The sequence below is a fragment of the Stegostoma tigrinum genome, chromosome 16, assembly GCF_030684315.1.
Source record: "Stegostoma tigrinum isolate sSteTig4 chromosome 16, sSteTig4.hap1, whole genome shotgun sequence".
NCBI lineage: Eukaryota > Metazoa > Chordata > Chondrichthyes > Orectolobiformes > Stegostomatidae > Stegostoma > Stegostoma tigrinum.
This window is the reverse complement of record NC_081369.1, coordinates 61,477,973-61,550,061: the sequence shown is the minus strand read 5'-3', so window position 1 is coordinate 61,550,061 and position 72,089 is coordinate 61,477,973.

Genomic DNA, 72,089 nt, shown 5'->3' with positions numbered 1-72,089 from the left:
ATGTTAGGGTGCGTATGTTCTGGAAACAGTTCAAAGATGGCTCACTCGACTAATCCCTGGAATGAACAGATTGCCTTCTGAGGAAAGGCCTAGAAAGGGCTAGGTCTATATCCTCTGGAGGTAAGAGAGTTGGCAGCGACTTAATTGAAACACGTAAGATCCTGATTCGGTTTGACCAGGGATGTGAAGAGGATGTTTCCTCCTGGAGGAGAATCTAGAACAAAAGGCCATGGTTAAAAATAAGGGGCTGCCCATTTAAAACAGAGATGAGAGAAAAATAAATACCCTAAAGATGCCGAAGATTCTTGGGAATTCCCGTCCTCAAAACATGGTCGATGCAGAATCTTGAAATATTTTTAAGGCAGAGGTAGATAGATTTTTGATTATTGGGGATGAAAGATTATCAGGGACTTTTCAGGATAAATTTCTCTTAAGTTGAGAACTTTTGTTGCATTACCTGAGAGATTTTTAACTCTTCAAGATTATCCAGGAATTCAAAAATAAATCCCAGAGGCCTGCTCAAAGTAATATCCAGGAGAAAATTAGAAGAGGTATTGGAAAAATAAAGGGTTTTATTTTAACTTTCTTTGAACATTCAGGCTTATTAGGTTTAAAATTATTAAGGGTAGGGAAGGGCTGTTTGCACTCGAACATTGCAGTTTTACTAGATTATTTTAAACAAAAAGTGACCATTCCTACATTGACCAAATACTGAGAGTGGAAAACATTATTCTTTTCTTCTCCTACCTCATCCAATTAAAGAAATAAATCACATGAAAGGGGTAGTGAATACAATCTGAAATCACCCACCTTAAACGGGATTTATTTTGACATTTCGTGACCAATTGAAGGCAAGCTGTGAAAAAAAAAATCAAACCACTCAATTTAGGTTGAAAGGCTTTTAACATTTCCTAGGCCGCAATGTTATAGTTACAAAGCTATTACCATGATGATTGTATCTCGAGGGTTGCTCATCTGAATTTGATGTGAGAGGAAAAAGAGACAAGACATAATGGGAACTGCAGATGCTGGAGAATTCCAAGATAATGAAATGTGAGGCTGGATGAACACAGCAGGCACAGCAGCATCTCAGGAGCACAAAAGCTGACGTTTCGGGCCTAGACCCTTCATCAGCGAGGGGGATGGGGTGAGGGTTCTGGAATAAATAGGGAGAGAGGGGGAGGCGGACCGAAGATGGAGAGAAAAGAAGATAGGTGGAGAGAGTATAGGTGGGGAGGTAGGGAGGGGATAGGTCAGTCCAGGGAAGACGGACAGGTCAAGGAGGTGGGATGAGGTTAGTAGGTAGATGGGGGTGCAGCTTGGGGTGGGAGGAAGGGATGGGTGAGAGGAAGAGCCGGTTAGGGAGGCAGAGACAGGTTGGACTGGTTTTGGGATGCGGTGGGTGGGGGGGAAGAGCTGGGCTGGTTGTGTGGTGCAGTGGGGGGAGGGGACGAACTGGGCTGGTTTAGGGATGCAGTAGGGGAAGGGGAGATTTTGAAACTGGTGAAGTCCACATTGATGCCATTAGGCTGCAGGGTTCCCAGACGGAATATGAGTTGCTGTTCCTGCAACCTTCGGGTGGCATCATTGTGGCACTGCAGGAGGCCCATGATGGACATGTCATCTAGAGTTCACCTGCACATCTGCCAGTGTGATATACTGCATCCATTGTACCCGGTGTGGCTTCCTCTACATTGGGGAAACCAAGCGGAGGCTTGGAGACCGCTTTGCAGAACACCTCCGCTCAGTTCGCAACAAACAACTGCAGTTCCTAGTCGCAAACCATTTCCACTCCCCCTCCCATTCTCTAGATGACATGTCCATCATGGGCCTCCTGCAGTGCCACAATGATGCCACCCGAAGGTTGCAGGAACAGCAACTCATATTCCGCCTGGGAACCCTGCAGCCTAATGGTATCAATGTGGACTTCACCAGTTTCAAAATCTCCCCTTCCCCTACTGCATCCCTAAACCAGCCCAGTTCGTCCCCTCCCCCCACTGCACCACACAACCAGCCCAGCTCTTCCCACCCACCCACCGCATCCCAAAACCAGTCCAACCTGTCTCTGCCTCCCGAACCGGCTCTCCCTCTCACCCATCCCTTCCTCCCACCCCAAGCCGCACCCCCCGCTACCTACTAACCTCATCCCACCTCCTTGACCTGTCCGTCTTCCCTGGACTGACCTATCCCCTCCGTACCTCCCCACCTATACTCTCTCCACCTATCTTCTTTTCTCTCCATCTTCGGTCCGCCTCCCCCTCTCTCCCTATTTATTCCAGTTCCCTCTCCCCATCCCCCTCTCTGATGAAAGGGTCTAGGCCCGAAACGTCAGCTTTTGTGCTCCTGAGATGCTGCTTGGCCTGCTGTGTTCATCCAGCCTCACATTTTATTATCTTGGAAAAAGAGACAAAGCAGGTTTACTGGAAAGAGATAATGGGAACTGCAGATGCTGGAGATTCCAAGATAATAAAATGTGAGGCTGGATGAACACAGCAGGCCAAGCAGCATCTCAGGAGCACAAAAGCTGACGTTTCGGGCCTAGACCCTTCATCAGAGAGGGGGATGGGGAGAGGGAACTGGAATAAATAGGGAGAGAGGGGGAGGCGGACCGAAGATGGAGAGTAAAGAAGATAGGTGGAGAGAGTGTAGGTGGGGAGGTAGGGAGGGGATAGGTCAGTCCAGGGAAGACGGACAGGTCAAGGAGGTGGGATGAGGTTAGTAGGTAGCTGGGGGTGCGGCTTGGGGTGGGAGGAAGGGATGGGTGAGAGGAAGAACCGGTTAGGGAGGCAGAGACAGGTTGGACTGGTTTTGGGATGCAGTGGGTGGGGGGGAAGAGCTGGGCTGGTTGTGTGGTGCAGTGGGGGGAGGGGATGAACTGGGCTGGTTTAGGGATGCAGTAGGGGAAGGGGAGATTTTGAAACTGGTGAAGTGCACATTGATACCATATGGCTGCAGGGTTCCCAGGCGGAATATGAGTTGCTGTTCCTGCAACCTTCGGGTGGCATCATTGTGGCACTGCAGGAGGCCCATGATGGACATGTCATCAAGAGAATGGGAGGGGGAGTGGAAATGGTTTGCGACTGGGAGGTGCAGTTGTTTGTTGCGAACTGAGCGGAGGTGTTCTGCAAAGCGGTCCCCAAGCCTCCGCTTGGTTTCCCCAATGTAGAGGAAGCCGCACCGGGTACAGTGGATGCAGTATACCACATTGGCAGATGTGCAGGTGAACCTCTGCTTAATGTGGAATGTCATCTTGGGGCCTGGGATGGGGGTGAGGGAGGAGGTGTGGGGACAAGTGTAGCATTTCCTGCGGTTGCAGGGGAAGGTGCCGGGTGTGGTGGGGTTGGAGGGCAGTGTGGAGCGAACAAGGGAGTCACGGAGAGAGTGGTCTCTCCGGAAAGCAGACAGGGGAGGGGATGGAAAAATGTCTTGGGTGGTGGGGTCGGATTGTAAATGGCGGAAGTGTCGGAGGATAATGCGTTGTATCCGGAGGTTGGTAGGGTGGTGTGTGAGAATGAGGGGGATCCTCTTGGGGCGGTTGTGGCGGGGGCGGGGTGTGAGGGATGTGTCGCGGGAAATGCGGGAGACGCGGTCAAGGGCGTTCTCAATCACCGTGGGGGGAAAGTTGCGGTCCTTAAAGAACTTGGACATCTGGGATGTGCGGGAGTGGAATGTCTTATCGTGGGAGCAGATGCGGCGGAGGCGGAGGAATTGGGAATACGGGATGGAATTTTTGCAGGAGGGTGGGTGGGAGGAGGTGTATTCTAGGTAGCTGTGGGAGTCGGTGGGCTTGAAATGGACATCAGTTACAAGCTGGTTGCCTGAGATGGAGACTGAGAGGTCCAGGAAGGTGAGGGATGTGCTGGAGATGGCCCAGGTGAACTGAAGGTTGGGGTGGAAGGTGTTGGTGAAGTGGATGAACTGTTCGAGCTCCTCTGGGGAGCAAGAGGCGGCGCCGATACAGTCATCAATGTACCGGAGGAAGAGGTGGGGTTTGGGGCCTGTGTAGGTGCGGAAGAGGGACTGTTCCACGTAACCTACAAAGAGGCAGGCATAGCTGGGGCCCATGCGGGTGCCCATGGCCACCCCCTTAGTCTGTAGGAAGTGGGAGGAGTCAAAAGAGAAGTTGTTGAGTGTGAGGACGAGTTCAGCTAGGCGGATGAGAGTGTCGGTGGAGGGGGCCTGGTCAGGCCTGCGGGACAGGAAGAAGCGGAGGGCCTTGAGGCCATCTCCATGCGGAATGCAGGTGTACAGGGACTGGACGTCCATGGTGAATATGAGGTGTTGGGGGCCAGGGAATTGGAAGTCCTGGAGGAGGTGGAGGGCGTGGGTGGTGTCACGGACATAGGTGGGGAGTTCCTGGACCAAAGGGGAGAAAATAGAGTCCAGATAGGTGGAGATGAGTTCGGTGGGGCAGGAGCAGGCTGAGACGATGGGTATCGCAGTTTCACTGGAAACTCCATTTTCTCCTCTTTTTCTCCTTCTTGTCTGTTTTGATTAAGACTCAGTCCTGAGTTGGAATCAGCCTTGAAGCTATCTCACGCCATTGACTTGTCCTCCCTCCCTCTACTTTAATGCCGAACGTCAGGTTACCTGTTGTTTGCGAGACATTCATTCCATTCAGGACAATTGCCTTTTCTTTGTGTCTAATGAAACTGCGTCTTTCAGTTTATTTCGCTGATCACTAACACATTCTTTCCACATCCCTTCCTGAAAAGTTCAATTATATTCATACAGAGTTATCTAGCATTTAAATTAATATATTTCAATTGCAAATTAAGGCTGCCAATTCAAATTAACCAAGTTCAGGTTCTTGGGAAAGGGAGCACGAGGATACAGAATAGATCCATCCTCCGGCTTCTCTCTGAGATAGTGGAGAGAATGTAGTTGTCTCCTAAACTGGTGACGTGGAAGCGATAAAGTCGAAAATGCCAGCCTGCTGTCCAATTAGACACGAGTGGCAGCAATTGTATAAATTGCTAAATTACAAATTTAATTTTGTGTGGCATTTCCACATTCTGCTGAATGGACAATTAAAAGCAACTTGTGTAAATCATGGAGCGGCACTGAGATTGGTTCAGTGTGATTTAATCTCTTCAACATTGCCATATATGTGAAGCAAATGAATCTTGTCTACCAATTCCAAAAATGCTGCAGGATTTGTTCAAAGCTTACTTGGCCTGCCTGTCAATCCCAACTTCCCCATTGGATGCCAGGCCATGGCATAACATCACAACAATGTATTTGAAAGTAAGCTGGAGCATGCACAAGAGAAAATAACGACAATAGGGGCAGCCTGGTGGCTCAGTAGTTAGCACTATTGCCTCACCCTGCCAGGGACTTTGGTTCGATTCCATGCTTGGACAACTGTCTGTGTGGGTATCCTCCAGGTGCTCTGATTTCCTCCTTAAGTCCAAATATGTTTGGATTAGGTGGATTGGCCACGGGAAATGTGGGGTTACAGGGATAAGATGGGGGGGGGGGGGGGGGGGGGATGCTCTTCAGAGGGTCAATGTAGACTTGAAGGAATAAACAGCCTGCTTCCACTCTGTAAGGATCTGAGAAACATATTGATAGGGTGCGATGATGTTGAGTGGGAGGGGACTTATTTGTATCTTCATCATTATCTTAAAACAAGGTTGCACAAAGATGTTTCTGTCATAAAAATGACATGTCCATGAAAGCTGCATCCTTCTTTATTTTAATTCACTCATGTAACCTTAGCTTTGCTGCCTTGGCTAACATTTATTGACCACCCCTGATTACCTTTGACAAGATGGTGATGAGCTGCCTTCTTGAATCACTGAGATCCAAGTGTTATAGGTATACCCACAATGCTCTTAGAGTAGAAATTCCAAGATTTTGACCCAGTGTTGTGAATTGCTTGGTGGTGATCCCATGTATCTGCTGCCCTTGTCCTTCTGGATGGAAGTGGTTGTGTGCTTGGAAGGTGCTGTCTAAGAATCTGGTGAATTTTTGCCATGCATCTTGTATATCATTCACACATCGATGGTGGAGGGAGCAGGTATCTATGGGTGTGGTGTGGGCTGCTTTGTCCTGAATGAGGTCAAGGTTCTTGAATGTTTGGACAGCTGCACCGACCCAGGCACCTGACTTGTGGCACACTGGTATAAAGCTGCCATTGTGCCTTGGCCACATGGACTGCAGTTGTTCAAGAAAACAGCTCACCACCATCTGCTCATGGCCAACAGTGATTGCCTATTGCTAACTGACTATGAGAAAAGATATACTAGGATGCAGCTGGGAATGGATGGTTTGAGATATAAGGAGAGACTAGATAGGCTGGGAATTTTTTTCACTGGAGTGTAGGAGGTTGAGCATGACCTTATAGAGATTTATAAAATCATGAGGGGTACAGAAATGGTGAATGGCAGGTATTTTCCCTCATGTGAGGGAATTTCAAAGCAATGGAGCATTCCTTGAAGGTGAGAGAAGAAAGGTTTAGAAAAGACATAACGGCAAGCTTTTTACACAGAGGGTGGCTCATGTGTGGAGTGAACCTCCAGAAGAAGCTCTTGATGCAGGTACAGTGATAATGTTTAAAAGACATTTGGATAAGTAAATGATTAAGAAACGTTTAGACGGATTTGGACCAAGCACAGGGAGGTGGGACTAGTTTAGTTTAGGTTTGTGGTTGGAACGTACTGGTTGGAAAGGGGTTCTTTCTGTGCTTTATGACTCTTTGAGGAAAACATTTACAACATTGTGAAGAGCAACAGCATTAACATCCAAGGCTGGGGTGAGTGGTAATTGAGAGCAGGTCAACAGCAATATTCATAACAGTGCAAACTTGTCCATCAAGTTGTACCATGTATTGAGTGACAACATCTGAATGATGAGGCAGAGCATTGGCAGAGAATGAAAGAAAGTGTAGGACTCTGAATCCCATGAGCTCAGGAAACATCCTGCCCCAAACACTCAAACATTTGTAAGTTGAGAATCAGCCGTCTCAGTCATTTGAAGACCCGTGACAGAAACTTAGCACCCTGAGTCATCCTGGAGTTGAAAACCATCAAGTGATGTTTTCTAAGTATCAGGGGATATTTCCAGTCCAGATGAGAGATAAAATAGTGCCTTGATTTAACAGTGCAGCCTATCCTAAACAGACTGGATTATGGGCTCAAGCTTCTGAATGGAAGCTTAAATCCTTCTAAGTCCAAGACAAGAAAACTTGGTGAGTATCAACATCTTAATGATGGACAAAAGCTGATTGAATGTAACGTTTGCACCAGGGTTCCTGTATCTAAGCTGCATTCAAAGTCCTGATTGAGAATGTTCAAGCAGGCAAATGTCACAACTCTCAGCACGAACCAATCATTTTTCCTGTGATAAAAAGTGATTCACTTGTGTTTAACATTTTGTCAATGAATACCTAGGCACAGCACCTGCTTAATCAAATAAGTCCTCATGTTCCGCACGCTTGTATTGATTTGGGAATGAAAGTGCATTTACTGACCATATTAAATCCAGGCTCTTTATCTGAGCCCAATGGCTTTTCTTGCAGTTAGATCCTCAGTTATATAACTGATTTGCAGCCTTAACTATTGAGATGAGGACATAATTGCTCCCATTCAATGAGAGGATTGTAATGAGGGCTTTTTTTTTGTATGGGACAGTTATTTGTGTTCTTCCTTGCTTGGAACCATGCATGGCCCCAGAGCTTGTTGGCATCCTTTCCTTTTGCCAAATGCTCACTCGCACATAATGGTGCACATATCACCCAATGCCTCAAACTTCAGAGAGTCACAGAATGATTGCTTGGTCATTCAGGACTAGAAGAAAGACAGGTTTGGGTGTCTTAATGGTAAGGTCTTGGAGAGTGCTACCACACAAAATCATTGTGGCATGCAGATTCATAGTTCCTTGAAAGTTGAGTCACATGTAGATGGGATAGTGAAGAAGGCATTTGGCACGCTTGCCTTTATTGATCAGTGCATTGAGTATAGGAGTTGGGAGGTCATATTGCGGCTGTACAAGACATTGATTAAGCTGCTTTTGGAATATTGTGTTGAGTTCAGGTTTCCCTGCTACCGGAAACATGTTGTGAAACTTTGAAGGGTTCATAAAAGGTTTATAAGGATGTTGCTGGGGTCGGAGGGCTTGAACTATAGCAAGAGCTGAATAACCTGGGGCTATTTTCCCTAGACGGTTGCAGGCTGAGCAGTAACCTTACAGAAGCTTATAAAATCATGAGGGGCATGGATACGGTGAAGAGTCAAGTTCTTTTCTTTGAGAGTAGTGGAGCCCAAAACTAGAGGGCATAGGTTTAAGGTGAAAGGGGAAAAATTTAAAAGGGAGCTGAGGGGAAACATTTTCACACAGAGGGTGGTGTGTGTACAGAACAAATTAGCAGAAGAAGAGGTGAAGGCTGGCACAATTACAATATTAAAAGGCATCTGGACGGGTAAGTGAACATGAAGAGTTTAGAGGGATTATGGGCCAAATGCTGACAAATGGGGCTAGATTAATTGAGGATATCTGGTTTGTATGGACAACATGGACCGAAAGGTCTGTTTCTGTTCTATACATCTCTGTGGTTTTATTTTGCAAAAACTCATCAGAGCAATTAACAAGGATGCCAATTTCAAGGGGAAAACCAGGATTTATGCTGCATGATATGACAAGAATGATTGGTTGGTACTGGTTGGTAGTCTGATTGGTCGAGGTGTTACCACGGAGTGCATGAGAGTTAACGGTGACAGTTAACTGCAAGGAACAGAAACAGAAGTTATTCGAAAAGCTCAGCAGGTCTGGCAGCAGCTGTGAAGAAAAAAACAGAGTCAACATTTCAGGTCCGGTGACCCTTCCTCAGAACCAGTTGGTGGCTGGAGGTTGTCAAAGGAAAGGGTGGTAGAGTAATGGTGTGGTAGCATGCTCCTTTTGCTGCTTTCATCTGGCTTCCATTTTGTTCTCGACAGCAAGTCTTGAAGTGCTTGACATCTTCCCAAATCCTCCTCCTCCACTTTGGGCCACTGATTCCCAGACGTTGGTGGGAATGCTGCACTTTGCCAGTGAGGCCTTGAGAGTATCTCTGAAGTGCTTCCTCTGTCCACCTTTCGGAGCTGGAAGTAGAGAACCTGTGTGGGGACCCTCATGTCAGCCTTGCAGACAATGTGCCCAGCTTATCAGAGCTCATCAAGGGTAGTCAGTGCCTCGATACCAGGGATGTTGGCCTTGTGGAGGATCCTGGTGTTGGTGCATCTTTCTTCCCAGTGAATTCGCAGGATGTGTGACCGGCAGCATTGGTGGTACTGCTCCCAATGCCTTGGGGTATCTGCTGCAGGCAGTCCACGTCTCAGAGCCATATAGGAGAGCAGGAACCTTCACAGCTCTGTATGCTGTGAGCTTAGAGTCAGATCTGGTGTTGTTGTCCTTGAACACCCTTTTCTTCACGCGAGGTGGTGCTGAATCACTTCATCAACAGCTGCTTTAGCTGACAGGACTCTTCCGAGACACTGAAGTGGACAACATTCTCTCAGGCCTCCCCGTGGACCTTGCTGATCAGAGGTTTGTTCCACAATGTCAGGTCACGGAGAACATTTATCTTGTGGATATTCAAGATGAGACCCAATATGCCTCAGTAAAGGTACTGATAATGGCCTGTGATTGCACACACACAAGCATCAACTGCATACTGCAGCTCGACGACTTTGGTCTGGGTGACTTTGGTTTCGGATTGAAGGTGGTGGATGTTAAATAATTACCCACAGATTCCTTACATTAGCTCTGCTCCAACAGGAAGCTTGTCAGCAATGAGGTGAGGCATTGCACTGAGGTAAATTGAGAAAAGTGCTAGGGCAATGACATGGCCTGCTTGACCCTGGTCCAAACGGAGAATGGGTTGTGATGGAGCTATTTGTCATTCCCACCACTTCCATGTTGTTGTGGAGAAGATGAAGTCTGGAAACAAACTACATGGTGTGGCCAAATTACTGCCAAAAATCTATGCAAGGCCGAATGTGGCCATGTTGAGGGGTACGTTCTTTCCTCTGCATCTCTCCTGCAGCTGTCACACAGTGAAAATCATGTCCCTTGTACCCCTCCACGGCTGGAAGCCAGACTGTGATTCCTGGAGGAGTTCCTCAGCCACAGGGAGGAGATGGTTGAGGATGACCTTGGTGATGACTTTTCCAATGGTTAACAGCAGGGACATTTCCCTGTAGTTACCACTGTCAGACTTGTTCACTTTTTTGAAAATACTCATGAATGTCACACCTCAGAGCTCTCCTGGGATTCTGTCCTCCTTCCAGGGAAGGTAGACAAGGCCATGTAGCTGTAGCAGGAGCTCTTTACCTCAACATTTCACTGCCAAAGTGGGATTACCATATTCATGTATTTAGTCCCTGTCCCTTAATAACTTTCCTATTTGTGGAAGACAGCTCCAAACATCTACCTCTCATCGTGTGTAGACGTGCTTCCAAACATCTCTCCTGAAAGGTCTGGCCTTAATTCTCAGACTAAAAACTAATTCAAAAATTCTCAACCATAGAAAATAGTTTATCTTTATCTATGCTGTCTTTTCCTATTAATATGGAGTAACACAACATGAAAGCAACCCCTTTGGTTCAATTTCTTCATGCCAACCAGGTTTCCCGAACTCAACTTGTCTCCTCTGAGATAACAAAGTGTGGAGCTGGATGAACACAGCAGGCCAAGCAGCATCTCAGGAGCACAAAAGCTGACGTTTCGGGCCTAGACCCTTCATCTGAACCTTTAAACCTTTTTTATTAATGTATCTGTCCAAATGCCTCTTAAACGTTGTAACGGTACCTGTATCTACCACTTCCTCTGGCAGTTCAACAACACTCCCCAGGGTTAAACCATTAACTGTATAAATCCTGCCCTGGTTTGTCTTACCAACATTCAAAACGCCTCACATTTATCTAAGTTAAACTATTTGCCACACTTCAGCCCAATGGCCCAGCTGTTCAAGGCCCTGTTGTACTATTACATAACTTTCTTCACTGTGAAGATTTCAATCACATCATGACTTAACTTGTGAAGTTCTAGAGAAAACAGGCCCAAGTTGAGTAATCACTCTTCATAACTTAGCCTGTTCAGGTTTGCTGTCTGTTCTCTTGTCCCTCACATGACACATTAATCCAGGGTACCAAACTCCTTATTAAAGTACTGATTTTTAATAACAGATCCTGCCCTGAAATACGGGAGATTTTAGCTATTCGAACAAGTGAGTCAGGTCTGCCATGCAACATGGTCCCCAATCACCATACTCCTACTGTCTCTCCATTTCCTTTACACATTTATCATAGGATCCCTACAGTGTGGAAACAGGCCCAATGTTCCAACAAGTCCACACCAACCCTCAGAGCTTCCCACCCAGACCCATTCCCCCATCTACACATCCCTGAACACTTTAGCATGGCCAATCTGCCCAACCTACACACCACTGGAGTATGGGAGGATACCGGAGTGCCTGGAGGAAACCCACACGGACATGGGGAGAATGTGCAAACTCCACACGCCCGAGGGTGGCATCAAACCCGGGTCGCTAACGTTGTCAGGCAGCAGTGCCAACCACAGAGCCACTGCACTGCCGATTAGTCACAAGTGTTTTGATGGCTTTAGTTGCTACAGAGACCACAACAAAGAATTCAGAGAAGCTTCATTAGCTGCAATCTCATTGCCTTCCAAACATTACCTGCAGACTTTGAAAATATTTTTTTTTAAAAGACCTAAGTCACAAAAAAAAGGTCAAGAAATTTATTTGCATGCTTTGGGCATGGTACCTTTGCAGAATCACCAAATTGATTTAGTTGGGCTGTCACCATCCTAGACATTTGGCCTCATGTGTTATGAAATGGCAGGCAAATAGCAAATGACATTTCCCTAGGTTGGAGGAGTTCTCTAGCGTGGAGGCATATTTTTAAGGTGAAAGGAGAAGATTTCAAAAGGACATCGGGGCTACCTTTCTTACACAGAGAGAGTTTTTTTTATGTGGAATGAGCTGCCAAAGGAAGTGATGAATACAGGGATAACACGGTCTGAACCTGGATGAACGCAGCAGGCCAAGCAGCATCAGAGGAGCAGGAAAGCTACGCTTTGGGCCTAGACCCTTATCAGAAATTTCCTTTCCTGCTCCTCTGATGTTGTTTGGCCTGCTGTGTTCATCCAGCTCTATATCTTGTTATCTCCAGCATCTGCAGTTCCCATTATCTCTGATGGATACAGGTATGTTCACAATGTTTAAAAGACATTTGGATGAGTTCACGAGTAGGAAAGGCTTGGAGGCCTATAGGTAGGCCAGGCACAGGCAACTGGGATTAGTTTTCCCTGTGTCTGTGTGGGTTTCCTCCGGGTGCTCCTGTTTCCTCCACAGTCCAAAGATGTGCAGGCTAGGTGGATCAGCCATGCTAAATTGCTCAGTGCCCAGGGATGTTTAGGTTGCGTGGGTTAGACATGGGAAGTGCAGGGGTAGGGGATTGAGCCTGGGTGGGATGCTCTTCAGAGGGACGGTGTGGACTTGTTGGGCCAAATGGCCTGTTTCCACACTGTAGGTATTCTATGATTCTAGTTTATTTTGGGAACATGGCTGGCATAGACTGGTTGGTCCGAAGGGTCTGTTTCTGTGCTGTATGACTCTCTGACAGTCTGTGGCAGCCAATTTCACATTTTCCCAATCCACTCACGCATCATAAAATGAGCCGATTCCCTCAACAGGGAATCGAAAAGAACTCAACGGAAGAAGCAAATAACACATCTCAGAGATGACTAGCTAATAAGGCTCCTCCAGGCCGGTGCTTTGGGAACACATCAACGCATTTACAAGCTCAGCAGGTGGTAACTTTTAACTGAAAATAAAATCCTCAGCTGAGAGGTATTGGTGTTGACGTGGAATGATCTCAGGGAGTCTATCATTAAGACATCAGATTGAGAGAGCTGTTTAACTAATGTGCCAATATTTATTCACTGATTTTGCTGTGTGACTTGGTTTTTGATGGTATAAATCCAGGTAGATAATAACACCTCTCTCCACTCTTCAAACTGGAACATACCATGTTTGTGGGCAAGCCTGTAAATGGGTGGGAAATTGTGGTAACGGTCTCGACTGGAGATGAAGAATACAAAGTTAAGTTCAGTCATCCCAAATCGCAATCAATAAATAACAGAGATTAAAGTCACTGCTGCAACAAAACAACGGATTTGATGTGTCAAAAGGGAACTTAAGTAAATACATGACAGAAAAAAGATTAGGAGAATATGCTGGTTAATTAGATAAACAGCAAGCTTCTGTTTCATTAAAGGGCTAGTATAGGGTATTTGGGATGAACGGCTTGAAATTATGCTGTAGACTCAGATCGTAGTGTCATCGAGACATATAGCATGGAAACAGACCCTACAGTCTGACTCGTCCATGCCAATCTGATGTCCTAAATAAATAAATATTAAATACAAATTGTCCCATTCCCATTTGCCAGCATTTGGCCTCTATCCCTCCCAATCCTTCCTATCCATGTCCCCATCCAGATGCCTTTTAAATGTTGTAATTGTACCAGCCTCCACCACTTCCTCTGGCAGCTCATTCCATATGCACACCACCCTCTGTGCGTAAATGTTGCCCCTTAGGTCCCTTTTTAAATCGTTCTCCTCTCACCTTAAACTAATGCCGGCTAATTCTAGACTCCCCTAACCAGAGGAAAAGTACCTTGGCTACTTACCCTATCCATGCCCCTCGTGATTTTATAAACACAGAAAACAGGGTTGGCAAGCAGGAGGGTTGTGTGGGAGGGAGTAGGGAACAGGCAGAAAGTTTTGATACAAGCATCAAAAGGCTCTAGACGCAGCAGTAGGCTATTCAGCCCCTCAACCTGGGCTGCTGTTAGATACGATGCCGGGTAATGCGGCCTCAACTTCACATTCTTGCAAACCCCACATATGTTTTGAGTTCCTTGTCAGTCAAGGGACATCTGCCCGAAGTATATTCAATATCTTCATCACAATCTGGGAAAAAAGGGTTTGAAAGACTCATGACACACTATGAGAAAGAAAATTCTTTTGCCAATTTAAATGGGAGACCCTTTATTTTAAAATTGCAATGATGTCCAATTCATAAAAAAAATGAGAACTAGGAGTAGAGGAGGCAATATAGCCCCTCAAGCTTGCTCTGCCATTTAATACCATCATGGTTGATCTTAACTCCACTTCAACCTCATTTTCCTGCCCACTCTCCACAATCTGTTCCACCCATTACTAATTTAAAATCTGTCTATCTTCTCCTTAAACTCATTTAATATCCTTGCACCCACCACAGTGAATTTGAATTTGAAACATTTATTGTAACATGTATTCAGTATAAAAATTCAGGGAGAAGTGTATGCCTTTATACATACATAGCTTCACAATCCTTTGAGAGAAGTAATTTCTTCTCATCTCTTCCTTAGGTCTGCTAATCCCTCTTCTAAATGGCCTCTAATTCTTGATTGCCCCAGATGAGAAACATCCTCTCTACGTCTACTCTGACAACTCTCTTTAGCATCTCATAGAAGTCAATTAGACCTCTTCTAAACTCCTGGGTCTTAGGCCATCCACACTTTTTATGGAGCAATGGATGTTATGGGAAAGTGGCAACAACCTAAACAAAATGGAAAAACTGTGGATGCTGTGAATTAGGAACTAAAACTAAGTTGCTGGAAAAGTTCAGCAGGTCTGGCAGCATCTGTGAAGGAGAAAACAAATTCAGGTCTGAGTCTAGTGACCCTTCCTCAGAACAATCTTTTGTTTTTCCACTTAATTCAACAATAAAGATTCTGAATGTGTGCCTTCAGTGGGCTGGCTATTTCATTGTTCCATTGTTTCTCCTTTTTGGTTTCCTACTTTAGTTCAGTTGGATAACACACCATTGTTGTGAGTCTTCATGAAGCGAAGTAATTCTATTTGATTGTTAATGATAATTTTTTTGAATTAACTTATGAGATGTGTGCATCACTGGTGAGGCCAACATTTGTTTTGTCTCAGGAGCAGTTAGAGTCAGCCACATTGCTGTGGGTCTGCAGTCACATGTAGGCCAGACCAGGTAAGGAAGGCAGATTTCCTTCCCGAAAGGACACTAGTGAAGCAAATTGTCTTTTGTAAAGACAATTTTTACATGATCACCATTAGGCCATTAATTACAAATTTTGATTCAATTCAGATTCCAACTGCTGCAGTTGGATTTGAACCCATGTTTCCAGAGCATTGATCTGGGTTGTGGATTGATAGTCCAGTGGTATTATTACTACATCACTACTTCCCCTGCACTCGCTCTGCAGTTACATGGTTAAAGCTAGGAGCTGGGAAAATGATGGCCAAAATCCTCAGCCGGCATTATCAAAATAAACATGAGCTGGTGAGAGGAGATAATGGGGACTGCAGATGCTGGAGAATCCAAGATAACAAAGTGTGGAGCTGGACGAACACAGCAGGCCAAGCAGCATCTCAGGAGCACAAAAGCTGATGTTTTGGGCCTAGACCCTTCATCAAAGAGGGGGATAGGGAGAGGGTTCTGAAATAAATAGGGAGAGAGGGGGAGGCGGACCGAAGATGGAGAGAAAAGAAGATAGGTGGAGAGGAGAGTATAGGTGGGGAGGTAGGGAGGGGCCTCCTGCAGTGCCACAATGATGCCACCCGAAGTTTGCAGGAACAGCAACTCATATTCCGCTTGGGAACCCTGCAGCCCAATGGTATCAATGTGGACTTCACAAGCTTCAAAATCTCCCCTTCTCCACTGCTTCCCAAAACCAGCCCAGCTTGTCCCCACCTCCCTAACCTGTTCTTCCTCTCACCTATCCCCTCCTCCTAACTCAAGCTGCACCTCCATTTCTTACCTACCATCCTGCCTCCTTCACCTGTCCGTCCTCCCTGGACTGACCTATCCCCTCCCTACCTCCCCACCTATACTCTCGTCTCCACCTATCTTCTTTTCTCTCCATCTTCAGCCCGCCTCTCCCCTCTCCCTATTTATTTCAGAACCAGCTCCCCACCCCCCTCTCTGATGAAGGGTCTAGGCCCGAAATGTCAGCTTTTGTGCTCCTGAGATGTTGCTTGGCCTGCTGCGTTCATCCAGCTTCACACTTTGTTATCATGAGCTTGTGAGAGTCTGGAAGTATCATCAATGTCTGAATGGGTAACACTCTCACCACAAAGACAAAAGGTCAAGATGAGTTAGCAAGGCGTAGAGCTGGATGAACACAGCAAAACCAAGCAGCATCAGAGGAGCAGGAAGGCTGACTTTTGGGTCTAGACCCGTCTTCAGAAATGGGCCATTTCCGCCTATTTCTGATGAAGGGTCTAAGCCTGAAATGTCAGCCTTCCTGCTCCGCTGATGTTGCTTGGCCTGCTGTGTTCATCCAGCTCTACGCCTTGCTATCTCAAATTCTCCAACATCTGCAGTTCTGACAATCTCCATCAAGATGAGTTGCTGGGTCCAACTGATGAATGGTTCTCAAAATTCAGGCTGATTTTAAGAGAGGTGCCATCTTTTGAATGGGATTTAAACTCAGGCACTGTCCACTTTTTCACATTGTTTTGTGGCACTATTTCAAATTGAAGCTGCCACTGTCCTGTCAAATAGTTATCCAAAATCATTGCTGTTTATGGGATCTTGCTGTGCACAACCTGCATGAAATCAATCCTGTGTTAAACAGGATGATGTCACTTCAGAATTGATTCAGATTCACTGCTTTTGCAGGATCTGTTCCAATTTCATGAATGATATTAGCAAATGTGAGTTCCTTACCGTGATCTGAAATGAAAGGGAGATATGGATTCCGAGTTAGCACTGTCCCCAGCAGGTGTTGTGACAGGACATGTATCAATGGTTTTTTTCGGGTTGCTTTGCAGGATTTTCCTTTCCTGCGCTCTCAGTTACACCAGTCTCACTAATCTACATTAGTTCCTGGTTGACCAACCCATCAATCTTTACAAAATCTAGATCTTATTTCCAGAACCTTCCAGAAGCCCATGCCTCTTTATCTCTTCAGCATCCTCCAACCTTACAGCCCTCCAAGACCTTTAAAATTTATTAATTTTGACCTCTTACACAGCCCTGATTTTAATCATTCAACCATTATCGGTGACCTGTTGCTTAGATTCAAAACTCTGGAATTTCCTCCATAAACCTTTCCCTAACTCCCCTGTTCTTTCCCCATTTAAGACATTCCTTTAAACCTATTTCTTGATTCAGCGTTTTTATCATAGAACATTGAACATAGAACAGTACAGCACAGAACAGGCCCTTCAGCCCACGATGTTGTGCCGACCATTGATCCTCATGTATGCACCCTCAAATTTCTGTGACCATATGTATGTCCAGCAGTCTCTTAAATGTCCCCAATGACCTTGCTTCCACAACTGCTGCTGGCAACGCATTCCATGCTCTCACAACTTTCTGTGTAAAGAACCCGCCTCTGACATCCCCTCTATACTTTCCTCCAACCAGCTTAAAACTATGACTCCTCGTGTTAGCCTTTTCTGCCATCTATCCTAATATTTTCTTACATGGCTCAGACTTGACTTTTATTTGTTAATAACTCCTTCAATAAGTCTGGATAAGACTGGATAATTTATTATTGAACACCAGAATAGAACCACAGCTCATGGCATACATAGGTGAATCCAAGCCTGGGACAGTCTCTCCTGTACATCCATTCCAGGTGCTGTTTTATATCTGGAAGTGTTATCACACACAACTGAATGACTTTCTCACCATCGAATCACCATGACTTTTGTTATTGTTTTGAACTACCAACCGCTACCAGTAAAACACCCACGTGGCCAATTAAATATCTACAAGCATTAAGGACAAGGCAAACCATCAAAAGTGATGGAGGCGTAAGGGAGCAGGAAAGGGTTAAATCAAGACAGAGTTGGAGGGGGGAATGAAGCACTGTCCCCCACCATGGTGCCAGCCTCTCTTGAAAGACATTGAGAACATTGATGGACTAAGTACCCAGACCCCAACAATACATGGGCAGAAACATAACTGTCAAAAAGTAGCTTTATTTTCTTCTATATACCCAGAAGTGCTATCACATTCAATGTAGCAACTTTGCCACTGCTAAAATCATGGCGATGTGTTAACCAGATCACTTGACTGGTTACCCAACTGATTTGATAGAGGTGTACAAAATAATCAGAGGTATAGAGAGGGTGGACGTAGCTATTACAAGGGGGCATAGTTTTAAAGTGAGTGGAGGTAGACACAGGGGAGATGTCAGAGGTAGGCTCTTTACTCAGAGAGTGGCTGGGGCGTGGAATGCCTTGCTGCAGCAGGTAGTAGATTCAGCCTCATTAGGGGCATTTAAGTGGCTATTAGGTAGGCATATGGATGAACGTATAAGGTAGGTGTGGAAGTTAAATAGACGTTAGGTTCAGGGTAAAAGTTCGGCACAACATCCTGGGCCAAAGGGCCTGTACTGTGCTGTACTGTTCTACCTTCTATGTTCTGTTCTATCGGTAATCACCAGTGCAGCCAAATAAATATTTATATCAGGATGTGAAATTTACTGCAGAAGAGGAGCCTGGGGACCTGGGTTCAAAACCCACCACAAAAGATTGAGGAGTTTGAATCCAATTTTTTTTAAAAAAATCAAGAACCACGAATCCAGTGATGACCATGAAACCATTGTCAGGGGAAAAAAACATCTGGCCCACTAATTTCCTTCAGGGGAAGGTACATGCTCTCCCTCTCTGATCGGACTTACATGTGACTCACAGCAAGGTGCAAATAGAAATTTTCTGCATTCACTGGTTGACTCCCAACTGCCATCTGGTAATTAGGATTAGGCAATAAATGCTGGCCTAGTTAGTGGTGCCTGTGTGCTGCAAATACTTTTTAAAATATCTTCAGAGGGAACTTACATCTCAAGATACCTTTGTGCTCTTCTGTCTTCCTCAACAGCTCCCAACCCTGGTCTGAATGGGGTTGCCAAAAGAGGTTGGCATTAGGCCAGCCGGGTGCCTGATCCAGTTGCTCCCTTTAATTAGATGGTGATTCCAGAGATGGTCTCTCAGTCGGAGTAACCCCAGCCAACAGGGCAACCAGGAATCATGAGCTGACTTGAGACTATCTTCAAAGACGATGAGTCCTCAGTTCAATTCCCGTCACCACACTGAGAATGTGAATCACTCAGACTGTCATTGTGATGGCTATGGGGCACAGGGTTATGGTATATACATAGAGAGAATACAATTGTTTTTCCCTTATCGCTTGTGGCTGCTTGATCAGTAAAACCCTGACAACAATACCAGATGAGCCTGGCACATCATGTCAATAGTACGATAAGTTTCATGGCAGATACTCTTCCTTTACACAGAAGCTGACATTTACTGCCTAACAAAGGAGGCTGGCAGCTTTGTGTTCTCCAGATGTCATGCTGCTCACTCATCCTTGTCAAAGTACACACTGCCACAATGAAAGTCAACACAGGACAGCTGTTTAATGGAGAGATTTTGTAAGCCCAAAAAAAATCCACTTTTGTGTGGATGATTAAAGAGATGAGTTTTCTCAGTGTGACTGGCTATTTAGGATATCTTGATCTGCTAAATTAACATTCTCTTCACACAGCTCCGAGCGGGAGAACTGCACAGGGTGCAGACATCATTCCTGCAGCAATCTAACAGCTTGTATTGTTTTTTTATTCTTAAATATGTATATATGTGTTCGAATTTGCTGACATCTGCTATGCTGGCCTTCAGCAACGCCTTTCCGCTACTGTCCTCCAGTCTGTCGTCACAATCACTCTACCTGCAAGTTAACATAATACGGCCATTTGTGTAAATGTTAACTCTACTCCACTCTGTGCAAATGTGAGAATTGACTAGTCACATGGGTGGGGGCTGGGAGCATCGCCCGAAATTGGGGTGGAACCAGGGCATTCAGGAGGTTATTAGTTGGTTATCTGAATAGATTGATGCACAGGCTTAGATGGAAAATGGTCGGTGAATGGCACTAAATTGAAATGTGCTTTGGAAGCAAGTGCAGACATGATGGGCAGAAAGTGTTCATTCTGCATTGTAACAGTTCTGTAATTCCTCTTTGCATTTTATGTTTCTATATTTCAGAGCACTGAGTGTGATTGCAGGAACCCTCTATTCTCACTGTGAACCAAGCTCCAGCCTGAGCAGTAATATTACTAATCGAACTCTCATGTTAGTCCCTATTCACAATGTGTGCACCATTATTGGATAGCACCTCACCTCTGAAGCAAAGGCCTTGGGTTCAAGTTGAACTCCAGAAACTAAACGTTTAGATTAGATTCCCTACAGTGTGGAACAGGTCCTTCAGCCCAACAAGTCCACACTGCCCCTTGGAGCATCCCAACCAGACCCATCCCCCTATAACCCTCACACCCCTGAACACTACGGGCAATTTAGCATAGCTGATCCACCTAGCCTGCACATCTTTGGACTCTGGGAGGAAACGGGAGCACCCGGAGGAAACCCACGCAGACACAGGGAGAATGTGCAAACTCCACACAGACAGTTACCCGAGACTGGAATCGAACCCAGGCCCCTGGCGCTGAGGCTGCAGTGCTAGCCACTGAGCCACCGTGCCACCCATTTATATATAAGACGTTCAGTAAGAACTTTGAAGGAGAGTTGGGATTATATCTGGCTTCTAGGTCAATATTTACCCTCTAACCAAAATCTCACAATAAAATGTATCCTGATGTTATGCCATTGTTCCTTATGGGATCCTATGTTCCTCTTAGTTACTTGCCTCGTCTTGTAATTGGGTGCTTTGCCATAGCTGGAGTAACATCTCGGATTAGTCTTTCATCTTTGAGAATTGGCTGCCCTTATTTGGACAATGAGCGCACCTCCATGCCACTGAAGTTCGCATGCACTTGAAAGCCTTCACTTTAATCAGGATTCCCAGGAGGTGAGTTTCTGACCGGGCTTCTGTTTCCTGCTGCTGCAGTAAAATGTCAGTGCTGATCTTGACTGCGCTCAGTCATGTTGGGTTGGGTGTATAAAAATGGCAGCATGCTCACCTTAGACTCAGAGACATGTGTATGACTACTGGCTCCTAGCTAACACCTGTAAAGGTATCACGTCTCATTGTTTGGCAGCAGGAATGTAACACCTTTTGCTGGATAATGAAAGATAAATACCAATTTTTCAATGGAATAATAATGTTGGATTCAATGGATACCAATTGAAGGAAGTAACAGGACTCCATAGTACCCTATGGGACTATTTGGCCTATCTGGTCTGCTTTGCCATTGAATGAGATCATGGCTGATCTAATGATCCTCAATTCCACTTTACTGCCTTTTATCCATGAGCGTTGATTCCACAACTGATTAAAAATGCGTCTATCTTGGCCTTGAATATACTGAACCACCTAGCCTTGACTGTCTCTGCAGGAAAGAATTCCACAGATTGACTGCAGTCTGAGGGAGAGAAAATAATTCCTCTCCATTTCTGTCTGAACTGGGAGGCTCTTTACTCGGAGATTTTGCTTTGTGGTTTTAGGCTCTCTTAGGAGGTCTCAAGGTCATCCGGCCCCTTGAGCTTGTTCTTCCATTCAGAGGGATCACTGTTGATCTACATCTTAAGTACATCCACATGTCTTGGCTCAAGAGACATGAAAACATTGTTATAAAATACCATGATCTTGATTTGACAAATCACTTTTGCCAACTTACAGATGCGCAAGATAGATTGAACAGGTTGGACCTCTTAGCCTTAGCATAATAAAGACCAAACAGTGACCTGATAGAGGTCCATAAAGTGATGAAGCAACCTGATAGGGCAGGCAGGTAACATCTGGTTCTATTCATTGTGGAGCTGAGCCGAGGCCAGAGGTAAAAGATAATCATCATTAAATCCACCAGGGAATTCAGCAGAAATGTCTTACACAGACAACATTTAGATGTGAAACCTAGACCCACAGGGGATTGCTGAGTGAACTGCACAGTTGCCTTTGAGGAGAAATTGCATAAACATACATGAAAGAAAAGTATGGAACAATATGTTGATGATGTTTGATGGTGTGGGGTGGGGAACGCTCTTGTGGAGTGTAAATATTGTACATACTGTCACTGAAATTGCATATTTCTATTTCTGCAGCCTCAACCATCTAACACTGCCTGCTTTCCCTGGTTGTGAAATCTCCTTCCCAAGCCAGTGTTACCTGTAAACATCAGTGACTCACATTTGACCAGCCTCCCATGTTCCATCCACTTAAACACAAAATCATTCAAGTCTTTGCTCCTCTTATCCAAAAATTGTGTAAGTCCTGATTACCCGTCATCAGTGAAAAAACAAAGAACAAAGAAACCGACAGCACAGGAACAGGCCCTTTGGCCCTCCAAGCCTGCGCTGATCAAGATCCTCCGTCTAACCTGTCATCTATTTTCTAAGGGTCTGTATCCATTTGCTCCCTGCCCATCCATGTACCTGTCCAAATATATCTTAAAAGACGCTAACGGGTCTGCGTCTACCACCTCCGCTGGCAAAGCGTCCCAGGCAACCAACACCCTCTGTGTAAAGAACTTTCCACACATATCTCCCTTAAACTTTCCTCCTCTCACTTTGAACTCATGACCCCTAGTAATTGAGTCCTCCACTCTGGGAAAAAGCTTTTTTGCTATCCACCCTGTCTATACCCCTCATGATTTTGTTGACCTCAATCAGGCCACCCCTCAATCTCCGTCTTTCTAATGAAAATAATCCTAATCTACTCAACCTCTCTTCATAGCTAGCACCCTCCATACCGGGCAACATCCTGGTGAACCTCCTCTGCACCCTCTCCAAAGCATCCACATCCTTTTGGTAATGTGGTGACCAGAACTGTACACAGTACTCCAAATGTGGCCGAACCAAAGTCCTACACAACCGCAACATGACCTGCCAACTCTTGTACTCAATACCCCGCCCAATGAAGGAAAGCATGCCATATGCCTTCTTGACCACCCTATTGACCTGTGTTGTCACCTTCAGGGAACAATGGACCTGAACACCCAGACCTCTCTGTTCATCAATTTTCCCTCAGACTTTTCCATTTACTGTATAGTTCGCCCTTGAATTTGATCTTCCAAAATGCATCACCTCGCATTTGGCCGGATTAAACTCCATCTGCCATTTATCTGCACAACTCTCCAGTCTATCTATATTCTGCTGTAATCTCTGACAGTCCCCTTCACTATCTGCTACTCCACCAATCTTAGTGTCATCTGCAAACTTGCTGATCAGACCATCTACACCTTCCTCCAGATCATTTATATATATCACAAACAACAGTGGTCCCAGCACAGAGCCCTGTGGAACACCACTGGTTACAGGTCTCCAATTTTAGAAACTCCCTTCTACTACTACCCTCTGTCTCCTGTTACCTAGCCAGTATTTTAGCCATCCAGCTAGCACACCCTGGACCCCATGTGACTTCACATTCTCCATCAGCCTGCCATGGGAAACCTTGTCAAACACCTTACTGAAGTCCATGTATATGGTATCTATAGCCTTTCCCTCATCAATCAACTTTGTCACATCCTCAAAGAGTTCTATTAAGTCGGTTAGACATGACCTTCCCTGCACAAAATCATGTTGCCTATAACTGATAAGCCAATTTTCTTCCAAATGGGAATAGATCCTATCCCTCAGTATCTTCTCCAGCAGCTTCCCTACCACTGACGTCAGGCTCACCAGTCGATAATTACTTGGATTATCCTTGCTGCCCTTCTTAAATAAGGGGACAACATTAGCAAGTCTCCAGTCTTCTGGGACCTCACCCGTGCCTAAGGATGCTGCAAAGATATCAGTGAAGGCCCCGGCTATTTTCTCTCTCCCTTCCCTCAAAACCTGGGATAGATCACATCCGGACCTGGGGACTTGCCCACCTTAATGTCTTTTAGGATACCTAACACTTCCTCCTTCCTTATGTCAACTTGACCTCGAGTAAGCAAACATCTATCCAGAACCTCAACATCCGTCATGTCCCTCTCCTTGGTGAATACCGATGCAAAGTACTCGTTAAGAATGTCACCCATTTTCTCTGACTCAGCGCATAACTTTCCTTCTTTGTCCTTAAGTGGGCCAATCCTTTCTCTAGTTACCCCCTTGCTCTTTATATATGAATAAAAGGCTTTGGGATTTTCCTTAACCATGTTTGCCAGCAATATCTCATGTCCTCTCTTCGCCCTCTCTTGAGTTCTGAAGAAAGGTCACTCAACCTAAAATGTTAACTCTGATTTCTCTCCACAGATGTTGCCAGACCTACTGAGTTTCTCCAGCCAGTTCTGTTTATGTTTCAGATCATCAGCATTTGCAATTCTTTGTTTTATTTTGTGGTATAGGTTGGTGGCCTGCTATTAAATCTTTACAAAGACTCTCTCTCTGTCGCATTGAATCTGTGTCATAGGGAAATAACAGAGGGAGATTAAACTCTTCAAAACAGAAACAAAACTGCCTGACACTTTTATGTTTGCGTGCAGGCAGTGGGTGGGCATTTAATATGAATGTCCAACAGTCTCTGGTTCAATTCTACCTGCCATTGTGAACCTACACTAGGTGGAAGCCACTCATTGACCAGAGTTGGCAAGTGTCATTAAAGATGAACCTGCAGACCAACAGCAGGTACATTCTGATAAATAGAGCAAGAAACTGACTCCAAAAATGAGACTGTTTCTGTCCATTCAGCAATCTGTTAAACCAAATTAAATCGGATTTCGTTAAATATTAGCCTCTTCACAAGTTCTTGGTAACCCTCAATATTTTTGATGTCAACATGTAGTTCTATCCTCTACTAACCATCTCTTGTAAGGGAGCAAAGTGGCCATAGTCTAGCTCTCTCATTAGAGATGACCAGTGGTAGTTTAACCTGAAGTCACCTTTCCTCAGGCGGGACACTAGGGCTGAGAATGTGGGGCCTGCATGGCAACATCAGCCAGGGCAGGAACTGAGCCCAAACAAAACACCAAAGAGCTGTGGACGCTGGAAATCAGAAATAAAAGCAGAAACTGCTGGAAAAACACAGCCAGGCTGGCAGCATCTGTGGAGAGAAAGCAGAGTTAACATTTCAGGTCCAAAGATCCATCTTCAGTACTTGTTGAACCCATACTGTAGGTGTCTGTCGGTGTCATAAACCGACCTTGCAGATAAACAAGTAAACCAACCCTTACTTTTTAAAGCAAATAATTGTGGATATTAGAAATCTGAAACACAAACAGACATGGCTGGGGAAACTCAGCAGGTCTGGTAGAAAGAAAAGGCCTGGAGAAAGAAGCAAGTTAACACTTCAGGCCCAGAGACCTTGCTGACCCCACTCACTTTGAATCAATCTAGATGCTCACAACATTGGGGCAGCTTTGTGGCTCAGTGGTTAGCACTACTGCCCCATGGTGCTAGGGACCTGAGTTCAATTCCACCTGCAGGTAATTGTCAGTGTGGAGTTTGCATATTTTCCTGTCCCTGTGGGTTTCCTCCAGGTGCTCCAGTTTCCTCCCACAGCCCAGAGGTGCACAGGCTAGGTGGATTAGCCATGCTAAATTGCCTGTTGTGTTCAGGGATGTGGAGCTTAGGTTGGTTAAAGGGGGATGGGTCAGTGTGGACTTGTTGAGCCAAAGGGCCTGTTCCCCACAGTCAGGATTCTAAGAGCATCCCTGCTTCACTTTTTGCACTTTATTCTTTCAGCCTGTGATAACCAGGCTCATATTACTGCTGGAAGAACAGCACTTTATTTTCCACTTTGGAACTCCACAATCTTCTGGACACAATATCAAGCTCAACAAGGTCTGGGTTTGAGGCACCTTCCCCCATGTCCTTATCCCACCCCCAACACACCAGGCCTCGTTATCACATGGTCTGCTTCTACACACCACCCATTGTTAGCCACTAATTTCCACTCATTGCTATTCATTCTCCCAGGCTGATCTTTATCGATTCATTTCTGTGTCTAATTACTCTTCTCTCTCTTTGTGCTCTATCTCCACCTATCATTTACTCCTTAAGCCTTCTCTCCAAAATATTTTCTGCATAAAATAACAAACTATTTGCTAGCAACTATCAGTTCTGAGGAAGGGTCACTGGACCTAAAATGTTAACTGTGCTTTCTTTTCACAGATGCTGCCAGACCCGCTGAGTTTTATTCAGCAATTTCTGTTTTTGTATCATAATACCGCTGACTTGCTGACGCATTTAGCGCAGGCACAAAGGAAGGAAGTCTGTCATGATTGTCATCAGACCTCACTCAAGTCAAGAGCGACAGTCTTCACTCTATTCTGATACTAGCCCAGGTCCTGTTTGGAGAGGTCAGAGTCAACACCTTCTCCTCATAAGGGGTGAGGAGTGGAATGATGAGCAGCTCAACAATTGTGTTGATCCTTTCTGCCCAACTGTGGGCTATTTTCATCCTGGGATGAGAGAGAAGTAGGCATTATTGGAAGTGAAAGTGAATGGCATAGCTGTTACTGCTAGAACAGGTGTGTGTATAGGCAGCACAGAGGGTATGCTGGGTTAGTGAGATTAGGGTTTGGGTGGATGACAAGCGAGAGAGGGAAGTTGTCATAGGCAATAATGGGAAGAGTACAGCATGTGCCTTGGTTGAAGATGGGTGTAGTAGGATGAGGTCTCAGAGAAATGGAGGAGCAGAGGAGGTCGTTGCCCTTCATCATATGCTGTTGGTCATTCTTCCAGATGGCTGACACTAAACTGACCTCGTGGGCAGTCTCAGATTGGTGTTGTGGCCTCCAATGAGCCTTCACAAGGAAGAGGAAGTTCCACCTCACCCAGCAGGATCTCCAGGATCCTTCCTGGAAAGCAGACACAGTTGCTGCCCTTCTGCCATACCTGGGACAAATGACAGCAACCATGCAGGATAGTTCCTGGCTGATAGGACTTGCCTGTGTGCTCATTGGGCTTTTAAAGGTGACGCAGGCACAAGAGATACCAGTGATGTTTGGGTTAGCCAGGGGGTGGCGAGTTGCAATGGAAACAGCACATGGTAAGATGGGGCTGGAACCGGATGGGATAGACACTGTATGGGTGAGATAGGTAGTTAGTGAGGCAAAGGCAAAAATTTTTGGAGAAGCTCAGCATGTCTAGCAGCATCTGTGGGAAGAAGACAGAGTTAACATTTTGAGTCTACTGACTCTTGAGCACCAGAACCACTTTGAAGAAGGGTTGCTGGTCTTCAAACCTTAACCCTGCTTACTTCTCACGTATGCTGCCAGACCCGCTGAGTTCTCAAGCAATTTCTGTTTTTGTTTCAGGGCTTCCTTAGGTGTCCGCAATTCTTTGTTTTAAGTAAATGAGGCACATTTAAAAACATACAACGATAAATCCTGTTAGGCCTTGTGGTGGAAATTGCTCCACAAAGCCTTACACAACTTGGGCTTAGCCAACAAAAGCTGTGATTCAGCTTGTGTCTTTTACCGCTATCTGTGTGTTCTGAGTTTCTTTTTTTGTCAGCTTGCTATCCAATCTATGACTGGCCCCTTTCCTGCAAGTGTCAGAGTTCAGTTATGAGTCTATTACACAGTTCCTTAATGAAATTGTTTTGAAAATTCAAACCATATGTGAACGTATAGTACAGCATCAGTCATTAACTCCTGCGTTCAGACAATGGGCAGTTAATCCTTACTGAGATTTCTGGCAGTGTTACTATAAACCACCCACCAGAGACTGCATTGAATTGCCTTGGGTAACTTTATTTTCCTTGCCAATAATCAGTTGAACTTGACCAACTCTCACTGGCTCAAGGCCATGCCTGAGTGCTGTCTGCATGACTCACATGCAGTGACCAGCTATTGCTACATCAGGCATGTGATACAGCCATATTGTCCCTGTGCTTGGACCACTAAGCTCTAAGTCCAAGTCCCACCTGCTCCAGAGGTGTGCAATACCATGCATGAGCATATTAGTTATAGTATTACCAATAAGTAGAACCTACACTAATACAGTACGTTTCAAAATTTAGTCCAATAAATTGAAGCTTAACAATATTTGTCAGTTTTTAAAATTAATCTGTGAGCCATGAGAAAATAGAAAATGCTCAACAGATCTATCAATTTCTGTGGGGTTAGACACAGGTTTAACGTTTCGGGTTGCAAACGAGCTCTGAGGAAAGATTATTGTCATGAAGGATTCTTTCTTAAATCACTCATAGGACGTGGGAGTGGTTGGCTATGTTAGCATTTATTTCGTCTCTCTAGTTGCCCTCGAGAAGGTGATGGTGAACTGCTTTTTTGAAACGCTGCAGGCCCACTTGCAGAAACCCCATGGGTTTCAGAATTTTGATCCAGTGACAATAAAAGAATGGCAACATATTTACCCTTCCAGATGGGTGAGATCATCGGTTCGGAAGGTGCTGTCTGAAGAGCTTTGGTAAACTACTGTGGTATGTCTTGTAGATAGCACACACTGCTGCAAATGGCTGTTGCTTGTGGATGGAATGGGTTTTTGTGGATGAGGTGCCAAACAAGCGGGCTGCTTTCTCCTGGATAGCATCAAGCTTCCTGAATGTTTTTGGAGCTGCACTCATCCAGGCGAGTGAGGAGTACTCCACCACACTCCTGACTTGTGCCTTGCACAAAATGCACAGGCTTTAGGGAGTCAGGAAGGGAGTTACTTGACACAGGCTTCCTAGCTTCTGACCCACTCTTGTAGCCAATTTATATGGTGGCTCCAATACCAAATAACACAAAAGAACTGCGGATGCCATGAATCAGGAAAAAAGAATGGAAATTGCTGGAAAAGCTCAGCAGGCCTGGCAGCATGAATGGACAAAAATCAGAGTTGACTTTTCGGGTCCAGTGGCCATTCCTCAGAACTCATACCCTTCTGAGGAAGGGTCACTGAAATATTAACTCTGATTTCTCTCCATAGATGCTGCCACACCTACTGAGATTTTCCAGCAAATTTGGATTTTTTTATATGGTGAGTCTAGTTGAGTACTCATCAATGGAAGGCCCCAGGAAGTCAATAGTGAGGGTTGCATTTGCTCCTATCCCCACTCACCTTTTTTTGAAGCTCAGCCTGCATTTCATATCCATCCCGATTTGACCAGAGGGCGTATGGGTCGACTAATTTTCCAAAACTTTTCAACCACCAGACCTTAAATTCTGAAGAGGTATTACATTGGGGTCATCATTAACTCTGTTTCTCTCTCCTAACAGACTTGGTGATTTTCTCCAGCACCTTCTGCTAACAGTGAGTTAATAGACTCAGAATGAAATGCATCAACATATTCAACGGGTCTGGAAACATCTGTGGAGAGAAAACAAAGTTAACTGTTCAAGTCCAGTGACCCTTCTTCAGAATTGATGGCAGCTCAGAAAAATGTGCTTGTTTCCTAGCTGCTATCCAAAGTTCCAAAGAAGGGCAACTGAACTCAAAATGTCAATCATGTTTCTCTCTCCATAAATGCTGCCAGACCTGCTGAGATTCTCCTGAAATTAAGAGATAACAAAGTGTAGTGTTGGATGAACACAGCAGGCCAAGCAGCATCTTAGGAGCAAGAAAGCTGACATTTCGGGCCTGGACCCTTCATCAGAAATCGGGGAGTGGAAGGGGGTTCTGAAATGAATAGGGAGAGAGGGGGAGGCGGATCAAAGATTGATTGAGGAGAAGATTGGTGGAGAGGACACAAACCAGTTAAAGAGGGGGGGATGGAGCCAGTAGAGTTGAGTGTAGGTGGGGAGGTAGGGAGGGGATAGGTCAGTCCGGGGAGGATGGACAGGTTACCTAGTTTGCTTCAGGACATGGTCGAGCAGGTTCAAGGCCAAAGAGATGACAAGAGAGTTGCAATGGGAGAGAGATCCCCTGAGGTTTGTCCAAAGGGAGGAGGGTAACTTCGTCAGGTTAGACATCCCTAGAAGAGGCTTCACAGTGGGGTTAAAATTGTATCAGAGATAATAGAAAGTGCAGATGCTGGAGAATCTGAGATACCAAAGTGTGAAGCTGGATGAACACAGCAGGCCAAACAGCATCTCAGGAAATTTCTGTCTTTGTTCAGATTTCCAATATCCTCAGTTCCTTGTCGTATTTTATCCATCAAATTATATCCAGAATGCAGCAGACATTACCGTTGGAAGAGACAACAAACTGTGAAGCTGGATGAACACAGCAGGCCAAGCAGCTTCTCAGGAGGACAAAAGCTGACGTTTTGGGCCTAGACCCTTCATCAGAGAGGGGGATGGGGAGAGGGCTCTGGAATAAATAGGGAGAGAGGGGGAGTCGGACTGAAGATGGAGAGAAAAGAAGATAAGTGGAGAGGAGAGTATTGGTGGGGAGGTAGGGAGGGGATAGGTCAGTCCAGGGAAGACGGACAGGTCAAGGAGGTGGGATGAGGTTAGTAGGTAGGAAATGGAGGTGCAGCTTGAGGTGGGAGGAAGGGATGGGTAAGAGGAAGAACAGGTTAGGGAGGCGGGGACAGGCTGGGCTGGTTTTGGGATGCAGTGGGGGAAGGGGAGATTTTGAAGCTTGTGAAGTTGGAAGAGACCTGTGTTCAGAGAGCCAGAACATCCATCTGATTTCATAGAACATAGAACATAGAACAGTACAGCACAGAACAGGCCCTTCAGCCCACAATGTTGTGCCGACCATTGATCCTCATGTATGCACCCTCAAATTTCTGTGACCATATGCATGTCCAGCATGCTTCCACAACTGCTGCTGGCAACGCATTCCACGCCATCACAACTCTCTGTGTAAAGAACCCGCCTCTGACATCCCTGCTCTACTTTCCTCCAACCAGCTTAAAACTATGACCCCTCGTGCTAGCCTTTTCTGCCCTGGGAAATAGTCTCTGGCTATCAACTCTATCTATGCCTCTCATTATCTTGTATACCTCAATTAGGTCCCCTCTCCTCCTCCTTTTCTCCAATGAAAAGAGACCGAGCTCAGTCAACCTCTCTTCATAAGATAAGCCCTCCAGTCCAGGCAGCATCCTGATAAACCTCCTCTGAACCCTCTTCAAAGCATCCACATCTTTCCTATAATAGGGCGACCAGAACTGGACGGAGTATTCCAAGTGCGGTCTAACCAAAGTTTTATAGAGCTGCAACAAGATCTCACGACTCTTAAACTCAATCCCCCTGTTAATGAAAGCCAAAAACACCATATGCTTTCTTAACAACCCTGTCCACTTGGGTGGCCATTTTAAGGGATCTATGTATCTGCACACCAAGATCCCTCTGTTCCTCCACACAGTTCAAATGCAAATCAGAAATTGGTGTCATTAATATTGCCTTTTGATCAAAACTTTGAACTAACAGAAGGCAATGAATCTCTGCACAAATCTTCAATAATATTTCATGCATTTTATCTGTTTTTGTCATTATGTTGAAAAACTTTGCTATAATTTATGATTTTCATTTTCTTTTTTGCCCAAGTTCAAACGTCAAAATACATGAATGATGTTGGCAAAAATTTACTATTTTATATCATTTCTCTGGAAGTATTGCACTTTTATGAACCTCATCTGTGTGCATGTGTCTTGCCTGCTAAAACATATTCCTCATGTGAGATTGTGGTACTGGAACTGTGCCAGCCACATTTTCACCGAACACTCTCAACAACACATGTTACCTTACGGCGATTTACAACTGACTCAGTTACTCAGCCAATTTTCATACTCATGTTCCCAGTTTTGCTCACAAATCTGTTGTGTGGCACAATACCAAAAGCCTTTTGGAAGTCCATGTGCACATTGACAGTGCAGTAATTGGAAGAGGTCAGCCAGGTGGACTTCATAGAATATGAGTTCCCTGATTGTGGCTGCTAACCAGGTTCATCAAGAGACTGATAGATATAAACAGAAGTGTCAGGGGTTCCGTTCACTCCAGGAGCCAGCTCTGAGCTGGTTGGGTCAGTGCTGGGTACTATGCACATATAGATTAAGGATATGACTTCGAAGCCACTGATTACAGTCAAAAGGCTTGGGACCAAATTTGATGGTGCAAAATTGGATGAGAAAGGTTCAACTTGATTGGCTCAACATTTTCCGATTAGAAAATGACTGCCTGAGTGAAGTCGTAATTAAACACCTGGACGTTTTCAGGATGGTCTGGGGACTATCAAAGGAGTCCAGACCAATTTACATGTTGACCAAGAAGCAATTTACAATTCTGCAAGAGCCTGTCCAGTTCTATTTGTCTCACGGGCAAACGTAGAGGAAGGAATCAGAAGGCTGAATAGCGATGGACTCATCAAACCAGCGCAAATTTATGGAATGGGCAGCATCGATTGTGCAGCCAGATGGGTCAGTTCGTGTTTGTGGGGGTTTCAAACAAACGGTAAACCACTTTTTGCAGCTGGATAAATACCCAATCCCTTGTATAGAGGATTTATAGACACATCTGGCAGTGGGATGCTGTCCTCCACAAAGCTAGACATGAGCCATGAGTACTGCAATTGTGTTTCAATGAGGATTCCCAGAAGTACACTATAATTAAAACCCAGAATGGTTTGTACCAATACTTGAGACTGCTATTTGGGGTTTCACCAGCCTGTAGCATTTTACAGCAGGCCAGGTGGCTATTTATCTGGATGACATGTTAATAACCAGGAAGACCAATAAATAACATAGTGCTTAAAGATTTCTCCCAGGAGGGTGTATACATTAGAAGGGAAAATGTTGTGTTCCAGGCATCCCATGAGATCTATTTGCGCTACAGAGTTGACAAGACTGGGTTACACCTGTTGGAAGACAAAGTGAGGGCATCCAAATGTGCCCCGGCTCCCACATCCAGACTAGAGCTTCATTCTTTCCTTGGACTGGTGAATTGCTACAAAAAGCTTGGATATAACCCGGCCTCCATCCTGCCACCCTTGCAGATGCAATTGGAAAAGGGTCAGACTTGGAAAAGATCTTGTAGCCAAGGTGTAGCTTTTAGGGAAGTGAAGAAGCATCTATTATTGATAATGGGAACTGTAGATGCTGGAGAATCCAAGATAACGAAGTGTGGAGCTGGATGAACACAGCAGGCCAAGCAGCATCTACGGAGCACAAAAACAGACGTTTCGGGCCTAGACCCTTCATCAGAGAGGGGGATGGGGTGAGGGTTCTGGAATAAACAGGGAGAGAGGGGGAGGCGGACCGAAGATGGAGAAAAAAGAAGATAGTTAGAGAGGACAGTATAGGTGAGGAGGTAGGGAGGGGATAGGTCAGTCCAGGGAAGACGGACAGGTCAAGGAGGCTGGATGAGGTGGTAGGTAGGAAGTGGAGGTGCGGCTTGAGGTGAGAGGAAGGGATGGGTGAGAGGAAGAACAGGTTAGGGAAGCAGAGGCAGGCTGGGCTGCTTTTGGGATGCAGTGGGGGAAGGGGACATTTTGAAGCTTGTGAAGTCCACATTGATATCATTGGGCCGCAGGGTTCCCAAGTGGAATATGAGTTGCTGTTCCTGCAACCTTTCGGTGGCATCATTGTGGCACTGCAGGAGGCCCATGATGGACATGTCGTCTGAGGAATGGGAGGGGGAGTTGAAATGTTTCATGACTGGGAGGTGCAGACTGGGAGGAAGCCCATCCCAGATGTCCACTTTCTTCAAGGACCGCAACTTTCCCCCTGCAGTGGCCGAGAATGCCCTTGACCGCGTCTCCCGCATTTCCCGCAACACATCCCTCACTCCCTGCCCCCGCCACAACTGCCCAAAGAGGATCCCCCTCGTTCTCACATACCAGCCCAACAACCTCCAGATACAACATATCATCCTCCGACACTTCCGCCATCTACAATCCGACCACACCACCCAAGCTATTTTTCTATCCCCACCCTTGTCTGCCTTCCGGAGAGACCACTCTCTCCGTGACTCCCTTGTTTACTCCACACTCCCCTCCAACGCCACCACACCCGGCAACTTCCCCTGCAACCGCAGGAAGTGCTACACTTGCCCCCACAGATCCTCCCTCACTCCTATCCCAGGCCCCAAGATGACCTTTCATATCCAGCAGATGTTCACCTGCACATCTGCCAATGTGGTATACTGCATCCATTGTAACCGGTGTGGCTTCCTCTACATTGGGGAAACCAAGCGGAGGCTTGGTGACCGCTTTGCAGAACACCTCCGCTTGGTTTGCAACAAACAACTGCACCTCCCAGTCGCGAAACATTTCAACTCCTCCTCCTATTCCTCAGACGACATGTCCATCATGGGCCTCCTGCAGTGCCACAATGGTGCAACCCGAAGGTTGCAGGAACAGCAACTCATATTCCACTTGGGAACCCTGCAGCCCAATGGTATCAATGTGGACTTCACCAGCTTCAAAATCTCCCCTTCCCCCACTGCATCCCAAAACCAGTACAGTTCTTCCCCACCCCCCCACTGCATCCCAAACCAGCCCGGCCTGTCTCTGCCTCCCTAACCTGTTCTTCCTCTCACCCATCCCTTCCTCCCACCTCAAGCCGCACCTCCATCTCCTACCTACTAACCTCATCCCACCTCCTTGACCTGTCCATCTTCCCTGGACTGACCTATCACCTCCCTACCTCCCCACCTATACTCTCCTCTCTACCTATCTTGTTTTCTCTCCATCTTCGGTCCGCCTCCCCCTCTCTCCCTATTTATTCCAATTGCCTCTCCCCATCCCCCTCTCCGATGTAGGGTCTAGGCCCGAAACGTCAGCTTTTGTGCTTCTGAGATGCTGCTTGGCCTGCTGTGTTCATCCAGCTCCACACTTTGTTAAGCAGCTATTATTGTCGGGCAATAATAGAAAAACGACAGGCAACAGCTTTGCTCGGTACAAAAATGTCTCGGTCCCCGTTTGATTATAGGACCACCCTTCATGCAACTGTAGGGCTAGCTCCAGCAGAGTTGCTAATGGAGAAAGGATTCTGATCTTCCCAGACCTGGCGGGGGGGAGGGTCGGGCGAAATGGCACCAGAAATGGCAATGCCGAACACAAGACTTTGCTTCAGCAAGAGAGGCAGCTGACTTCAGGGGATGAAGTTTGGTGTTAAAACCATGAGAATGGCCTTGCATGGGTTTAAGAGGCATGATTGAGATCAGGTCCTGTAACATACAAAGTTTGGGTAGGAGAGGTGGTCCTGAACGAGCACATGGGCTACATGAAAGCTGCAGCCACACAAACACGGCAGGAGCAAAAACATAGCCGGTCCGTCAGAACATCCAACAAGGCTGTCAGGAACTGTGGTTTCTCCCATTTCACGTAGGTTCAAAGAAACCTCTGAGGACGAGATGAACATGGCTGATGTTGCAGCCTTGATGCTGTTACTCCCTGAAAAAGTTGAGTTTCAGCTGAGATGCTCCAGGCGCAAGAGGCAGGCTACAGTATGGTACACACTGCCCATATCTGAGACAGACACTGGACCTTATATAAAAATGCCACAGGACAATATACATGAAAAAGAATGGCCTATGTCCTTGGACTTAGAGGAGAATGATGTAATGATTGGAACAGGGTCAGTCAGGTGAATGTGAGATCCCTGATTTTTACCTGGTCCATTCAGGGAGCCCTGGCTGACAGATATGAACAGGAGTGTTGGGGTTTCTACCCACTCTGAGAGCTGGCTCTGTGATAGCTGGGTCAGCATCATGTCCTATACATGTGTAAGTAAAAGATAACTTGGTGACACCAGCCTAAGTGGATTTATTTCAGACTGCATTGACCTCATCAACACTCCCTCATCTTTTGCTAAAGAGGTCAATGGGTAAGGTTGGCATGATTGCCCCTGAAAGTAATTCATGCTTTCTCTCTTCAATAGCAGACATTTTTCTGTAGGACGATTATTTTAGTCTCAAACTATCGACCCAGATCTTCTAATTATGATTAGAAACTTTATTTTCAACAGTAACGTGTCAATAAATTGTGCACTTACATTTGGATGAGTTGGAGATACGTTTTTGAATCAGATGGTGAAATTTGAATTAATTTTTAAATAGTGCCTGGAATTAGAAATGAGACTAATAGCGACCTTATAAATACTCACATTGGTAAAATCTCATTTGGTTCACAAATATTCCTTAGGGAAGGAATTCTGCCATCCTCACCTGGTCTGGCCTACACGTACCTCAGACCAATGTTGGTTGACTCCTAATTATCCTTGGGCAATTGAGGATGATCAATGAATTCAAATTAGACCTTATGCCACGGTAGGATTTGAACTCACATCTTGAAAACATTCGACCAGGCCTTTCAATTACCAGTGACAATACCACTACATAGCTGTCTCTCTTGCTTCTGATGGGATGGCTCATTGTCCAAAGTTCACATGGCAAACGCTAGTCAGAGACACCACATTGCAAGAGCTAAAAATAAGTTTAGTTTGTGGCAGGAATTGATATTGTTAGCAAAGGACTGAGTCATAAAATCATAGAATCCCTACAATGTGGGAGCAGGCCACTTGGCCCATCGTGTTCACACTGACCCTCCAGAATATATCCTATTCAAACCTACCTACTACCCTATCCCTGCAACTCTGCATTTTCATGGCCAATCCAACCAGCCTGCATATTCTTGGGCTGTGTAGAAAACTGGAGCACCCAGAGGAATCCCACAGACACTAGAGAATGTGCAAACTCCACACAGATGGCCACCCAAGGCTGGAATCGATCGTGAGTCCCTGGCATTGTGAGATGGATCAATGTTGGAACAATATCTGCTCCATGGATAGACCTTTGGATGGTTCTAGACAGGAGTAATTGTCCATTGGAAACTTCAAATTCCTGGGCAATTTTGACGAAATCAGCGCATCAAGTCTGCATGAACCTGACACACAAAACCAGTCTATGTTTCAGTGATGACAGGCTTTGTATCAGAGGAGATTGATCATTGTTTCTCGGTGCTTCCTTATTGCTGAATTTAATTTTGCTGGTCAGGAGTTAATAGGCTTAGATTTAAGTCCTTTCTCATATAAGCGTCTAATTATTGAGGCACCACACTTGAGTCAAATGAAGCCTGGAAGATGATGGTCTCTCTTCTTCCATAACTTCAACTCTCACTTCCTGCAGTGCCTTCTGCATCACAATGCATTGCATACACATATCTGGCTCTCTAAAAATCCAGACCAAATTTCCACCCCCCCACAGGATAGTTTTTTCACAACTGTCTCACCAATATAGTGTAACATCTACATGCATCTTCATGTGTATACTGTCTGCAAGAATAGGAGATGTTTTTATTGAAATGTGTACAAATCTTTAAGGACTTGTCAGACTTGATTTGTATCCATTACATTATGTAGTAATTATATCACACTGAATGACATGATGATCTTTCAGGTTATAGCATGCTAATGTAAATTCACCAAGGGTCCTTCGACAGCACCTTCTAATGTCATGATCTCTATATCTGGAAGGACACAGGTAGCTCCCAACATCTGCAAGTTCCCCTCCAGGCCACTCACTATTCTGACTTGGAAATATATCACCGTTCCTTCACCGTAGCTGGGTCAAATGCGTTGAATTCCCTCCCTAAGGGGATTGTGGGTCTACTAACAGCACATGGGCTATTGCGGTCCAAGACGGCAGCCCACCACCGTCTTCTCAAGGGGGCAGATAGCAGAAGGCAATAACTGCTGGCCCAGCCAGTGATGTCCGTGACCCATAAATCAACAAAACAAAATGATGGAGAGAGCTCAAAGGGCCAGATGGCCGACTCCTAGCTTGCTCCTCTGCTCACATCTGATACTGAGATTATGTTTTTCCCTGGCAGAAGTATCAAAAACATAGGATCATAGACTCAGAATAAGTCATCAATCATCTAGGGCAGAGATGAGGAAGCACCTTATAACTCACAGTCATAGAGTCATAGAGATATACAGCACAGAAACAGACCCTTCAGTCCAACTTTTCCTGCGACCAGATATCCTACATAAATCCAGTCCAATTTGTCAACATTTGGCCCATATGCCTCTACACCCTTCCTCTTCAAGTACTCACCCAGATGCCTTTTAAATGTTGCAATTGTACCAGCCTCCGTCACTTCCACTGGCAGCTCATTCCATACATGCACCACCTCCTGCATGAAAAAGTTGCCCCTTAGGTCCTTTAATATCTTTCCCCTCTCACCTTAAAGCTATGCCCTCTAGTTTTGTATTCTCTCACCCTGGGTAGACACCTTGTCTATTTACCTTATCTATGCCCCTCATGGTTTTATAAAGCTCTATAAAGTCACCCCTCAGCTTCCGGCGCTCCAGGGAAATAGCCCCACCTATTTAGCCTTTCCCTTTAGCTCAAACCCTCCAACCCTGGTAATGAACTCATATATCTTTTCTGAGCCCTTCAGAATTTCACAAATTTCCTCTCATAGCAGGGAGACCGGAAATGCACGCAATACTCCAAAAGTGGCTAAGCAAATGTCCTGTACAGCCGCAACACAACCTCCCAACTCCTATACTCAATGCACAGACCAATAAAGGCAAGCGTACCAAATGCCTTCTTCACTATCCTACGCACCTGCAACTCCACCTTGAAGGAATGATGGACCTGCTCTCCAAGGTCTCTTTGTTCAGAGACACTCCCCTGTCCATTACCATAAGAGTACAAGTCCTGCCTCAATTTGCCTTTCCAAAATGCAGCACCTCAAAATTATCTAAATTAAGGACGGTGGAATTTGGAATTCTCTATTCCCAAGAGTTATGGATTCTCAGGCATAGAATCATAAAATCCCTGCAGTGAGAAAGCAGGCCATTCGGACACACCAACCCTCTGACGGGTGTCGCACCCAGACCTATCCCTTGAAGCGACCTCTAAAACCCTACATTTCTCATGGCTTATCCACCTAGCCTGTACATCCCAGGACACAATGGACATGTTAGCATGGCCAATCCACCCAATGTGCACATCTTTACATTGTGTTCAAGGTAGTAACAGTAAAGATTGGAAACAAAGGGAATTAAGGGATATGAGAATATGTAGTTGATGTAGGTGGTCAACAAAAATCTTACTGAGTGGCAGAAGGTTTGATGGAAGGCATGACTTCTGCAGCATCTTGTTTAACTGATTTTTCTTTATGCATGCCTGTGGCCTCGACTTTGACTAATGTTACTTTGTGATGAAGTTGATTTCCTTTCATAACTGTTTTTTGTGATCTCTCAATAATGTTACTTGAATGTTCTACTGATGCCCAAAATTGAAGCACAATGACATGCCAGCTAATTAGAGTTGTGGGGGTATAGGCAGGGTTTTTGACTGAGAAAATGGGAGCCCAATAAAACCAGGGTCTGGCATCAGAAGCAGCTGTGTCACTTGTCTGTCTACAAGCTCCAGCATTAAGCATCACGAGAAGGAGAACCTGCTGTAATTTTTGTTCAGCAGAGTTTTGATCTGCAAAGTGGTCCCTGGAGAACATCAATTGCCAACAACCTGTGAGAGGCAAGTGAAAGAGGCAGGCTAATGCAGCTATCAAAATATTTCATGATATGAAAAAACTTTTAATGTTCTCTTTTGTAAATAAAGATAAATGCCTCTTCTTATGGGCATACTGTACAAAGTTGTGTGTAGCCCATGCTTGAAATTGCTGGATGATTATGATGGATGTGTTTGAAGCAGTAAATGCTAACATTGCAGTGAAGATGAAGAGAGAAACTAAGGTTTTTGCTTCGATTTTAAATGTTCGGTGGATAATACATTGTAAATAGGAGTTGACATTAGACGCTCTGGAAAGTTGCAGCTATTTTATTATTTTTGTTTTATTCACTCCTGGGATGTGTACATCAATAGCTGTGACAGCAGTTATTATCCATCCTGCGAATCTGAAATGAGGTATTAAGAGGGCTGATAAAGGGCATGAGATATTGCTGGCAAACATGGTTAAGGAAAATCGCAAAGCCTTTTATTCATATATAAAGAGCAAGAGGGTAACTAGAGAAAGGATTGGCCCACTTAAGGACAAAGAAGGAAAGTTATGCGCTGAGTCAGAGAAAATGGGTGACATTCTTAACGAGTACTTTGCATCGGTATTCACCAAGGAGAGGGACATGACGGATGTTGAGGTTCGGGATAGGTGTTTGCTCACTCTCGGTCAAGTTGACATAAGGAAGGAGGAAGTGTTAGGTATCCTGAAAGACATTAAGGTGGACAAGTCCCCAGGTCCGGATGGGATCTATCCCAGGTTTTGAGGGAAGCGAGAGAGGAAATAGCTGGGGCCTTAGCAGATATCTTTGCAGCATCCTTAGACACGGGTGAGGTCCCAGAGGACTGGAGACTTGCTAATGTTGTCCCCTTGTTTCAGAAGGGCAGCAAGGATAATACAGGTAATTATCAACCGGTGAGCCTGACGTCAGTGGTAGGGAAGCTACTGGAGAAGATACTGAGGGATAGGATCTATTCCCATTTGGAAGAAAATAGGCTTATCAGTAATAGGCAACATGATTTTGTGCTGGGAAGGTCATGTCTTACCGACTTAATAGAACTCTTTGAGGATGTGACAGAGTTGATTGATGAGGGAAAGGCTATAGATACCATATACATGGACTTCAGTAAGGTGTTTGACAAGGTTCCCCATGGCAGGCTGATGGAGAAAGTGATGTCACATGGGGTCCAGGGTGTGCTAGCTAGTTGGATAAAAAAAAACTGGCTAGGCAACAGGAGACAGAAAGTAAAGGTAGAAGGAAGTTTCTCAAATTGGAGACCTGTGACCAGTGGTGTTCCACAGGGATCTGTGCTGGGCCCACTGTTGTTTGTGATATATGTAAATGATTTGGAGGAAGGTGTAGGTGGTCTGATCAGCAAGTTTGCAGATGGCACTAAGATTGGTGGAGTAGCAGATAGTGAAGGGGACTGTCAGAGATTACAGCAGAATATAGATAGACTGGAGAGTTGTGCAGATAAATGGCAGATGGAGTTCAATCCGGGCAAATGCGAGGTGATGCATTTTGGAAGATCAAACTCAAGGGTGAGCTATACAGTAAATGGAAAAGTCTTGGGGAAAATTGATGAACAGAGAGATTTGGGTGTTCAGGTCCATTGTTCCCTGAAGGTGACAACGCAGGTCAATAGGGTGGTCAAGAAGGCATATGGCATGCTTTCCTTCATTGGACGGGGCAGTGAGTGCAAGAGTTGGCAGGTCATGTTGCAGTTGTATCGGACTTTGTTTCGGCCACATTTGGAATACTGTGTACAGTTCTGGTCACCACATTACCAAAAGGATGTGGATGCTTTGGAGAAGGTGCAGAGGAGGTTCACCAGGATGTTGCCTGGTATGGAGGGTGCTAGCTATGAAGAGAGGTCGAGTAGATTAGGATTACTTTCATTAGAAAGACGGAGATTGAGGGGGTACCTGATTGAGGTCGACAAAATCATGAGGGGTATAGACAGGGTGGATAGCAAGAAGCTTTTTCCCAGAGTGGGGGACTCAATTACTAGGGGTCATAAGTTCAAAGTGAGAGGAGGGAAGTTTAAGGGAGATATGCGTGGAAAGTTCTTTACACAGAGGTTGGTGGGTGCCTGGAATGCTTTGCCAGCGGAGGTGGTAGACGCAGTCACATTAGCGTCTTTTAAGATATATTTGGACAGGTACGTGGATGAGCAGGGAGCAAATGGATACAGACCCTTAGAAAATAGATGACAGGTTAGACAGAGGATCTTGATCAGCGCAGGCTTGGAGGACTGAAGGGCCTGTTCCTGTGCTGTAATTTTCTTTGTTCTTTGTTCAAAGTTGCCCTTAAGAAGGAGGTGGTGAGCTGCCTTTGATTTTAATTTGATTTGTTTCATTATTGTCACATGTACCAACATCCAATGAAAAGTATTGTTTTGCATCCTAATCAGATAAACCATACCGCACAGAACTACATCAGGGTGATAAGACAGACTGCAGAATATAGTGTTATAGATATAGAGAAGGTGCAGAGAAAAGTCAAATCTAAAATAAGAGGGGTTCATTCATAAAATTGATAACAGCGGGGAAGAAGCTGTTCTTGAATCTGTTGGTATGTTTTTTTTCAAGCCTTTGTATCTCTTGCCCAATGGAAGATGGTGGAAGCGAGTATAACTGGGGTAGGAGGGGTCATTGATTATGTTCAATGCTTTCCCATGGCAGCAGGAACTTTGGACAAAGTCAATGGAAGGAAAGCTGATTTGTGTGATGCACTGAGCTGTCTCCGTAATTTCCTGCAGCTTTAGGGAGACCTCTCCTCATTAGAAGTTGTGCTGCATCCGGATAGGATGCTTTCTATAGCGTATTGATAAAAATTGGTATGAGTCATTATGGACAGGCTGAATTTCCTCCTTGAACCCCTTACAGCCCAGGTATGATAAGGAGGCCCACAGTGCCCTTAGGAAGGGAATTCCAGGATATTGGCCCAGCGTCAGTGAAGGAACGGCAATATATTTCCAAATCAGGATGGTGAGTGGTTTGGAGACAGAACTTGAAGGTGGTGGTGTTCACATTTATCTAGTACCCTTGTCTTTCTAAATAGGAGTGGCCATGGATTTGGAAGGTGCTGTCTAAAGAGCATTGGTGTATTTCTTCAGTGGCTCTTGGAGATAGTACATTCTGTTACTGCTGAGTGTCATTGATGGAGGAAGTGGACATTTGTAGGTGTAGTGCCAATCAAGTGAGCTGTTTTGTCCTGGATGGCACTGAGCTTCATCAGTGTTGTTCGGGGGGCAATGGTGGGAGTTTCTGGGGGTAATTCGGGAGGCGCAGCAAAAATACATCCCAAGGAAGAAGAAACATACCAGGGGGAGGATGAGGCAACCATGGCAGAAAGGGAAGTCAGAGACAGCATGAAAGCAAAAGAAAACCATACAATATGGTGAAGATTATTGGAAACCAGAGAATTGGGAAACGTTTAAAAATCAACAGAGGATTATTGAGAAAAAAGTATTAAGGGGGGAAAAATGAAGTTAAGCTAGACAGTAACACAAAAGTAGATTGCAAAAGTGTTTTTAGATATCTAAAAGGTAAGAGTGAGGGTGGACATTGGACCACTAGAAAATGAGGATGAAGGAGTAGTAAAGGGAACAAAGAAACAACAGCGGAACAGAATAGGTACTTTGTATCAGTTTTCATAGCGGGTGGCTCAAACAGGGTACCAGAACTTGAAGAGAATCAGGAGGCAGAGGTGAATGCAGTGGCAGTCACATCGGAGAAGTTGCTGGGGAAGCTGAAAGGGCTGAAGTTGGACAAACCACCTGGACCAGATGGACTACACCCCAGAGTTCTGAAAGCAAGAGCTGAGAGATTTGTAGAAGCTTTGGTGGTGATCTTTTAGGAATCATTGGAGTCAGGGAGGGTCCCAGAGATTTGGAAAATGGCTAATCTAACACTCCTATTTAAGAAGGGAGGGAGGACTAACACTGGAAACTATCAGACTGATAGCCTGACTTCAGTCATTAGAACATAGAACATAGAACATAGAACAGTACAGCACAGAACAGGCCCTTCAGCCCACAATGTTGTGCCGACCATTAATTCTCATGTATGCACCCTCAAATTTCTGTGACCATATGCATGTCCAGCAGTCTCTTAAATGACCCCAATGACCTTGCTTCCACAACTGCTGCTGGCAACGCATTCCACGCTCTCACAACTCTCTGTGTAAAGAACCCGCCTCTGACATCCCCTCTATACTTTCCACCAACCAGCTTAAAACTATGACCCCTCATGCTAGCCATTTCTGCCCTGGGAAATAGTCTCTGGCTATCAACTCTATCTATGCCTCTCATTATCTTGTATACCTCAATTAGGTCCCCTCTCCTCCTCCTTTTCTCCAATGAAAAGATTCCAAGCTCAGTCAACCTCTCTTCATAAGATAAGCCCTCCAGTCCAGGCAGCATCCTGGTAAACCTCCTCTGAACCCTCTCCAAAGCATCCACATCTTTCCTATAAGACGGCGACCAGAACTGGACGCAGTATTCCATTAGTAAGATTTCAGTGTCTATTTTTAAGGATGAGATTTCACTGTACTTGGAAGTGCAAGGTAAAATAAGGCAGAGATAGCACAGCTTCATCAACAGGAGGTCATGCCTGGCAAATCTGTTAAATTATTTTGAGGAGATAATGAGCGAGGTAGGTAAAGGAGAGCCATTTGGATATGATTTATTCACGTTTCTCAAAGGTCTTTAACAAGTTGTAGCACAACAGGCTGCTAAACAAGACAAGATCCCTGGTGTCAGGGATAAGGTACTAGCATGGATAGAGGACTTATTGACCTATATAAGGCGGAAAATAGGCTGAAAGTGGCTTTTTACAGGATGGCAGCTGGTGACAAATACAGTTCTGCAGGGGTGTATGTTGGGGCCACAATTATTCACGCTATACATTAACAGTATGAATGAAGGAACTGAGGGCATTGTTGCTAAGTTTGAGATGACACAAATATAGGTGGAGGGGCAGGTACCGGTGACGAAGCAGTAAAGCTGAAGAAGGACTTGGACAAGCTAGGAGAGTGAGCAAAGGAATGGTAGATGTGATACAATGTGAGAAAATGTGGAGTTATGCATGTTTGTACGAAGGATACAGCAATCGGCCATTATTGAAATGAGGATAGGCTTTGGAAATCTGAAGCACAAAGGAAATAAAGGGCCTGAGTTTAGGATTCTCTTAAGGTTACTATGCAGGTTCTGTTGGCAGTTAGGCAAATGCAATATTCACATTCATCTCAGCAGGTGAGAATACACGAGGAGAGAAGTGCTTCTGAGGCTGTGTGAGGTTCTTATCAGACTATATTTGGAAAATTGTGAGTAATTTGTGGCCATGTATCAAAGAAAGAGCTTGCTGGCATTGATGGGGCTCCACAGGAGGTTCACAAGAATGTTTCTGGAAATGAAGGGTTAGTCACATGACAAGCAGTTGAGAACTCTGGATCTGCACTCGATGGAGCTTATAAGGATGAGGGGGGGAGTTTGATTGAAACTTATAGATTGCTGAGAGTGGAGGATAGAGTGGATGTGGAGAAAATGTTTCCATGTTATCACTCAGCCTCAGAGTGAAGGGACAATCCTTTAGAACTGTCCTGAGGAAAAGTCTCTTCAGCAGAAGAATGGCGAATCTGTGGAACTGATTGCTGCAGAAGGCTGTAGTGGCCAAATCATTCAGTGTTTTTAATTCAGAGATAGATAGGTTCTTGATTAGTAAGGAGATCAAGGGTTATGGAGAGAAGGCAGAAAAATGGGGTGGAGAACCATGTCAGTTAAGGTTGAATGGCTTCATTCTGCTCTTATATTTTATGGCATTCCCAGCCTCTGACCTGGTCTTGTAGTTACTGTAAGACACAAGAAAAACAAACAGCAGTAGGCCATTCAGCCCCTTGGCCTGAACAAAGATTCACACAGATCACGGCTGATCTGACATTCCTCATGTCCATTTTGCTATTCTTTCCCCACAACCCTACGTTGTCTGGCTGATCAAGAATCTATCTATCTCAGCCTTAAATATATGCAAGGACTTTGCCCTTACAGTTCTCCATGGCAAGGATTTCTAAAGGTTCATTACTGCCAGAGAGAAGAAATTTCTCCTCAACTCAGTCTTAAAGTCCCTTAATTCTGAGAAAATGCCCTCTGGTCATAGTTTCTCCCATGAGGGGAAACATCCCCTCAACATTTACATTTTCAAGCTCCTTAAGGTTCTTACAGTTTCAATGAGGTTACCTTTCATTCTTCTAAATTCCACTGAGGAGAGTTCCAACCTCCTTTTGGCTCATGAGACAATCCTTCCATACCAGGGATCATCCCAATGAACCTTCTCTGAACTGCCTCCAATCAAATCATATATTTCCTTAAATGAGATGACCAAAGCTTCTCTCAGTACTCCAGATGTGGTCTCTCCATCACCTTGTACAGTTGCAATAAGACTTCCTGACTCTTATACTCCAACTCTGTTGATTATGGGTCAGCATTCTATTACCCTTCCTGGTTACCTACTGCACCTATGTGTTCGATTTCTATGTTTTGTATACAATTAACTCCAAGTCCCTTTGTGTCGCAGTTTTCTGCAGTTTTACTTCATTTAAATAACACTCTGTTCTTTTGTTCTCCTTCCAAAATGAACAGCTTCACATTTTTCCCACATTATACTCCAGCTGCCAACTTTTGCCCACTGATCTAACCTAAAAATATCTCTCTGCAAACTGTTTGTATACCTCACACAACCTGTCTTTCCACCTATTTTAGTGTAATTTGAAAATTTGGCGTCAGTACATTCACTTGCTTCCTCCAAGACTTTAAAAAATATTGTAAACAGTTGTAGTCCCAACTGCTGTCCCTGTGGTACCCCACTGGTCACACGATGCCAACCTGAAAAACAACCTGTTATCCCCGCATGCTGTTCCTGCTGTTATGGACCATATCAACCCCCCTCAAAATATATTCAGATGATAGTCTAGGCCGTAACTTTTTCTCATTTTAAAGGTAAGTGTAAGGCGTTACATTTCAGATGTAATTTGATAGGTCAAACTACTCAATGTTAAGCAAACCATAATTTATTTTAACACTGCAGTTAAAATACAGGCAAAATAGAAATAAATGAATTGATTTAACTGTAACTCTATTGAAGTGCTTAACAAAATTATATAACTATTTCTAAATAAACTGTTCCAATATAGTAACATCCCATAAACACACCCTTGGCAAAGGCAAATTCAGTCAAACATTGTCTCACATGCAACTCTAGCAGCAGGAAGAGACCCATATGTTCTCACTGTAACAGAGAGAGGAAATGAAAGCTCCTGCATCTAGCTTCAAGACCCCAGCAATGCTGAAAGCTAAATATAAAAATCCTGGTTTTAATGGGAGCTTGACCCCACTGATTCAGGCTAGTTCTACTGTGCCAAATTTTTAAAAATCCCAAAGCTTTACAAGGTGTTTATTGGCTTTGAGCAGACTGCTTGGTATCTTGCTCTCAGCATTTCTTCATAAAAGGTTAACAGGACAAAATAAACCAATTAAAGCTATAATACCATCATAGTTATCCATTAGTGAACCAGATGGTTCTTTTTCACAAAAATGGGTTTACAGTCATCATTAATTCCAGATAGTTATTGAATTCAAATTCTACCATCTGCAGGATTTGAACTCGGGTCCCTAGAACGTTATCTGGGTCTCTGGATTGACAGTTCAGCAATAATACCATGAGATCTAGCTTTAGGAAACAAACCCTACCTCACTGTATGGTTTTGTTTTCAGAGCTACCCTTTCCAATTCAATGAATTATATCAACGCAAAGATTAAAGTAACCCATAACTGTTACTTTTTTTTTTTACATGCTCCTTTATTTGTTGATCTATCATCTCTCCTACAGTGTGGCTACTATTTATGGATCTAACAATGTCTTCTTGCACTTGCTTTTTTTTAACCACTGCCCAAATGGATTGGACATCATTTAAGTTGAGATCATCTGTCACAACTGCTTTCATTTCATTCCTTATTAATAGTGTATATCCACAAGGCTTTCCATCTCTTACGTCTCTTAGAAAGGTCAAATGTTAAGTTCCCAGTTTTGATTTCCGAGTAACCATGTCTCCATAATGGCAATGAGATTATATCCATCTTCCTCAATTGGCACAACCAGTCTGCCAGTCTTATTCTGAATGTTTTCTATTTATAAAGTGCGAGTTTTTGCTAAACAGTACACCCAACAATATTGGTCATGAGGGATTCAGTGATGGTAATGTTATTGGAAATCAAGGGGAGGTGGTTAGATTATCTCTTATTGGAGATGATTGTTGCCTGAAAGTTGTATGGTGTGAATTTTACTTGTCAATTCATAGCCCAAGCCTGGATACTGACGGCATTTGGATATGGACTGTTTCCATATCTGAGGAGCCCTGAGGTACTCATGCAGAGATATTTTATTGGATACTATTATTTCATTGATGTTTTAAATCCACCACCTTTAAATGGAGGACATGATGGCCGAGTGATATTATCACTAGGCCGTTAATCGAGAGATCCAGGTAACTATCTGGGGAACGGGCTCCAATCCTGTCATGGCAGACGGTCGAATTTGAATTGAGTACAAATCTGGAATTAGAAGTTTAATAATGACCATGGATCCATTCTCAATTGCTAGGGGAAAAATCCATCTGGTTCACTGATGTCCTTGAGGGAAGGAAACTGCCAACTTTACCAGGTCTGGCCTGCATGTGACTCCAGACCCACAGCAATGTGGTTGACTCTGAACTGCCCTCTGAGCAATCAGGGATGGGGAATTTTTTAACTTAGCCATTGATGCCCTCTTCCTGTCAATAAATAAAAAATGAGGAAAAATGCAACACACATGAGCTCTCCCACTTGGGGAAACCAAGCGGAGGCTTGGGGACCGCTTTGCAGAACACCTCCGCTCGGTTCGCAATAAACAACTGCACCTCCCAGTCGCAAACCATTTCCACTCCCCCTCTCATTCTCTAGATGACATGTCCATCATGGGCCTCCTGCACTGCCACAATGATGCCACCCGAAGGTTGCAGGAACAGCAACTCATATTCCGCCTGGGAACCCTGCAGCCATATGGTATCAATGTGGACTTCACCAGTTTCAAAATCTCCCCTTCCCCTACTGTATCCCTAAACCAGCCTAGTTCGTCCCCTCCCCCCACTGCACCACACAACCAGCCCAGCTCTTCCCCCCCACCCACTGCATCCCAAAACCAGTCCAACCTGTCTCTGCCTCCTTAACCGGTTCTTCCTCTCACCCATCCCTTCCTCCCACCCCAAGCCGCACCCCCAGCTACCTACTAACCTCATCCCACCTCCTTGACCTGTCCGTCTTCCCTGGACTGACCTATCCCCTCCCTACCACCCCACCTATACTCTCTCCACCTATCTTCTTTACTCTCCATCTTCGGTCCGCCTCCCCCTCTCTCCCTATTTATTCCAGCTCCCTCTCCCCATCCCCCTCTCTGATGAAGGGTCTAGGCCCGAAACGTCAGCTTTTGTGCTCCTGAGATGCTGCTTGGCCTGCTGTGTTCATCCAGCCTCACATTTTATGATCTAGGGAGGGGATGGGTCAGTCCGGGGAGGACAGATGGGTCGGGGGGGTGGGATGGGGTTGGTGGGTGGATGGGGGTGCGGCTTGGGGTGGGGGGGGGGGTGGGTGGGGGGGGGAGCCGGTTGGGGAGGCGGGGACGGGTTGGGCTGGTTTTGGGGTGCTGTGGGTTGGGGGGGGGAGGAGCTGGGCTTGTTGTGTGGTGCGGTGGGGGGAGGGGACGAGCTAGGCTGGTTTAGGGATGCGGTGGGGGAAGGGGAGATTTAGCATCCCTGGGCCAGCCCAGTTCGTCCCCTCCCCCCACTGCACCGCGCGGACGGCCCGGCTCTTCCCCCCCACCCGCTGCGTCCCGGGACCGGTCCGGCCTGTCTCTGCCTCCCTGGCCGGTTCTTCCTCTTGCCCATCCCTTCCTCCCCCCCGCCCCGGGCCGCGCCTCCATCTGCCTGCTGGCCTCGTCCCGCCTCCTTGACCTGTCCGTCTTCCCTGGACTGACCTATCCCCTCCCTACCTCCCCACCTATACTCTCCTCCCCACCTATCTTCTTTACTCTCCATCTTCGGTCCGCCTCCCCCTCTCTCCCTATTTATTCCAGTTCCATCTCCCCATCCCCCTCTCTGATGAAGGGTCTAGGCCCGAAACGTCAGCTTTTGTGCTCCTGAGATGCTGCTTGGCATGCTGTGTTCATCCAGCCTCACATTTTATGATCTTGGAATTCTCCAGCATCTGCAGTTCCCATTATCTCTCTCCCACAACCAGTTTACATTCATTAATATGAAACAAAGATTGGTTGCATGATTTAACGTTGTTAAAACAAGATAATAGTTAATTATTATGTGTGTTTCACTGAGCTTATGTGTATTGACCTACATGCACAGCCAGATTATTGAACAGGGCTTTGGATTATTGTCGCAAGTCCTCCAAGTAACAACACAATTGCATAGTCCAATCCAATAGGGTGGCCCGGTGGCTCAGTGAGGTTAGCACTGCAGCCTCACAGCACCAGGGACCCAGGTTCGATTCCAGCCTCGGGTGACTGTCTGTGTGGAGTTTGCACATTCTCCCCATGCTTGCGTGGGTTTCCTCCTGAAGCTCCAGTTTCCCCCACAGTCCAAAGATGTGCAGGCTAGGTGGATCGGCCATGCCAAATTGCCCGTAGTGTTCAGGGGTGAGTGGGTTATAGGGGGATGGGTCTGGGTGGGATGCTTCAAGTGGCAATGTGGACTTGTTGGGCCAAAGGGCCTGTTTCCACACTGTAGGGAATCTAATCTAATCCTGGCCTTGGGCTTTATTTTGATGTAACTTCCACAAAATTATGCAAAATCTGCATGAAGCATCAGTTTGGCACCAGTTGGAATATGTTACCTTTGGCAAGGTAAGAAGAAGGGATTTACTTCAATTTATTGCGAAGATGAAGGATTTCTCAAAACCTAAGGATGTTCTTTTCAAACTGGAATAAAAAACTGATTCAGCAATCAGGAAGCTCTGCTAACATAATTAAAATTGTCCAACTGAACCGATATTTCTTCCCTGCTATCTGTAACAGATGAGAAAGAACTGCATTCCTTTGAAGCCTATAAAGTCCCCTCAAAGCTGTAAATGTCTTTGTGAGCATGAAAATGCAAAAAAAGTCAGACAAAAGTGAACTCTCCTGATTTTGGATAACAGCCAGTGAAAGAAATAATCTGCCATTATTTTTAGGATTTCTCCAAGAATAGATGGTCTCCAAAAGATCCTGCAGGAATTAAGCCTTTTGGAAGTGAGACTGAAGCAAACTAAGACTGGATCAATTCCTCTGATCTGGTGCTCAAGCAGAATCCCAAATTATTTATAAACAGTTTTTACTATTAGTTTCAAAATGTTTTTTTTTCCCTGGTGAAGAAAAATGAAAATATGGACATCTATTCAGTGATTGCCAGGCCAACTCTTCTGTGGAATCCATGGAATGACACATCTGTATAATACCCACTGGGAAAAACTTAGCAAGAAGAGTTACTGAGACAACTGACCAATAACTTTCGGTAGAAAGCCACCTCTTAAAGATATGTCTGTTTTACCGTTTGGGAATAGACAGAGAACAGTTAAAAAACTGAATGCAACACTAGTCTGCATGTGTAATAAGTTGGACATCCTAGTGTGTGGCGTGGTCTTGAGCACAGTTATTTTTTAACACCTCTGCACTGTAAGTAAATCAAAGAAAATGGCTTACTCTGAATTTTGGAATTCAGTTATTGTCGAAAGGTAACAGACCAATAGAATTTCTGCTAACACGCAGCGCCAAGAATCTCTGAGCCAACTACCCAATTGCCAATGTCAACACAACCAAAGCCAATTAAAAATGGTTACAATATTGTCTCATCTTTGCTTCATGAATAATTCAGAGACTGTTCAGATTTGTAGACTTTAGGAGACTTTCCAATGGAGACACAGTGGCACTACCACTGGATTATTAATCCATGGACCATTGGCTCCTGTTGTGGGGATTTGGGTTCAACTCTCACCATGCCTGATGGTTAAAAATTGAATTCAGTTAGGGGGGGAGAAAGAAAGTTGTGAGTAAAGGATAGCCGTGTAATTGTCAATTGTTGTAGAAGTCCATCTGGCTCATTAATCTCCTTTGGGGAAGGCCTCCTGCTCTACATATCAATCCAGAGTCACAACATTTTTATTGGCTCCAACCTGGATCGATAATAAATGCACCAATTTTCAAAGAAGCAAAACGCCAAATGATGACTTGCTCTTCACCAGATACAATCCTGCCCAAGCTTTCTTCACAAGACAACTCCACTAGAGGTGCATAAGAATGAGGAGAAGGAGCAGGCAATTCAAGCCTAGATAACAAGATATAGAGCTGGATGAACACAGCAGGCCAAGCAGCATCAGAGGAGCAGAAAGGCTGACATTTCAGGCCTAGACCCTTCAAGACTGCTCTGTCTTTTAATATGGTTAAGGCTATTCTCATCTTGGTCTCATCCCCACTTTCATGTGAGCTCCTCAAGAGACTTTAGCCCAGTGCTAATTAATAATCTACGTCCTCTTTAAACTTACTCAATCTCTCAGTATCCACCACACACTGTGGTAGTGAATTGTGCACATTCAAGATCCTTTGAAGGAATTAATTTCTCCTCATCTCTGTTTTAAATCTGCTGACCGTTATCTTAAAAGTTTGACCTCTTAACCTATTGCCTCACAAGGAAACATCCACTCTCCATCTATTTTTGTCATTACCCTTTAATATCTTATAGACATACATTTGTTCTCTTCTCATGCTTCTAAACTCCGGAGCGAACAAACCTAAACTGCTCAATCTCTGTTCATAAGGCAAACCTCTTTAGTCTACTAAACCTTTGCTGAACCACCTCCAACAAATTTGCATCCTTCCTTGCATAAGGTGAACAATCCTGTACATGGTACTCCAGGTGTAGTCTCATCAGTGCTCTGTATCACTGAAGCATAACTTTCCATTAGCTTTCACAATTACTTGCCGTACCTGCATGCTGCCATTTTGTGAGTCATGCACAAAGACACGCTCATTGGTCTGCAGCTCTCTCACCATCTCAATAATGCAGGACTCCCTGATTTACAAACATCTAATTTAAGAATGCCCATAGATACCTAAATGAACTCAGACAGGGATGATGTGGAGTTGTTGGTGCTGGACTGGGGTGGGCAAAGTCAGAAGTCATATGACACCAGGTTATAGTCCAAAAGGTTTATTTAAAATCACAAGCTTTCGGAGCGCTGCTCCTTCATCAGGTGAAGTTACCAGTTTGTGATATTAAATAAACCAATTGGACTAGAATTGTGATCTTGCGTGACTTCTGACCTCACACAGGGATACAATCTTAAAGGCCATACATATGAATATTTCCTACACCTCCAAAAGGCTCTTTTGTACTGACTTGAATACAAATTGACTTGTGAACAGACTTCAGAACGCGTTCTGTTTGCAACCCAGGAACTGCCTGTATGTTTCTTTTATGTTCTTTATGCTAAGATGGACAAAATCACATTTTCCCACTTTAAACTCCATTTCCCACATCTTTCCTCACTCTCTTACAATTTCAAGCATAGATCATGGCTTCTAGGTGAATCTAGTATGTAAGTTAAGCCAATGTTTTCAGTCCCTACTTGAATGTTTCCGTCTGTACTTGGCATATAACTTGATAAATCATATTAATGCCACCTGTTTCTGCAAATAAAGGTCTGCATCATCTACATTATAGCGGTTTTCAAAACATTTTTCTAAATGTTGAAATGTGACATGACTGCGAAAACCATATCATGGAGACAAATTACCGAGTCGCATGAAGGAAAGGATGATTTACAACTTTTAAAGAGACCATTTTATTTGAAAACATGTTAAAAACAATTGTAATAAAATGTTTGGTTGGCCTGGTGGGTAACCTACAGCTTAGCGTGAACAGTTAACCTATCAGGTAGATAAAACTCAGAGGGTGGCAGATGTACATCTATCGCATCAGCTCTGGAGATTTCCATAGGCTGCACTACATTTACGAAATTCTTACTCTCTTGAGAAAATTGAGGCAGGGACACCGGTGAGTAGCAAAATCATCTTAAAGGCTATCAGAGTTGTATGCATACCTAAACAGCAGCTTTGATATAATATGAGAGCTGGAGTACAGCGGGCTGGAAGCATGGAGCGAAGCAGGGATGGTTGAGAGTCAGAGTAGAGCACGCTGGGAGCATGGAGTGGAGCAGGGATGGTTGAGATTTGGACTCGAGCAGACAGGAGGCATGGAGCTGAGCAGGGATGGCTGAGAGTTGGAGCAGAGCTGGCTAAAAGCATGGAGCAGAGTGGAGGAGGTTATTTGACTGGGGCCCAGCACAGGTGATCAGTGTCTTGCAAGGCTGGTCAGGCCACACGTAGAAGGCCCTGTGCTGAGCCACTGCAATATAATGTTTATTTGTTGTTTGTTTATCTGGCTGCAATGTTGATCCTTTTAATTGCACGTCTTATTTTCTAATTTATACTATGAATCACTGCAAGATAATGCAACTTTTTTTTATTCCTCTTTTGTATCTAAGATTTTGTACCTAGGTACTTTGTAACTACGATGGCACTGTAACAGGTAACATTGTAAAACCTTCCACTGCACTCCTGTAATTCTGTACTAGAGTACACGTTTGTTCCTAAGCTAATTCAAATACAGGTTAACAATCCCCACTATTGTAAAGTCATAGAGTCAGACAGCATGGAAACAGATCCCTCAGTCAAACCAGCCCAGGCCAAACATCATCCCAAACTAAACCATTCCCATCTGCCTGCTTCTGACCCAATTTCTCCAAACCTTTCCTGTCCATGTACTTATCCAAATGTTTTTTGAACGTTGTAATTGTAACCACATCCAGCACTCCTCAGGAAGTTCATTCCACAATTGAGCCACTGCCTGTGTCAAAAACTTGCCTTTCATGTATTTTTAAAACTTACCTTAAAAAACTTACTCGCTAGTCTTGAACCCTTCATCCTAAGGAAAAGACACCTACGATTAACCCTGTCTATACCCATCATGATTTTATAAACTACCAGATCACCTCCCGTCTCTGACATTGCAGTGAAAGAAGTCCCAGCCAATCTAACCTGTCTTTGCAATTCAAACCTTCCATGCCCAGCAACATCCTAGTAAATCTCTTCTTAACCCTCGTCTCATTAATTGGCCGATTAGAATGGAGAAGGAGGAAGGAAGTTTGATTTTTCACATGCGAATTTGAATCTAAGTTTGGAACATCACTCACATCATTTGCTCGTCCCAGCTTGACGGGTGGAAATTGATTCACTTTACATTGTTTTGTCACAAAATTCTATTGCTGGGCACCAGAGCAATCTCGTTTTATGAAACATAATTGTAAATATACCCCTCCTCCCGTAAGAGAAGGGCAGGACCAACTTTTCCATCTTGTCATGTAAGCAGCCTTCTATGTCGCGATGGAGATGAGGACAAGTATTTACATTCTTGACGTTGCTTAATCAGGCAACATTTCATACCTAGTGTATAAGTCGGCTCCTGTTTTTTGGAAGGACTTTTTGAATGTTCAGTTGTTGATTTATATGTTGCCATAAACTGTACTTTCACATTTTCACTCAAGTTAATCAGAAGCCTGTTTCTTCCCTGCACCGGCCCAGTGGTCAAGAATGGAAACCAAATTTGCCAGTCATCTACGAAGCAAATTGTTGATATAAGTAACTTTGTTTTCAGGAGAACTAATAAAAATTGATTTGCCAGTTATTTTTCCAAAAAAAAAGTTTTCATCCTTGTTTTCTTGTCAACTCAAAAGGCATCTACTTTAATGCAATCAGTTATCCAATCAGACAAATGATACTGTCCTACCAATACTCTTTCAGCACTGACCCTCCAGTCGTGCAATATTCCTCCAGCATTTACCTACTGACAGTACAGCTCTCCCTCAGCACTAACCCTCCAACAGTATAACACTCTCCCAGCATTTACCTACTGCCAGTGCAGGCCTCCCTTAGCACTGATGTCCAACTGTGCAACACTCCCCCAGCATTTATGTACTGACAGTGCTGCTCTCCGTCAGCACTGACCCTCCAAGCTTGCAACACTCCCCCAGCATTTATCTACTAACAGTGCAGGCTTCCCTCAGCACTGACCCTCCAACAGTGCAACACTCCCCCAGCATTTACCCACTGACAGTGCAGGCTTCCCTCAGCACTGACCCTCCAACAGTGCAACACTCCCCCATCATTTACCCACTAACAGTGCAGCCTTCCTGCAGGAGTAGCTCACAGAAAGTGCAGCGTTCTCTCTGTAAAGACCCTTTGAATGTGCAGCATGCCCTCAGCATAGATCTTTCAACAACGGACAATCCTCAGTTTTGAGCCTTTAATAGCTTAGCACTCCCTCAGCTCTGTTTCTTAATGCCTTAATTCGCCCATCTTATCTCCGCAGGTGATCTTTATAACCACATTCTTCAGCAAATTTCAATTTGAAAGTGGCATGGTGGCTCAGTGCCTACCACTGCTACCACACAGCACCACAGACCCAGGTTCAATTCCACCTTTGGACAACTGTCTGTGTGGAATTTCTGCATGGGTTTCCTCCGGGCACTCTGGTTTCCTCCCACAGTCCAAAGATGTGTAGGTTAGGTGGATTGGTCATGGGAAATTACCCATAGTGTCCAGGAATTTGTAGGTTGGGTGGCCAAGCCATGGGAAATGCAGGGTTACTGAGACAGGGTAGGGGAACGGTGTGAATGAGTTGCTTTTTGGAGCGTTGGTGTGGGCTTGATGGGCCAACTGGCCTGCTTCAGCACTGTAGGGATTCTATGATTTACTGAGTGACTGCTTTGCAGAATGTCTTCATTTTCCCCAAAGAATGACACTGTGAACAAAGAAAGAAAAAAGAACAAAGAAAATTACAGCACAGGAACAGGCCTTTCGGCCCTCCAAGCCTGCGCTGATCAAGATCCTCTGTCTAACCTGTCATCTATTTTCTAAGGGTCTGTGTCCATTTGCTCCCTGCCCATCCATGTACCTGTCCAAATATATCTTAAAAGACGCTAACATGTCTGCGTCTACCACCTCCGCTGGCTACGCGTTCCAGGCACCCACCACCCTCTGTGTAAAGAACTTTCCACGCATATCTCCCTTAAACTTTCCTCCTCTCACTTTGAACTCATGACCCCTAGTAATTGAGTCCCCCACTCTGGGAAAAAGCTTTTTGCTATCCACCCTGTATATACCCCTCATGATTTTGTAGACCTCAATCAGGGCCCCCCTCAATCTCCGCCTTTCTAATGAAAATAATCCTAATCTACTCAACCTCACTTCATAGCTAGCAGCCTCCATACCAGGCAACACTCTGGTGAACCTCCTCTACACCCTCTCCAAAGCATCCACATCCTTTTGATAATGTTGCGACCAGAACTGTACACAGTACACCATATGTGGCCAAACCAAAGTCCTATACAACTGCAACATGGCCTGCCAACTCTTGTACTCAATACCCCGTCCAATGAAGGAAAGCATGCCATATGCCTTCTTGGCCACCCTATTGACTTGCGTTGTCACCTTCAGGGAACAATGGACCTGAACACCCAGATGTCTCTGTTCATCAATTTTCCCCAGGGCTTTTCCAGTTACTGTATCGTTTGCCCTTGAATTTGATCTTCCAAAATGCATCACCTCGCATTTGCCTGGTGAACTTTGTGTTTCTTGCCATTTCCATATGTAGTCTTACTCTTGTGCCACATTTCTGTGCTGGGCAGTGTTTCACTGAAGCCCTATGCAAGTTGATGCAACAGCACCCCAGTTTCACCTTTAGTACTTCAGGATTTCTCTTTAATTTATACATTTTTGTGGAATGTGAGCATCACTGTCTGGGCCAGTATTTTATGCCTGTCCCTAGGTGCCCCTTGAGAATTTAACGGTGAGCTGCCTTCTTGAACAGCTGCAGTCCACCTGCTGTGGGTTGACCCACAATGCCATTGAGTAGGGTATTCCAGAATTTTGACTCAGTAACAATGGAGGAACAGCAATATGTTTCCAAGTCAGGATGATCTGTGGCTTGGAGGGGAATTCAAAGTAAGTGGTATTCTTATGTCTGTTATGCCTTTGTCCTTCTCGATGGAAGTGGTCGTGGGTTAGGAAGGTGCAGTCTGAGGATCTTTCGTGAATTTCTGCAGTGCAGGTTTTAGATAGCCCACGCTGCTGCTACTGAGTGTCGGTGGTGGAGGGAGTGGACATTTGTAATTGCATTGCCAATCAAGCAGGCTGCTTTGTCCTGGGTGGTGTCAAGTTTCTTAAGAGCTGTTAGAGCTTCCTGCATCCAAACAAGTGGGGAATATTCCATCACACTCCTGACTTGTGCCTTGTAGATGGTGGACAGGCTTTGGGGAGTCAGGAGGTGAGTTACTTGCCACAGTATTCCTAGCCTCTGACCTGCTCTTGTAGCCACTGTGTTTATATAGAGTTGAGTTTCTGATCAATAATAACACCCAGGATGTTGATCATGGGAGATTCAGCGATAGTATCGCCACTGAATGTCAAGGGACGGTGGTTAGCTTGTCTCTTATTGGTGATGGTCAAAGCCTGGTGTTTGTGTGGTGTGAATGTTGTTTATCACTTGTCAGCCCAAGCCTGAATATTGTTCAGATCATGTTGCATTTGGAAACAAACTATTCAGTGTGCAAGGAGTTGTGAATAGTCCTGAATATTGTGCAATCATTGGTGAACATCCCCACTTTTGACCTTATGATGTGGAGGGAAGGTCATTGATGAAGCAGCTGAAGATGGCTGGGCCAAGGACACTACCCTGAGGAGCTCCTGCAGAGATGCCCTGGAGCTGAGATGACTGATCTCCAACAGCCACAACCATCTTCCCATGTGTCAGGTATGACTCTAACCATCAGAGAGTTTCCCCCTGATACCCATTGATTCCAGTTTTGCTGGGCGTCCGTCATGCCACTCTCCGTCAAATGCAACCCCGATATCAAGGGCTGTCACTCTCACCTCACCTCTGTAATTCAGCTCTTTTGTCCATGTTTGAACAAGGCTGTAATGAGGTCAGGAGCTGAGTGGCCCTGGCAGAACCCAAACTGGGCGTCACTGAGCAGGTTATTGCTGAGCAGGAGCTGCTTGATAAAACTGTTGGTGACACCTTCCATCACTTTACTGATGATTGAGAGAATACTGGTGGGATGGTAATTGGCTGGGTTGAGTTTGTCCTGCTTTTTATGCATGGTGCATACTTAGTCCATTTTCCACATTGTTGGATAGATGCCTGTGTTGTAACTGCCCTGGAACAGCTTGGCTAGGGCAGCAGCAAGTTCTGGAGCACAAGTCTTCAGTGCTATTGCTGGAATTAGTAAAGGCCTATAACCTTTGTGGTATCCAGTGTCTCTAGCCATTTCTTGATATCATGTGGAATGAATCAAATTGACTGAAGACTGATACCTGTGATGCTGGGGACCACTGGAGCAGGCCAAGATGGAATATCCACTTGGCACCTCTGGCTGAAGATTGCTGCGAATGCTTCAGCCTTTTCTTTTGCACTGATGCTCTCGGCTTTTCCATCATTGAGGATGGGGATATTTGTGAAGCGTCCCTGTCTAGTGAGTTGTTTAATTGCCCACCACCATTCATGCCTGGATGTGGCAGGATTGCAGAGCTCAGATCTGATCCATTGGCTGTGGGATCGCTAAGCTCTGTCTATCACTTGCTGCTTTCCCTGTTTGGCATGCAAGTAGTCATGTTTGGTGGCTTCAGTGGATTAATACTTCATCTCCAGGTATGCCTGTTGCTGCTCCTGGCATGTACTCCTGTGCTTTCCATTGAACCAGGGTTGAACCCCTGCCTTGATGGTAATGGTTGAGTGGGGGATATGCTGGGCCATCAGGTTACAGATTGTGCTGGAGTACAATTCTGCTGCTGTTGATGGCCCACAGAATCTCATGGATGTCCAGTCTTGAGCTGCTAGATCTGTGTGAAGTCTGTCCCATTTAACACAGTGATAGTGCTACACAGCATGATGGAGGTTATTCTCAATGTGAAGGTGGGACTTTGTCTCCACAAGGGCTGTGCATTGGTCATTCTTACTGATACTGTCATGGACTGGTGTATCTGCAGCTGGCAGATTGGTAAGGACGAGGTCAAATATGTTTTACCCTCTTGTTGGTTTCCTCACTATCTGGCACAGACCAAATCTAGCAGCCATGTCCTGTAGGATCTCAGCAGTAAGTTCCGCAATGGTGTAGTCCAATAATATCTTCCATTTTGACTATCCACTCCTTCCGCCATTCCTGCCCAACTGTCTTGTTTGAATAGCTGGATGAATACAGCAGGCCCAACAGCATCAGAGGAGCAGGAAAGCTGACGATTTGGGCCTAGGCACTTCTCCTGAAACGTCAGCTTTCCTGCTCCTCTGATGCTGCATGGCCTGCTGTGTTCACCCAGCTCTTCACTTTGTTATCTCAAATTCTCCAGGATCTGCAGTTCCTACTAACTCTGTCTTGTTTGTATGCCCACTGGGAAACTAAACAGCAATAAAACTGTAATACTTGGAAACAAATATACTGGGTGTCCTGGAGCACTGCTCTGAGGAATGCAAGACGAGTCAGACCAGTATGTGCCACTCACCAGTTCTACTGGTTTTCCTTCTGGGTGAGTTTGATCTCAGTACAGCCAATGTATTTTCTATTCACACCTACCATTAACACTGATTCTATTTGCATGTGTTAGTATATCACCTCTACTACCATTTGTATTTCCTTTGGCTCATGCTTAATGCACCCTCACCACCTGGAATACTTGCTCCCACTACCCTTTGTTAAAGGCATAAAAGGAATCATTTTGCAGCTCCCTTCATTTCCTACGCATGTGTAATTTGATAGTTTGCACTGCCCATAACTGGCTTTGCATATAACTATCCAATTGGCCATGCGGATGATTTTCTGGTGGTGGTCAGCAATTGGGGCTGAACAATGATGATAGTGATTTGGCAGTGGGAAAACTGTTTGATTGTGTGCCAGAGCACCTCAAGGTATAGAAGGAGAAAGATAAAACAGCAGACCCTGATACTCTTAGATAACAAAGTGTGAAGCTGGATGAACACAGCAGGCCAAGCAGCATCTCAGGAGCACAAAAGCTGACGTTTCAGGCCTCGACCCTTCATCAGATGAAGAGTCTAGGCCCGAAACGTCAGCTTTTGTGCTCCTGAGACGCTGCTTGGCCTGCTGTGTTCATCCAGCTCCCCACTTTGTTATCTTGGATTGTCCAGTATCAGCAGTCCCATTATCTCTGACCCTGATACTCTCGATGCCTTCAGAGAGAGAGAGAGGTGGGCACTGCAGGGGGCAGAGTGCTTTAACACCCCATCTATCTCCATTTTGACTTAGACCCCTTACCCTCTCCCTGCCTCGATCACTTGCTTGGCCCATCATGGGCTTTGTTTATAAATATTCAAGTGATTACATGGATGATTTGCTGGTGGTGATTAATAGTTAGAAACAAAATAAAAAGTCATAGAGATTTGGTGATGGGGTAAAAACAAAATTTGAAATCGTGTGTGATCGCACTTCCAGATATTAGAAGAAGGAGAGTGAAAATAAAACAGATTCAGGCGGCTAATCGTGACAAACAAAAAAAAAAGTCACTGTGATTGGCGAAATGGGGAAAAAAAATTCAGTTGTGTGTAAAAGCAATTCTGGATTTTTTAAAAAATGCAGGCGCAGGGATATGTCTGCACAACAGACAGTCCAGGACCAGAACTAACCTAAAAATGTCACACATCGTGGCTGTATTTTGGTGTTCAGTAATAAATGTTTTCCTTTCAGGATTCCTGGGTTATTACTGTCTCAATAGTATATTGAAGGGTATGCAGGGTGGATTGATCTTAGAAGGCTAATAGGTTGGCACAACATTGTGGGCTGAAGGGCCTGTACTGTGCTGTACTGTTCTTTGTTCTTTGTTCTAATAATAGAGATAATAATCTCTCCCACTTTCTTCTTCCCTGGGTCTCTGCGGCTGGCTGCTTGATCCTTTGAAACATGAAATCAAAAGGGAGTGATTCAAATGGCTCGAGAGGACAACAAAATCCAACGTCACAACAAATATAGCTTGCACCTCAAAGCAGATGCGAGGAGAGTGAGCCAAAATTTGGAAGAGGCATAAGGCAGTTCCCTACTACCGTGGGGGGAGGCAGAGATAACTGTAACATCACTGGGCTAGTAACCAGCAGCTCAGTGTGAAGGCACAGACACTGACATTCACCAAACATGTAAGGCCATCAAATATCTTCCAGCATGTTACCATGCCTTGAGGGTCAGAGGACAAACATTCAGCTCCTTGTCTGTAATTCCGATGAAGAGTTACCCTTGAGGACTTTGAGGCCCTATGTAGGACCGTTCTATCCACATTGCATTGATAAACAACAGAATCATCTTTATCCTCACTGCTTCACTTCACTTCCTCAGAATGATAGGAATGGAACTCTGTCGCAGTCGCTTGTGATTCAAATGGTCAGATGTTCACAAAATAGCTGATGTGGGATTAGGAGATGAGAGTGCATTCGGATTAAGGGCTGAACTTTTTTTAAAGCAGAGTGAGGTCAAGCTAACTGCAGCCAGCTTTTGAATACTGCCATAAACGTGAAAAAGTTTCACAGGATCTTCAATCCAACACAATTTTAACATCAAGCTACGTAAAATGACGTCCAGAAAGGTAATCCAAGAGATAACACCATGTGAAGCTGGATACACACAGCAGGCCAAGCAGCAACAGAGGAGCAGGAAAGCTGATGTTTCAGGTCAAGACCCTTCTTCAGATTTTCTGAAGAAGGATCTTGACCCAAAACACCAAACTTCCCTGGTCCTCTGATGCTGCTTGGCCTGCTGTGTGCATCCAGCTTCACATCGTGTTACCTCAGATTCTCCAGCATCGGCAGTTCCTACTAATCCAAGAGGTTGGTTTTAATGATCACCTTAGCTCTGGGAACGTGTTAGAGAAGTGGAGCTTTCGAGTCACAGAGATGTATAGCATGGAAACAGCCCCTTCGGTCCAACTTGCCCATGCCATTCAAATATCCTAAATTGAGCCAGTCCCATTTGCCAGTATTTGTACCATATCCCTCTAAATACTCCCTATCCATGTACCCATTCAGATACTTTCTAAATATTGTAAATGTATCAGCCTGTATCTCCTCCTCTGACAGCTCATTCCATACACGCACCACCCTCTGCATTAAAAAGTTGCCCTTTAGATCCCTTTTAAATCTTTCCCCTCTCACCTTAAACCTATGCCCTCTAGATTTGAGCTCCTCCACCCTGGGGAAAAGGCCTTGGCTGTTCACCCTATCCATATCTGTCATGACTTGATAAACCTCTGAAAGGTCACACCTCAGCCTCCGACTGTCCAGGGAAAATCACTCCAGCCTCTCCTGACAGCTCAACCCTCCAAATCTAGCAACATCTTTGTAAATCTTTTCTGCCCTCTTTCAATTTTAATAACATCTTTCTTATAGCAGGGAGACCAGAATTGAATACAGTATTCCAAAAGTTAACAATTGGGGAATATGAGATCAGGCTGTCAATGCCTGATTTTGATGTTAGTTTCTTGAGAAAGAAAGCGTTGTCTCTCACTATAATGAACATTAAGTGAAAATGGAGATGGACAGCGTACCATCATTTCTTAAAAATCAATCAGTTTAGGACAGCCAACAGAGGAAACTGATGTTTTTCTCTGTCTTACAAGCATGATTTGTTAAATATCTTGGAGCAATTTCAATTCAGAGTTTTGATGTTTCAAGTCTTAACAAAAGATCACACAATGTTCAAAGCAAATTACATTCAGTGACATGTTCCTACAATATTTTGCATTGTTTTAACATAAAGCAGAGCACAATTGCTGGCCACATACATAAAACTGGCACAAATCCAGATTAAATTAATCATTCTGACCAGTTTCTCCTAAGTATCCTTTCAATGTGACTGTTCAAACTAAACTTTGAGCATAGGCACAGGTATATTCAGATTAAAAGCTGTTGAATAAAATTATTTCAACTTACTAACAATGATGACTGCCTCTCAGTACACCAGGTAAATGTTTCCGTATCAAGCTCAGCAGGTCTGGCAGCATCTGTGAAGAAAAGAAAATCAGAGTTAATGTTTCGGTTCCTGTGACAGGAAGGGCGTCTGGACTTGAAAACATTAAGGCTGACTTTTTTTCTTCACAGATGCTACCAGACGTGCTGAGATCCCAGCAACTTCAGTTTTTGTTCTTGATTTACAGCGTCGTCAGTTTTTTTTTCAGTTTTTAAATGTTTCTGTATTTCTTTTTGAATTCACCTTGAATTATTCAAAATCGAGTTATCTACAGGTGGCATATTGATGCTGATTTTTTTTATTGTCAATTCAACACTCAGCTCTATTGCTTAATTAAACTGCACAAAGTTACCTCTCTTAGCGATATCAAGGGACAATTTTTATTTAAAAAATAAGTTGCCTTCTAAAATCCTGCCAAATTGTACAGCTGTACAAAACAAGTGGTTAGATTCTACTTGGAGTACAATGAGCAGATCTGGACATCAGATCTTAGAACATAGAAGATAGAACTAAGAGCAGCACAGCACAGTACAGGCCCTTTTACCCTAATCCTAAGGTCTATCTAACCTTCATGCCTTTCATATACTATCATCCATATGCCTGTCTGATAGCCTCTCAAATGCCCCCAATGAGGCCGACTCCACTACCCTCTCCGACAATGCATTCCATGCCCCTACCACTCTCTGAGTAAAGAACCTACCCCTGATATCTCCCCTGTGTCTACCTCCACTCACTTTAATACTACGCCCCCTTGTAATAGCTACCTCCACCTGAGGAAAAAGCCTCTGGCTGTCTACTCTATCTATAGCTCTGATTATTTTGTACACCTCTTTCAAGTCACCTCTCGTCCTTAGTCGTTCTAAAGAGAAAACCTTTGCTCTCTCAACCTTTCCTTTCTGGTAAGATCTTCCCTCCATTCCAGGCAGCATCCTGGTAAATCTCATCTGCACCTTTTTCCAATGCTTCCACATCTTTCCTGTAATGAGGCAACCAGAACTGGACACAATACTCCAGACGTGACCGAACCAGGCTTTAGTATAGCTGGACCATAACTTCACGGCTCTTGAACTCAATCCCTCTATTAATGAAAGCTAACACACCATACACCTTCTTAACAACTCTATCCACCTGGGTGTTAGCTTTCAATGAAGTGAGGACATGAACCCCAAGATTCTCTGCTCCTCTACACTGTCAAGAATCTTTCCATTAACCCTGTAATCTGCTTTCAAATTTGTCCTTCCAAAATGAATTACCTCGCACTTTTCAGGGTTAAACTCCAAGTGCCATTTCTCAGCCCAGCTCTGCATCCTGTCAATGTCCCTTTGTAACCTAGAATAGGCCTCCGCACTATCCACAATGCGGCCTACCTTTGTATCGTCCGCGAACTTGCTGATTCACCCGTCTGCTCCTACATCCAAATCATTTACAAAAATCACAAATAGAAGAGGACCCAGAACAGATCCTTGTGGTAACCTACTCGTAACCGAGCACCATGTTGAATATTTTCCATCCCCTACCACCCTTTGTCTTCTTAGGACCAACCCATTCTGAATCCAATCTGCCACATTTCCCCCTACCCCATGCCTCCTGACCTTCTGCATGAGCCTACCATAGGGAACCTTATCAAATGCCTTACTTACACCCATGTAAACCACATCTACTGCTCTACCTTCATCCACGTGTTTGGCCACCTCTTCAAATAATTCAATAAGGTTTGTGAGGTATGATCGACCCCTCGTAAATCCATGCTGGCTGTCATCAATCAAACTGTGCCTTTCCAAGTGATTATATTTCCTATCTCTCAGAGCCCTTTCCAATAATTTGCCCATCACTGACGTAAGACTAACTGGCCCTTAAATTCTGGGGTGATCGCCATTCCTTATTTTGAACAAGGGAATGACGTTTGCCTCTCTCCAATCTTCCGGCACTATACCTGCAGACAGTGAGGATGAAAAGATCATCATCAAAGGCCCCGCAATCTCTTCCCTCGCTTCCCATAGAATCCTTGCATAAATCCCATCAGGCCTGGGGGACTTATCTATCGTCAACTTCCTCAAAATTCCTAGTACATCTTCCTTACAAACATCTACCTCCTCTGGCCGAGCAGCCTGTTTCACACTGTCCTTCCCTACAACTAGGTCCCTCTCAGTTGTGAATACCGAAGAAAAATATTCATTAAGGACCAAAGGACAACCATTTAGCTTAGAAAGGATATATTGGCCTTGAATAGAAACATAGGTTGATGAAATTATATCTGGGCTTCAGAGGGCTTAAAAGGTTACACAAATTAGGCCTATTTTCTCTAGAATTTATAAGGTTCAACATTGATCTAATCAAAGTCTTTAAGGTGTAAACAGGAAAAATCAGTATGAGTGAAGATAAATTATGTCCACTAGTTTCAGATTCCAGAACTAGGCAGCATAGTCTGAGAATGAGGTCCATAACATTCAGGAGAGATGTTAGAATGCACTTCTACACACTGATGGTGGTAGGAGTTTAGAACTCTTCCACAAATGGCAGTGGATGCTGGATCATTTGTTCATTTTAAATCTGAGATTGATCATTTTTTGTTAAGCAAAGGGATGCGGGCCAAATGCCGGAATTTAGAGTTCGGCCTAAAATCAGCAATGATCACAATGAATGCTGGAACGGCCTTGAGCCTACAATAACAAAGTGTGGGGCTAGCCTACAGCTGGTCCTATGTTCCTATGGTTTGCAATGAAATTTGCTTCTACTTATATGCAAATAAGTTTGTGCAGAAACTCAAGGAAGAAAATACTGTTCAAAACAGGTGCAGTGTTAGATGCAATTTCTGCGCAGGTCACTTCTTGTTCCTCTTGTGTATTTTGCACAAATTACTGAAGGAATATAGTTGAATATTTTAGCTAGAAAATTGAGTTAATAATGAATGTTGCAGGCAAGAACATTTTCACAATTGCACCTGCATTAGCATGTGCTGAACCAGTCTGGTGCAGCCTGAAACAGAGCCTCTTATGAGGAAAGGCTGCGGGACTTGAGGCTGTTTTCATTAGAGAGAAGAAGGTTGAGAGGTGACTTAATTGAAACATATAAAATAATCAGAGGGTTAGATAGGGTGGATAGGGAGAGCCTTTTTCCTAGGATGGTGACGGCGAGCACAAGGGGGCATAGCTTTAAATTGAGGGGTGAAAGATATAGGACAGATGTCAGAGGTAGTTTCTTTACTCAGAGAGTAGTAAGGAAATGGAACGCTTTGCCTGCCATGGTTGTAGATTGGCCAACTTTAGGTACATTTAAGTCGTCATTGGACAAGCATATGGACGTGCATGGAATAGTGTAGGTTAGATGGGCTTGAGATCGGTATGACAGGTCAGCACAACATCGAGGGCTGAAGGGCCTGTACTGTGCTGTAATGTTCTATGCTCTATATGTTCTCTAGTGAGCAGCCTGCAGAATTAAACAAGATAGATTTGTTCTTATCTCTTGAAACTTGAAGTGTGCTCATTCAAACATCTTGTATAAAAAAAAAGTCCTGGAGGCAGTGCATATCTATGAGTAAACGAAGAGTAATTTACATTGAGTTACCATTGATTTTTAAAACTGACCCAAATCAGACCCAGAGGAAAGGCTGAGAGATTTTGATGGCCAAGAAATGAAATGTCAGTCAGCAGAAAAATCCATGGACAGCCACATGCCATCATGGATTGGGAAGCTGATAACGTCATTTCAGAAATTTTAGTAAAAATGTTAACACAGAAACCTTTGCTTCTTGTTCAAACACCAGGCCTGGTCTAACTTTGGATGACAGGTAAAATTGCCAATATTGAAATTAACCAGGACAGGTATGGAAAAAAAAAGGATCTGCTCAGTTTTGGCTAATTTACCTGTTTGCCAAGTGGTAAAAAGGCTCTGAGAGTTGGATGTTACAGAGTGCCTCTCCTGTGAACTCACATGAATCTAAGATAAATTAATACTCGAAGAGCGACAATGGTGACCTGTGTTCTATCTCATTCTGGACAATAATGCTATCAATTGTAGGTGAGAATAAGAAAAGATGCTACAACATCATTACACACCATAGGCTAGATTCTAACTCTTACTGTTTGATGTTAATGGGGTTTTAATTGACCAAGGTTGGTGTTCATCCTCTTATTACTCTGGCAAAACAAGAGAAAGGGAACTACAGCCAAGTTTACAAAATGCCTTGTTATAGTGAGGCAACCCATTGTCATTGGAAATTGGGTAGCCATTGCCATTTCAGATAGAAACTGACCAGTGTTAATTCCAACCAGTTCCATTAGTAATGGATGGGAACACCTTTCAGGAATGTTATAACCTCAGTTCCCTTCCCTTGTGAAATTAAAACCCTCCTCCGCCATGGCCACTACCACCTTACCCCTCCCATCGCTCACCTGGCATAGTGATGGCCTAATGGTATTATTTACAGACCTTGGCCGAGACCCAGGCAATGCTTGGGGCCCTGGGTTCGAATTTTATCATTGCAGCTGGTGGAATTTGAATTCGATAAATGTCTGGAATCCACTGCTAATTGTCAGGAGGAAAAAAAAAATCTGGTTCACTAATGTCCTTCAGGGAAGGAAACTGCTTTCCTTATCTGGCCTGGTCTGGTCTACATGTGACTCTAAACCAACAACAATGTGGTTGATTCTTAATTGCCATCTGGACAATTAGAGATGGGCAATAAATGTTGGCAAAAATAACCTGGTGAAGGCACAGGTGGCTGGAGTCTTGAAATCATCAGGTGGGGCCTTTTCACCATTGGAGGGTGATCATTTTGTGCAGTTTCCCATATAGCCATCCAGAAGTCAAAATGGATCCAATGTAACAAGACACTTGATCTGGGTTGCTCCACAGAAGAAAGCACTACATTGGAACTGAATGACATAGCACAGAATCTCTCGTGTACTATCCCTTGCCAATGTTGGAAGCAAAACCCTGATTAAAGCCTGGGTGCAGTAGAATACTCCATTTGTGACCCTCCATAACTTTGGACTAGCCAATTTAGAAGTGGAAAGCTAAATAGCTGTCTATAGAGTCATACAGTCATACAGCATGGAAATGGACCCTTCGGTCCAACTCATCCGCACTGACCAGATATCCCAAGACCTTTGTCCCATTTGCCAGCATTTGGCCCATATCCCTCAAAACCGTTCCTATTCATGTACCCATCCAGATGCCTTTTAAATGCTGTAATTGTACCAGCCTCCACCACTTCGTCTGGCAGCTCATTCCATACATGCACCACCCTCTGTGTTTAAAAGTTGCCCCTTAAATCCTTTTTAAATCATTCTCCTCTCATGTTAAATCTATTCCCTCCAGTTTTGGACTCCCCCACTCTAGGAAAACAGCCTTGGCTATTCAAGATAATAAAATATAAGGCTGGATGAACACAGCAGGCTGAGCAGCATCTCAGAAGCACAAAAGCTGATGTTTCGGGCCTAGACCCTTCATCAGAGAGGGGGATGGGGTGAGGGTTCTGGAATAAATAGGGAGAGAGGGGGAGGCGGACCGAAGATGGAGAGAAAAGAAGATAGGTGGAGAGGAGAGTATAGGTGGGGAGGTAGGGAGGGGATAGGTCAGTCCAGGGAAGATGGACAGGTCAAGGAGGTGGGATGAGGTTAGTAGGTAGGAGAGGGAGGTGCGGCTTGGGGTGGGAGGAAGGGATGGGTGAGAGGAAGAACAGGTTAAGGAGGCAGAGACAGGTTGGACTGGTTTTGGGATGCAGTGGGTGGAGGGGAAGAGCTGGGCTGGATGTGTGGTGCAGTAGGGGGAGGGGACGAGCCGGGCAGTTTTTGGGATGCGGTGGGGGAAGGGGAGATTTTGAAGCTGGTGAAGTCCACATTGATACCATTGGGTTGCAGGGTTCCCAAGCAGAATATGAGTTGCTGTTCCTGCAACCTTCGGGTGGCATCATTGTGGCACTGCAGGAGGCCCATGATGGACATGTTATCTAAAGAATGGGAGGGGGAGTGGAAATGGTTTGCGACTGGGAGGTGCAGTTGTTTATTGCGAACCGAGCGGAGGTGTTCAGCAAAGCGGTCCCCAAGCCTCCGCTTGGTTTCCCCAATGTAGAGGAAGCCACATCGGTTACAGTGGATACAGCATACCACATTGGCAGATGTGCAGGTGAACCTCTACTTAATGTGGAAAGTCATCTTGGGGCCTGGGATGGGGGTGAGGGAGGAGGTGTGGGGGCAGGTGTAGCGTTTCCTGCGGTTGCAGGGGAAGGTGTCGGGTGTGGTGGGGTTGGAGTGCATTGTGGAGCGAACAAGGGAGTCACGGAGAGAGTGATCCCCCCACCACCCAAGACATTTTTCCATCCCCACCCCTGTCTGCTTTCTGGAGAGACCACTCTCTCCGTGACTCCCTTGTTTGCTCCACACTGCCCTCCAAACCCACGACACCCGGGACCTTCCCCTGCAACCGCAGGAAATGCTACACTTGCCCCCACACCTCCTCCCTCATCCCTATCCCAGGCCCCAAGATGACTTTCCACATTAAGCAGAGGTTCACCTGCACATCTGCCAATGTGGTATACTGCATCCACTGTAACCGGTGTGGCTTCCTCTACATTGGGGAAACCAAGCAGAGGCTTGGGGACCGCTTTGCAGAACACCTCCGCTCGGTTCGCAATAAACAACTGCACCTCCCAGTCGCAAACCATTTCCACTCCCCCTCCCATTCTTTAGATGACATGTCCATCATGGGCCTCCTGCAGTGCCACAATGATGCCACCCGAAGGTTGCAGGAACAGCAACTCATATTCCGCTTGGGAACCCTGCAGCCCAATGATATCAATGTGGACTTCACCAGCTTCAAAATCTCCCCTTCCCCCACCGCATCCCAAAACCAGCCCAGCTCTTCCCCTCCACCCACTGCATCCCAAAACCAGTCCAACTTGTCTCCGCCTCCCTAACCTGTTCTTCCTCTCACCCATCCCTTCCTCCCACACCAAGCAGCACCTCCATCTCCTACCTACTAACCTCATCCCACCTCCTTGACCTGTCCGTCTTCCCTGGACTGACCTGTCCCCTCCCTACCTCCCCACCTATACTCTCCTCTCCACCTATCTTCTTTTCTCTCCATCTTCGGTCCGCCTCCCCCTCTCTCCCTATTTATTTCAGAACCCTCACCCCATCCCCCTCTCTGATGAAGGGTCTAGGCCCGAAACATCAGCTTTTGTGCTTCTGAGATGCTGCTCAGCCTGCTGTGTTCATCCAGCCCTATGTTTTATTATCTTGGATTCTCCAGCATCTGCAGTTCCCATTATCACTGATACAGCCTTGGCTATTCACCTTTTTTTGCTTTATTCATTCGCAGGATGAGGGCATCACTGGCTAGGCAGCATTTATTGCCCATCCCTATTTGCCCAGAGGGCAGTTAAGAGTCAACAACATTGCTGAGGGTCTGGAGTCATATGTAGGCCCGACCAGGTAAGGATGGCAGTTTCCTTCCTTAAGGGCATTAATGAATCAGATTTGTTTTTATCCATGCCCCTCATGATTTTATAAACAGTCATCTCTACTGGAGATGAACAGCTTAGATTTTCCTCTTTGGGGTCACAGGGTGTAAATTTTTATCTGCTGGCTGCCCGACTGCAGCCTACCCACTTCCAACATTCCTCATCGTGATGCATTGGTTAGAGAAAAGTCTGAGTCAAGCAATGGTTTAGATAAACCACTTCTTTCTAACACGATAAATAATTATACAAGTCATTTTACTTGATTTCAGTGGGTGTAATTCCACATCAGGGCCCTGTTTTACAAAAACAATTCACATTTACGACTGTTGAATCTTTTGTCAGTTTATGTCATTCAGTGTCAGTTTAGCTCAGTTTGCCAACGCAGAGTATCGCAAAGGGTCAGTTCCTGCCCTGACTGAACTTACTACAATGGACTCTTCTATTCAACATTCTCCCAACCGTTGACAGACGTGCAGTGACCCTCAGATTATACCACAACCAATTATTTCTCTTTAATGTGAGAGCAGCCATGTGGTTTGGTCATATTATAGTAACTTTATCATTTTTACTGTTTCATTTGGGTTAGAGCGCACTCCTTCCCCTTCCCATTTGTATCATTAAGTAAAAACCATAACCTCAGTTTCCTTTTAGTCCTTTCGAGAGAGCAGCCAATCACATTGCTCTTGGTATGGAGACACAGCAGATGGATTAACTAATAGTCGATTTCGCTGCCGCAAAGTATAGATTTTTTTTCACTTAGTGCATGGCAAACATTTCATGCTTATTGCCACTGAGACTAGCTTATGTTTCCAGATTTACTCATGGAATGCAAATTCCACAGGGTTTGAATCTGTGCTCCCAAAGAATCACAAGCAGAAACGTAAATTGCTCGAGAAACTGAGCAGGTCCAGCAGCATCTTGTGTGTAGAGGGAAAGTGGAGTTAATATTTTGAGCCCAGTGACCCTTTTTCTGAAGAGTTCTGCCACAGTTCAGTCTTCCCTGGTGTGTAAAATGTTTTAGGGCTGAAATGAAAGCAACACAGTAAGCTCTGGAAATTGTCAGCAGTGTGGTAGCTCAGTGAAATTAGTTTTTGTGATTTAAGTCATGGACTTCTGCAGAAATCTCACAATTCTGGCATCATCTTCTTCCTGAGTTTGAGTGATTTTGATGGCAATGAAACGGCTCCTGACTGACTCCAGGCTGGCCA